A 72089-nucleotide genomic window follows, 5' to 3' on the forward strand; every position below is an offset into this window, starting at 1 on the left:
CCCGTAGGTAAATGAAGAGGCAGCGTGCCGACAGCGATCACATCAACCTTGGAACCATTCCCGACGCGCATCGTCACCTCGTCCTTCGCCAGTCTCCGTTTATTCCGCAGCTCCTGTTTTGAGTTACAAATGTGAGCAACCGCACCGGTATCAAATACCCCAGAGCTACTACGAGTACTGGTAAGGTACACATCAATTACATGTATATCACATATACCTTTTGCTTTGCCGGCCTTCTTGTCTGCTAAGTATTTGGGGCAGTTCCGCTTCCAGTGACCACTCTCCTTGCAATAAAAGCACTCAGTCTCGGGCTTGGGTCCATACTTTGGCTTCTTCCCGGCAGCTTGCTTGCCGGGCGCGGCAACTCCCTTGCCGTCCTTCTTGAAGTTCTTTTTACCCTTGCCCTTCTTGAACTTAGTGGTTTTATTGACCATCAACACTTGATGTTCCTTCTTGACTTCTACCTCTGCTGATTTCAGCATAGCAAATACTTCAGGAATGGTCTTTTCCATCCCCTGCATACTGAAGTTCATCACAAAGCTCTTGTAGCTCGGTGGAAGCGACTGAAGGATTCTGTCAATGACCGCGTCATCCGGGAGATTAACTCCCAGCTGAGTCAAGTGGTTATGTAACCCAGACATAGTGAGTATGTGCTCACTGACAGAACTATTTTCCTCCATCTTACAGCTGAAGAATTTGTCGGAGACTTCATATCTCTCGACCCGGGCATGAGCTTGGAAAACCATTTTCAGCTCTTCGAACATCTCATATGCTCTGTGTCTCTCAAAACGCTTTTGGAGCCCCGGCTCTAAGCTGTAAAGCATGCCGCACTGAACGAGGGAGTAGTCATCGGTACGTGCCTGCCAAGCGTTCATAACGTCTTGTTCTGCAGGGAGAACAGGTGCGTCACCTAGCGGTGCTTGTAGGACATAATCTTTCTTGGCAGCTATGAGGATGATCCTCAGGTTCCGGACCCAGTCCGTGTAGTTGCTGCCATCGTCTTTCAGCTTGGTTTTCTCTAGGAATGCATTGAAGTTGAGGACTACGTTGGCCATTTGATCTACAAGACATATTGTAAAGATTTTAGACTAAGTTCATGATAATTAAGTTCATCTAATCAGATTATAATGAACTCCCACTTAGATAGACATCCCTCTTCTAGTCATCTAAGTATAACATGATCCGAGTTAGCTAGGCCGTGTTCGATCATCACGTGAGACGGACTAGTCAACGTCGGTGAACATCTTCATGTTGATCGTATCTTCTATACGACTCATGCTCGACCTTTCTGTCTTCTGTGTTCCGAGGCCATGTCTGTACACATGCTAGGCTCGTCAAGTCAACCTAAGTGTATTGCGTGTGTAAATCTGTCTTATACCCGTTGTATGTGAACGTTAGAATCTATCACACCCGATCATCACGTGGTGCTTCGAAACAACGAACTGTCGCAACGGTGCACAGTTAGGGGGAACACTTTCTTGAAATTATTATGAGGGATCATCTTATTTACTACCGTCGTTCTAAGTAAACAAGATGCAAAACATGATAAACATCACATGCAATCAAATAATAATAATGACATGATATGGCCAATATCACATAGCTCCTTTGATCTCCATCTTGGGGCTCCATGATCATCTTGTCACCGGCATGACACCATGATCTCCATCATCATGATCTCCATCATCGTGTCTCCATGAAGTTGCTCGCCAACTATTACTTCTACTACTATGGCTAACGCGTTTAGCAATAAAGTAAAGTAATTTACATGGCGTTTCTCAATGACACGCAGGTCATACAAAAAATAAAGACAACTCCTATGGCTCCTGCCGGTTGTCATACTCATCGACATGCAAGTCGTGATTCCTATTACAATAGCATGAACATCTCATACATCACATATAGATCATTAATCATTCATCACAACTTTGGCCATATCATATCACAAAGCACTTGCTGCAAAAACAAGTTAGACGTCCTCTAATTGTTGTTGCAAGTTTTACGTGGCTGAAGTAGGGTTCTAGCAAGAACATTTTCTTACCTACGTGAAAGCCACAACGTGATTTGTCAACTTCTATTTACCCTTCATAAGGACCCTTTTCATCGAATCCGCTCCAACTAAAGTGGGAGAGACAGACACCCGCCAGCCACCTTATGCAACTAGTGCATGTTAGTCGGTGGAACCGGTCTCACGTAAGCGTACGTGTAAGGTTGGTCCGGGCCGCTTCATCCCACAATACCGTTGAAGCAAGATAAGACTAGTAGTGGCAAGAAAGTTGACAACATCAACACCCACAACAAATTGTGTTCTACTCGTGCAAGAGAACTACGCATAGACCTAGCTCATGATGCCACTGTTGGGGAACGTAGCAGAAAACAAAAATTTTCCTACGGTTTCACCAAGATCCATCTAGGAGTTCATCTAGCAACGAGTGATTAGATGCATCTACGTACCTTGTAGATCGTGAGCGGAAGCGTTCAAAGAACGGGGATGAGGGAGTTGTACTCGATGTGATTCGAATCACCGAAGATCCTAGCACCGAACGGACGGCACCTCCGCGTTCAACACACGTATGGAACAGCCACGTCTCCTCCTTCTTGATCCAGCAAGGGGGGAGGAGAGGTTGAGGGAGATGGCTCCAGCAGCAGCACGACGGCATGGTGGTGATGGAGCTGCAGTACTCCGGCAGGGCTTCGCCAAGCACTATGGAGGAGGAGGGGGTCTTGGAGAGGGAGAGGGAGGCACCAAAGATCAAGGTAAGAAGTCCTCCATCTCCCCCACTATATATAGGAGGGCCAAGGGGGGGGGCGCCGGCCCTAGGAGATCTAATCTCCTAGGGGGTTCGGCCAAGGGGGAGGAATCCCTCCTCCCCAAGGCACCTAGGAGGTGGCTTCCCCTCCTAGGACTCTTCCTCCCTTGAAACCCTAGGCGCATGGGCCTCTTGGGGCTGGTGCCCTTGGCCCATGTAGTTCAAGGCGCACCCCCTACAGCCCATGTGGCCCCCCGGGACAGGTGGCCCCACCCGGTGGACCCCCCGGGACCCTTCCGGTGGTCCCGGTACAATACCGGTGACCCCAAAACTTGTCCCGATGCCCGAAATAGCACTTCCTATATATAATTCTTTACCTCCGGACCATTCTGGAACTCCTCGTGACGTCCGGGATCTCATCCGGGACTCCGAACAACATTTGGGTTACTGCATATACATATGCCTACAACCCTAGCGTCACCGAACCTTAAGTGTGTAGACCCTACGGGTTCGGGAGACATGTAGACATGACCGAGATCGCTCTCCGGTCAATAACCAATAGCGGGATCTGGATACCCATGTTGGCTCCCACATGCTCCTCGATGATCTCATCGGATGAACCACGATGTCGAGGATTCAAACAACCCCGTATACAATTCCCTTCGTCAATCGGTATGTTACTTGCCCGAGATCCGATCGTCGGTATCCCAATACCTCGTTCAATCTCGTTACCGGCAAGTCACTTTACTCGTACCGTAATGCATGATCCCGTGACCAGACACTTGGTCACTTTGAGCTCATTATGATGATGCGTTACCGAGTGGGCCCAGTGATACCTCTCCGTCATACGGAGTGACAAATCCCAGTCTTGATCCGTGTCAACCCAACAGACACTTTCGGAGATACCTGTAGTATACCTTTATAGTCACCCAGTTACGTTGTGACGTTTGGTACACCCAAAGCACTCCTACAGTATCCGGGAGTTACACGATCTCATGGTCTAAGGAAAAGATACTTGACATTGGAAAACTCTAGCAAACGAACTATACGATCTTATGCTATGTTAGGATTGGGTCTTGTCCATCACATCATTCTCCTAATGATGTGATCTCGTTATCAATGACATCCAATGTCCATAGTCAGGAAACCATGACTATCTGTTGATCAACGAGCTAGTCAACTAGAGGCTTACTAGGGACATGTTGTTGTCTATTATTCACACATGTATTACGATTTCCGGATAACACAATTATAGCATGAATAAAGACAATTATCATGAACAAGGAAATATAATGATAATGCTTTTATTATTGCCTCTAGGGCATATTTCCAACAGTCTCCCACTTGCACTAGAGTCAATAATCTAGTTACATTGTGATGAATCGAACACCCATGGAATTCTGGTGTTGATCATGTTTTGCTCTAGGGAGAGGTTTAGTCAACGGATCCGCTACATTCAGGTCCGTATGTACTTTACAAATCTCTATCTCTCCATCTTGAACATTTTCATGAATGGAGTTGAAGCGACGCTTGATGTGCCTTGTCTTCTTGTGAAACCTGGGCTCCTTGGCAAGAGGAATAGCTCCAGTGTTGTCATAGAAGAGCTTGATCGGCCCCGGCGCATTGGGTATGACTCCTAGGTCGGTGATGAACTCCTTCACCCAAATTGCTTCATGTGCTGCCTCCGAGGCTGCCATGTACTCCGCTTCACATGTAGATCCCGCCATGACGCTCTGCTTGCAACTGCACCAGCTTACTGCCCCACCATTCAAAATATACACGTATCCGGTTTGTGACTTTGAGTCATCCAGATCTGTGTCGAAGCTAGCGTCGACGTAACCCTTTACGACGAGCTCTTCGTCACCTCCATAGACGAGAAACATTTCCTTAGTCCTTTTCAGGTACTTCAGGATATTCTTGACCGCTGTCCAGTGTTCTTTGCCGGGATTACTTTGGTACCTTCCTACCAAACTTACGGCAAGGTTTACATCAGGTCTGGTACACAGCATGGTATACATAATAGAACCTATGGCTGAGGCATAGGGGATGACACACATCTCTTCTATATCTTCTGCCGTGGTCGGACATTGAGCTGAGCTCAATTTCACACCTTGCAACACAGGCAAGAACCCCTTCTTAGACTGATCCATATTGAACTTCTTCAATATCTTATCAAGGTATGTGCTTTGTGAAAGACCTATGAGGCATCTTGATCTATCTCTATAGATCTTGATGCCTAATATATATGCAGCTTCTCTAAGGTCCTTCATTGAAAAACTTTTATTCAAGTAGGCCTTAATGCTGTCCAAGAGTTCTATATCATTTCCCATCAAAAGTATGTCATCTTTATATAATATGAGAAATGCTACAGAGCTCCCACTCACTTTCTTGTAAACACAGGCTTCTCCATAAGTCTGTGTAAACCCAAACGCTTTGATCATCTCATCAAAGCGAATGTTCCAACTCCGAGATGCTTGCACCAGCCCATAAATCGAGCGTTGGAGCTTGCACACCTTGTCAGCATTCTTAGGATCGACAAAACCTTCCGGCTGCATCATATACAATTCTTCCTTAAGGAAACCATTAAGGAATGCCGTTTTGACGTCCATTTGCCATATTTCATAATCATAGAATGCGGCAATCGCTAACATGATTCGGACGGACTTCAGCTTCGCTACCGGTGAGAAAGTCTCATCGTAGTCAACCCCTTGAACTTGTCGATAACCCTTAGCGACAAGCCGAGCTTTATAGATGGTCACATTACCATCCGCGTCTGTCTTCTTCTTAAAGATCCATTTATTTTCTATGGCTCGCCGCTCAACGGGCAAGTCAGTCAAAGTCCATACTTCGTTTTCATACATGGATCCTATCTCGGATTTCATGGCTTCTAGCCATTTGTCGGAATCCGGGCCCGCCATTGCTTCTTCATAGTTTGAAGGTTCACCGTTGTCTAACAACATAATTTCCAAGACAGGGTTGTCGTACCACTCCGGTGCGGAACGTGTCCTTGTGGACCTTCGAATTTCAGTAGGAGCTTGATCAGAAGTATCTTGATCATCATCATTAACTTCCTCTCTAGTCGGTGCAGGCACCTCAGGAACATTTTCTTGAGTTGCGCCATTTTCCGGTTCAAGAGGTAATACTTCATCAAGGTCTACTTTCCTCCCACTTACTTCTTTCGAGAGAAACTCTTTCTCCAGAAAGGACCCATTCTTGGCAACAAAGATCTTGCCATCGGATCTGAGGTAGAAGGTATACCCAGTAGTTTCTTTAGGGTATCCTATGAAGACGCATTTTTCCGACTTGGGTTCGAGCTTTTCAGGTTGAAGTTTCCTGACATAAGCATCGCATCCCCAAACCTTTAGAAACGACAGCTTTGGTTTCTTCCCAAACCATAATTCAAACGGTGTCGTCTCAACGGATTTCGACGGAGCCCTATTTAAAGTGAATGCGGCAGTCTCTAAAGCATAGCCCCAAAAAGATAACGGTAAATCGGCAAGAGACATCATAGATCGCACCATATCTAATAGAGTGCGATTACGACGTTCGGATACACCATTACGCTGAGGTGTTCCAGGCAGCGTGAGTTGTGAAACTATTCCACATTTTCTTAAGTGTGTGCCAAACTCGTGACTCAAGTATTCTCCTCCACGATCTGATCATAGGAACTTGATTTTCATGTCACGTTGATTCTCAACCTCACTCTGAAATTCCTTGAACTTTTCAAAGGTTTCAGACTTGTGTTTCATCAAGTAGACATACCCATATCTACTTAAGTCATCAGTGAGGGTGAGAACATAACGATAGCCACCGCGAGCCTCAACACTCATTGGACCGCACACATCAGTATGTATGATTTCCAATAAGTTGGTTGCTCGCTCCATTGTTCCTGAGAACGGAGTCTTGGTCATTTTACCCATGAGGCATGGTTCGCACGTGTCAAATGATTCGTAATCAAGAGACTCTAAAAGTCCATCAGCATGGAGCTTCTTCATGCGCTTGACACCTATGTGACCCAGGCGGTAGTGCCACAAGTATGTGGGACTATCATTATCAACCTTGCATCTTTTGGTACTCACACTATGAACATGTGTAGCATTACGCTCGAGATTCATTAAGAATAAACCATTCACCATCGGAGCATGACCATAAAACATATCTCTCATATAAATAGAACAACCATTATTCTCGGATTTAAATGAGTAGCCACCTCGCATTAAACGAGATCCTGATACAATGTTCATGCTCAAACTCGGCACTAGATAACAATTATTGAGGTTTAAAACTAATCCGTAGGTAAATGAAGAGGCAGCGTGCCGACGGCGATCACATCGACCTTGGAACCATTCCCGACGCGCATCGTCACCTCGTCCTTCGCCAGTCTCCGTTTATTCCGCAGCTCCTGTTTTGAGTTACAAATGTGAGCAACCGCACCGGTATCAAATACCCAGGAGCTACTACGAGTACTGGTAAGGTACACATCAATTACATGTATATCACATATACCTTTTGCTTTGCCGGCCTTCTTGTCTGCTAAGTATTTGGGGCAGTTCCGCTTCCAGTGACCACTCTCCTTGCAATAAAAGCACTCAGTCTCGGGCTTGGGTCCATTCTTTGGCTTCTTCCCGGCAGCTTGCTTGCCGGGCGCGGCAACTCCCTTGCCATCCTTCTTGAAGTTCTTTTTACCCTTGCCCTTCTTGAACTTAGTGGTTTTATTGACCATCAACACTTGATGTTCCTTCTTGACTTCTACCTCTGCTGATTTCAGCATAGCAAATACTTCAGGAATGGTCTTTTCCATCCCCTGCATATTGAAGTTCATCACAAAGCTCTTGTAGCTCGGTGGAAGCGACTGAAGGATTCTGTCAATGACCGCGTCATCCGGGAGATTAACTCCCAGCTGAGAGTATGTGCTCACTGACAGAACTATTTTCCTCCATCTTACAGCTGAAGAATTTGTCGGAGACTTCATATCTCTCGACCCGGGCATGAGCTTGGAAAACCATTTTCAGCTCTTCGAACATCTCATATGCTCTGTGTCTCTCAAAACGCTTTTGGAGCCCCGGCTCTAAGCTGGCATGCCGCACTGAACGAGGGAGTAGTCATCGGTACGTGCCTGCCAAGCGTTCATAACATCTTGTTCTGCAGGGAGAACAGGTGCGTCACCTAGCGGTGCTTGTAGGACATAATCTTTCTTGGCAGCTATGAGGATGATCCTCAGGTTCCGGACCCAGTCCGTGTAGTTGCTGCCATCGTCTTTCAGCTTGGTTTTCTCTAGGAATGCGTTGAAGTTGAGGACTACATTGGCCATTTGATCTACAAGACATATTGTAAAGATTTTAGACTAAGTTCATGATAATTAAGTTCATCTAATCAGATTATAATGAACTCCCACTTAGATAGACATCCCTCTTCTAGTCATCTAAGTATAACATGATCCGAGTTAGCTAGGCCGTGTCCGATCATCACGTGAGACGGACTAGTCAACGTCGGTGAACATCTTCATGTTGATCGTATCTTCTATACGACTCATGCTCGACCTTTCTGTCTTCTGTGTTCCGAGGCCATGTCTGTACACATGCTAGGCTCGTCAAGTCAACCTAAGTGTATTGCGTGTGTAAATCTGTCTTACACCCGTTGTATGTGAACGTTAGAATCTATCACACCCGATCATCACGTGGTGCTTCGAAACAACGAACTGTCGCAACGGTGCACAGTTAGGGGGAACACTTTCTTGAAATTATTATAAGGGATCATCTTATTTACTACCGTCGTTCTAAGTAAACAAGATGCAAAACATGATAAACATCACATGCAATCAAATAATAATAGTGACATGATATGGCCAATATCACATAGCTCCTTTGATCTCCATCTTGGGGCTCCATGATCATCTTGTCACCGGCATGACACCATGATCTCCATCATGATGATCTCCATCATCGTGTCTCCATGAAGTTGCTCGCCAACTATTACTTCTACTACTATGGCTAACGCGTTTAGCAATAAAGTAAAGTAATTTACATGGCGTTTCTCAATGACATGCAGGTCATACAAAAAGTAAAGACAACTCCTATGGCTCCTGCCGGTTGTCATACTCATCGACATGCAAGTCGTGATTCCTATTACAATAGAATGAACATCTCATACATCACATATAGATCATTCATCATTCATCACAACTTTGGCCATATCATATCACAAAGCACTTGCTGCAAAAACAAGTTAGACGTCCTCTAATTGTTGTTGCAAGTTTTACGTGGCTGAAGTAGGGTTCTAGCAAGAACGTTTTCTTACCTACGTGAAAGCCACAACGTGATTTGTCAACTTCTATTTACCCTTCATAAGGACCCTTTTCATCGAATCCGCTCCAACTAAAGTGGGAGAGACAGACACCCGCCAGCCACCTTATGCAACTAGTGCATGTTAGTCGGTGGAACCGGTCTCACGTAAGCGTACGTGTAAGGTTGGTCCGGGCCGCTTCATCCCACAATACCGTTGAAGCAAGATAAGACTAGTAGCGGCAAGAAAGTTGACAACATCAACGCCCACAACAAATTGTGTTCTACTCGTGCAAGAGAACTACGCATAGACCTAGCTCATGATGCCACTGTTGGGGAACGTAGCAGAAAACAAAAATTTTCCTACGGTTTCACCAAGATCCATCTAGGAGTTCATCTAGCAACGAGTGATTAGATGCATCTACGTACCTTGTAGATCGCGAGCGGAAGCGTTCAAAGAACGGGGATGAGGGAGTCGTACTCGACGTGATTCGAATCACCGAATATCCTAGCACCGAACGGACGGCACCTCCGCGTTCAACACACGTACGGAACAGCCACGTCTCCTCCTTCTTGATCTAGCAAGGGGGGAGGAGAGGTTGAGGGAGATGGCTCCAGCAACAGCACGACGGCGTGGTGGTGATGGAGCTGCAGTACTCCGGCAGGGCTTCGCCAAGCACTATGGAGGAGGAGGGGGTGTTGGAGAGGGAGAGGGAGGCACCAAAGATCAAGGTAAGAAGTCCTCCATCTCCCCCACTATATATAGGAGGGCCAAGGGGGGGGGGCGCCGGCCCTAGGAGATCTAATCTCCTAGGGGGGTGCGGCCAAGGGGGAGGAATCCCTCCTCCCCAAGGCACCTAGGAGGTGGCTTCCCCTCCTAGGACTCTTCCTCCCTTGAAACCCTAGGCGCATGGGCCTCTTGGGGCTGGTGCCCTTTGCCCATGTAGGCCAAGGCGCACCCCCTACAGCCCATGTGGCCCCCCGGGACAGGTGGCCCCACCCGGTGGACCCCCCGGGACCCTTCCGGTGGTCCCGGTACAATACCGGTGACCCCGAAACTTGTCCCGATGCCCGAAATAGAACTTCCAATATATAATTCTTTACCTCCGGACCATTCCGGAACTCCTCGTGACGTCCGGGATCTCATCCGGGACTCCGAACAACATTCGGGTTACTGCATATACATATCCCTACAACCCTAGCATCACCGAACCTTAAGTGTGTAGACCCTACGGGTTCGGGAGACATGTAGACATGACCGAGATCGCTCTCCGGTCAATAACGAACAGCGGGATCTGGATACCCATGTTGGCTCCCACATGCTCCTCGATGATCTCATCGGATGAACCACGATGTCGAGGATTCAAACAACCCCGTATACAATTCCCTTCGTCAATCGGTATGTTACTTGCCCGAGATCCGATCGTCGGTATCCCAATACCTCGTTCAATCTCGTTACCGGCAAGTCACTTTACTCGTAACGTAATGCATGATCCCGTGACCAGACACTTGGTCACTTTGAGCTCATTATGATGATGCATTACCGAGTGGGCCAAGTGATACCTCTTCGTCATACGGAGTGACAAATCCCAGTCTTGGTCCGTGTCAACCCAACAGACACTTTCGGAGATACCCGTAGTATACCTTTATAATCACCCAGTTACGTTGTGACGTTTGGTACACCCAAAGCACTCCTACGGTATCCGGGAGTTACACGATCTCATGGTCTAAGGAAAAGATACTTGACATTGGAAAACTCTAGCAAACGAACTATACGATCTTATGCTATGTTAGGATTGGGTCTTGTCCATCACATCATTCTCCTAATGATGTGATCTCGTTATCAATGACATCCAATGTCCATAGTCAGGAAACCATGACTATCTGTTGATAAATGAGCTAGTCAACTAGAGGCTTACTAGGGACATGTTGTTGTCTATTATTCACACATGTATTACGATTTCCGGATAACACAATTATAGCATGAATAAAGACAATTATCATGAACAAGGAAATATAATAATAATGCTTTTATTATTGCCTCTAGGGCATATTTCCAACAGTCTCCCACTTGCACTAGAGTCAATAATCTAGTTACATTGTGATGAATCGAACACCCATGGAATTCTGGTGTTGATCATGTTTTGCTCTAGGGAGAGGTTTAGTCAACGGATCCGCTACATTCAGGTCCGTATGTACTTTACAAATCTCTATGTCTCCATCTTGAACATTTTCACGAATGGAGTTGAAGCGACGCTTGATGTGCCTTGTCTTCTTGTGAAACCTGGGCTCCTTGGCAAGAGCAATAGCTCCAGTGCTGTCACAGAAGAGCTTGATCGGCCACGACGCATTGGGTATGACTCCTAGGTCGGTGATGAACTCCTTCACCCAAATTGCTTCATGTGCTGCCTGCGAGGCTGCCATGTACTCCGCTTCACATGTAGATCCCGCCATGACGCTCTGCTTGCAACTGCACTAGCTTACTGCCCCACCATTCAAAATATACACGTATCCGGTTTGTGACTTTGAGTCATCCAGATCTGTGTCGAAGCTAGCGTCGACGTAACCCTTTACGACGAGCTCTTCGTCACCTCCATAGACGAGAAACATTTCCTTAGTCCTTTTCAGGTACTTCAGGATATTCTTGACCGCTGTCCAGTGTTCTTTGCCGGGATTACTTTGGTACCTTCCTACCAAACTTACGGCAAGGTTTACATCAGGTCTGGTACACAGCATGGTATACATAATAGAACCTATGGCTGAGGCATAGGGGATGACACTCATCTCTTCTATATCTTCTGCCGTGGTCGGACATTGAGCTGAGCTCAATTTCACACCTTGCAACACAGGCAAGAAACCCTTCTTAGACTGATCCATATTGAACTTCTTCAATATCTTATCAAGGTATGTGCTTTGTGAAAGACCTATGAGGCGTCTTGATCTATCTCTATAGATCTTGATGCCTAATATATATGCAGCTTCTCCAAGGTCCTTCATTGAAAAACTTTTATTCAAGTAGGCCTTAATGCTGTCCAAGAGTTCTATATCATTTCCCATCAAAAGTATGTCATCTACATATAATATGAGAAATGCTACAGAGCTCCCACTCACTTTCTTGTAAACACAGGCTTCTCCATAAGTCTGTGTAAACCCAAACGCTTTGATCATCTCATCAAAGCGAATGTTCCAACTCCGAGATGCTTGCACCAGCCCATAAATCGAGCGTTGGAGCTTGCACACCTTGTCAGCATTCTTAGGATCGACAAAACCTTCCGGCTGCATCATATACAATTCTTCCTTAAGGAAACCATTAAGGAATGCCGTTTTGACGTCCATTTGCCATATTTCATAATCATAGAATGCGGCAATCGCTAACATGATTCGGACGGACTTCAGCTTCGCTACCGGTGAGAAAGTCTCATCGTAGTCAACCCCTTGAACTTGTCGATAACCCTTAGCGACAAGCCGAGCTTTATAGATGGTCACATTACCATCCGCGTCTGTCTTCTTCTTAAAGATTCATTTATTTTCTATGGCTCGCCGCTCAACGGGCAAGTCAGTCAAAGTCCATACTTCGTTTTCATACATGGATCCTATCTCGGATTTCATGGCTTCTAGCCATTTGTCGGAATCCGGGCCCGCCATTGCTTCTTCATAGTTTGAAGGTTCACCGTTGTCTAACAACATAATTTCCAAGACAGGGTTGCCGTACCACTCTGGTGCGGAACGTGTCCTTGTGGACCTTCGAATTTCAGTAGGAGCTTGATCAGAAGTATCTTGATCATCATCATTAACTTCCTCTCTAGTCGGTGCAGGCACCTCAGGAACATTTTCTTGAGTTGCGCCATTTTCCGGTTCAAGAGGTAATACTTCATCAAGGTCTACTTTCCTCCCACTTACTTCTTTCGAGAGAAACTCTTTCTCCAGAAAGGACCCATTCTTGGCAACAAAGATCTTGCCTTCGGATCTGAGGTAGAAGGTATACCCAGTAGTTTCTTTAGGGTATCCTATGAAGACGCATTTTTCCGACTTGGGTTCGACCTTTTCAGGTTGAAGTTTCCTGACATAAGCATCGCATCCCCAAACCTTTAGAAACGACAGCTTTGGTTTCTTCCCAAACCATAATTCAAACGGTGTCGTCTCAACGGATTTCGACGGAGCCCTATTTAAAGTGAATGCGGCAGTCTCTAAAGCATAGCCCCAAAAAGATAACGGTAAATCGGCAAGAGACATCATAGATCGCACCATATCTAATAGAGTGCGATTACGACGTTCGGATACACCATTACGCTGAGGTGTTCCAGGCGGCGTGAGTTGTGAAACTATTCCACATTTTCTTAAGTGTGTGCCAAACTCGTGACTCAAGTATTCTCCTCCACGATCTGATCGTAGGAACTTGATTTTCATGTCACGTTGATTCTCAACCTCACTCTGAAATTCCTTAAACTTTTCAAAGGTTTCAGACTTGTGTTTCATCAAGTAGACATACCCATATCTACTTAAGTCATCAGTGAGGGTGAGAACATAACGGTAGCCACCGCGAGCCTCAACACTCATTGGACCTAATGGGCCTTAGTGGGAGAAGAGGAGGGGCGGCCAAGGGCAGCCGCGCCCCCTCCCTCTCTAGTACGAATTGGACAAGGAGGGGGGGCGGCGCCCTCCTTTCCTTCTCTTCCTCTCTCCCTTCCTTCTCCTCTCCTACTCCAACTAGGAAAAGAGGGAGTCCTACTCCCGGTGGAAGTAGGACTCCCCCCTTGGCGCGCCCTCCTCCTTGGCCGGCCGCCTCCCCCTAGCTCCTTTATATACGGGGGCAGGGGGCACCCCATAGATACAACAATTGATCTGTTGATCTCTTAGCCGTGTGCGTTACCCCCCTCCACCATAATCCACCTCGGTTATATCGTAGCAGTGCTTAGGCGAAGCCCTACGATGGTAGCTTCATCAACATCGTCACCACGCCGTCGTGCTGACGATACTCTTCCTCGAGCTCTACTGGATCGTGAGTTCGCGGGACGTCACCGAGCTGAATGTGTGCTGAACGCGGAGGTGCCGTACGTTCCGTGTTGAGGATCGGTCGATCGTGAAGACGTAAGACTACATCAACCGCGTTGTTATAAAGCTTCCACTTAACGGTCTACGAAGGTACGTGGACGACACTCTCCCTCTCGTTGCTATGCATCACCATGATCTTGCGTGTGCGTACGATTTTTTTTGAAATTACTACGTTCCCCAACATATATGATGTGGGCTATACTAAACGGGACACGGCATGGCCTACTTATATCGCAACAGAAGAGCACACAACATGAGCATATATGCATGGACACCCAACAAAGTATACAACATTTTTATTGTCTGATGTAAGTAATTCAATACAAGTCCTAGGTGTACAACTTTTTTATTGTGAGTGATGGTTAATGTCCCGGTATGATATGATTTGTCAATAGGCATCGACGATCCAATCTACACCGTCGTACTTAAGTCAGACAAAAAACAACATGTATACGGCAATGCTCTTACTTTAAATAATATATGAAAATCCTTTGAATTAGTAATTAAACTTTCGAAGAATATGCTTCAAAGTCAAAAAATAGGCATCCAACCGAAGTCCTCCACGTGCCCCTTCCTCTCCAACTACAACCCCTTCCATCATTTGTATCTCACATGCATAACTCATCTTCGACCCTAGGGTACTGAGGAGTTGAAGGAGGCACCGCCAGAAGAAATGAGTATCGTTCTTCACATCTTTGCCCCATGGTTTGGACAACGGAAATTCTAAATGGGCTAACTGAACCAAAATGAAGATTGGACTTTGACTAAATTCTCCATGGTTGATATAAATGAATTAAATTAACCCATAGCAACACACATGCATGTTTCCTAGTAGAGGTAATAAAAATTACAACCATGTCCGTGGACCACCTAGCGACGACCACAAGCACTGGAGCGAACCGAAGGCACGCTATCGTCATTGCCCCTTCCCCACCGGAGTCAGGCAAACCTTGTAGTAGTAGACAGTCGGAAAATCGTCGTGCTAACACCCCATAGGACCAGGCATCAAGTAGTAACTGTCGGCGATGAAGAAAGTCGTAAATCAGAAGAATCAAACATGTAAACACCCGAACGAAGACCGGATCCAAACAGATCCACCAATGGGACTCCACGTGCCCTTCGACAATGCTAGACGCACCACTGCGACGAGGATAGAGCGTGGGAGACATTATTCCTACTAAGGGACATCGCCATCGCCACACAGCCCGAATCAAGACGCTGAATCTAACAAGAAACAGAACGGAGTGCCTCCCGCCAGCGAGGGCTCGAGATCCTCTGCACCTCCATGGCTTAGAGGCCATTGGAGATGGGACAGACCGGCGCCAACGCCGACGGGGGGAGAAGAGTTTTTCTTGTGAAGGAGGAAAGAGATTGTTTACTATGTCCTAAACTCCTTCACTCTGAACATATGAGTTGATAACTGATTAAGCATGAATTAGGAGATTGTTGAATTAACATAATGTTAAAATATAGTGTCTTCTTATTCAATTAATTGGACTTTTGGTTGAACTAACTAGTACAGTACATAGTGACGATCGATAAGTTGAAGCGACCACTTTGGTTTGCCGCTGCCAGAGTGCGGTGGCGGCTGCACGGAGGTCCTCTGGCCCGTATTTCACGTGCAGCATCGGGGATGGATTGTTTTAGCTTTGCTTATGTGTTTGGTTGAAGGCGTAGATATGAGTGGAACCCTCCAGATTTTATGAATGAGATGGTTTAATTTGAGCGAAGTGCGTTGTAGGATATTGAACTATTTCAGAGGTGTCTTGTAGGTCCTAAAACTATAAAAATCAGCATCTAGGTCCTCAAAGTGCAGTAAGTATGTCTTTTAGTTTCAAAATCTGCCTGACTGGCTAGCTGGAGCCGTTAAACCGTGACACGTCGGACAGGGGGCCTGCAAGGTAACGGCCGGTGATGGAAATATGCAAATAAATTTAAAGTCATCAACTATTGTCAAGTTCACAAACTTTTTAAAAAATCATGAACTCAAAAACTCCTATAGCGCACTATTGTACCGCTCAAGAAAAATCGGTAGCTTTTCAGTATTTTTTTGTCGGCCATTTTTTTCACGAACACAAAAAAATAATGAATTTCAAAAAAGTTTGCACACAATTAATAAATGTTCACGAATTTAAAAAATGTTAGTGCTTTTAAAAAGTTTGTAAATTAAAAAATGTTCACAAATTTGAAAAATGTTCATTATTTGAAAATATACTTACGAATTTACCAAATTTTCATTAACCTAAATGTTCATGGTTTCATAAAATGTTCACGACTTTAAAAAAATTCATAAACATTTTTATAAATTCGTGAAAGTATATGATTGTTCGCGAACATTTTCCATATTTGCGAACAGCGCGAACATATTTTTTAAAGTTGTGAACATTTTTTTTGCATATTCATGGAAATTATTTCAAAGTCGTGAGAGTATATGATGTTCGCGAATTTTGTTTCCATATTCGCGAACGACGCGAACATTTATTAAATGGCGTGAATTTTTTTCCATATTTGCAAACATTTTTTATAATCATGTAAGTATAAGAATGTTCGTGAACATTCTTTCCATATTCGCGAACAACATGAACATTTTCTTAAAGTCGTGAACACGTTTTCCATATTCGCAAACATTATTTTGAAGTCATGATAATATATGAATGTTTGTGACCATTTTTTCCATATTCGCGAACGACGTGAACATTTTTTCCATATTCGTGAACATTTTTTGGAAGTCGTGAAAGTGTGTAAATTCAAAGAATTTTTTCATATTCACAAAAGGCAAAAACATTTTTTAAAAGTTCATGAATTTGAATATATTTGCATAGTTCTGACACCGATGTTACCTTGCGGGGCCCTGGTCCGACATGTCACGTGTCAACGACGCCAGCTGGCCGGTCAGGAGGGGTCAGCCTGATTTTAGACCTGAATGATACACTTACTGCACTTCGGGGACTTGGATTCTATTTTCATAGTTTGAGGACCTACATAACACCCCTGAAATAGTCCAAGGACCTATAATGCACTTCACTCGTTTAATTTTGATGCTTGGTTAAGATGAGTGGGATGAACCCATTTTCTTTTTGGTTGAATAGATAAAGGTGGTTTGGATGTGGTCCTCGCATAAAATAATCAAAGACATAAAGAGATTATCACATATAAAACAATTATGTGAGTAGTCAAAAAGGGATCGAATCGCACGATTCGATCGATTTTCTGGGGTGGAATGATTCAGTGGATGGAACCATTCATGTGCTTTTTAACCAAACAACTTCTTTTTTGGTACGGTCCCAACCCATCCTGGACGACCCCTTCAACCAAATGCATGCTCTGATTGGGATGATAAAGTGGCGGTGTTGGAGAAAAGGGATTCTCCCGTGCACGGGAGGTCCCGTGCATGTAGGAGCCCTTGATTTGTTGGAGATTCATGACCATGCAGTTATGTATTGGCTATAGTTATATATTGAAATGCAACTGGTATACATAATGTGAGACCGAGTTATGAAATTTCCAGACATCATCCCTTTCAATTTCCAGACCAGATTCAGTACCACATCCATAACAATTAATGTGATACTGAAATATGAAATTGGAATGCAACTAGTATATATAATGTGACACTGAAATATGAAATATGAAATTTCCACACCACGTCCATTTTATTTGCATATCAGTTTCGGTACCGCATCCATTTTAATAAATGTGAGAATGAAATATGAAATTGAAATGCAACAATATATAATAGTGGGAGAGTGAAATATGAAATTGAAATTGCAATTTCCAGACCGCATCCATTTTAGTTTCCAGACGAGTTTCAGTACCGCATCCATTTCAAGTAATGTTTCCAGACATATTTCACTCTTTTAAAATAAATTTTTATGCATTTTTCTAGTGAAATAAGTTTGTTTCACATATGAAATATAAAACGTTCAAATTTAAACGTGTTTGAAATGTATCAAAGATTGGGCTTCTTTTAAAGATTTTGGCGCCAGGAGTTCAAATATATAAAAAAAATTCAAAAACAAATACTTGATTCAAAAGTTATGAGCCATTTAACATTTCGCATGAAAAATAAAATGCAAGTTTTTAGTGGGAGAGAGATAGAACAAACAGCCATGCATGCAACATACTCTCTCGGTTTCAAAATATAAGTCTTTTTAGATATTCCAATAGGTGACTACATAAGGAGCAAAATGAGTGAATCTACACTCTAAAATATGTCTACATACATCCATATGTTGTAATTCATTTAAAATGTCTAAAAAAACTTATATTTCGGAAGGAGGGAGTACTATCTATCCACTCTCTCTTACCTTTATGTAAAAGGCTGACACAAGTCGCATGCAAGGACAACTGCTACAGGACAATCTGACATATCACACGCTTTGTATTGTACTGTATTGACATTTTCCAGTGTAGTATTCAATAAACAATGAAAAAAAAAACGTCATTAGCGCTCGGATCATGATGCATCAACGAGTGGCCGATGCAGGCACGGGAGGATAGATTTTTTGCTTTGGGCAGTGTTGTCCCTATGTAGGATAATGTCCTTTTCGTCCTATCCCCACTTCATCAGTGTGCTTAGTGTCGACGGTGTGCGTGTGGAGATTTGGCTTCGATTGATCATATTAGATTTGGTTGATTTTGATCTTTGATAGATCTATCTAGATTTGGACGGCGCTCATGGTCTTTTGTGTATTTGCGGGCCCTTTTCCAGCATTTTCTTTTGCATGGTCGTCATCAACTTGTGGTCTACATCAACAAATTAAGTCCCGAGCACTATTTTTACAAGCTCTTGTGTTTAAACAAGTTTGCTTTGTCAAGACATAGACTCAAAGGCGGCAACGAGCTTTGTTCACAGCGCGTAGCCGATGGATGGAGGAGGAAGAAGGCTTCAACATTCTAAGGATTTCAATGTATTTTTTCCATAGGAATGTATTTGTAAGGAGATGTAATACTTAATACATGTTCTTAGACTTTTCGGAAGAAAAAAACTAGTACATAGTCTATATATTTTTTAACGATTCGTACATAGTATTTCATATGGTATCACAAGCAAACATATATTTCTCTGTCAGTTAGGACTTTGATTGAACCGACTGGTGCATGCAGTGCATTATATAAAGTATCTTCCATTAAGATGCACCCAATAAACAGTAAAATCAAAAAAATAGAAAGAAAAAAAATCCATGTTTTTTTGTGTGAGATGCCTGTGTGCATGAACTTCATGCAAAAATTTGTAAAGTTTGAACATCCGAGGAGCTCGTGGCAAAAAAAATCATGCGTGAACAGTTTGATTTTCAAAAGTTTCCCAGACACCCGAATTTTGTCTTCTTTTCCACGAGCTCCTCGAATATCCAAACTTCATCAAATTCTTGTATGGAGATCATGCAATTGAGCATCTCGCTTATTTTTTTTAAAATGTACTAGTTTTAGTGATTTTACTATTCATGCCTAGACTCATCTGAGCCCGGGAGCCGAATCACTGCATCTCAAGTAAGCCACCTAGTTTTTCCAGGCCCAAGATCACAAAACGTTTCTTTTAGAGCATGTGGTCTTGAGGTAAAAGAAGAATGTGTGCAGCAATATGAGCGTTCTGTGACAAGCTCTATTCTCCTTAATTAATGGATAAGACAAAGCTTGTGCCTTCATTCAACAAGAAAGAAAGAATGCGTGCTCTTCATAGCATTGTCATTTACAGATCAGAAAAAAAAAAGACCATTGATATCGGCAACGATTCCCCAGAGAATACATACTGATGTCAAAAATGGCATCCTGTCCCGCTGACGACTGCTTCACCTTCTCTAATTTCTGAACCAGAAACCGAGAAGCAGGGTGTTGTTACTGATCCAAGGCTCAGGCTTATATTACATGAACAATATGCGCGGTTGGATACTTTGTTTCGCTACCCAGCGACCTATAGATTAGTCCTGCTCCAGCAAAAAAAAAAAGATAATATTGTATACTGAGGCCTGTTTAGTTTATAAGTCTTAGGATTTTATTTAATCCCAACTTATAAATCTAAGTATCTAAAAAGTCCCTATCTATTTGGTTTCTAAGACTTAATATAATTAAAAGACCATATTACAACTATACGTTCCTATAAGTCCTTCCTTAAGAGTCTTATTTCATAAGTCTCAAATGCCCACTTTAAGTCTCTATAAGTCCCTTCTGTTTGGTTTAGATAAGACTTACGGAGACTTTTCCCCGCAAAAAAAAAGAGAGACTTATAGAGACTTTTTTAAGTCCCTAAGTCAATAAGTCCCCGAAAATAAACACCCTCTGAGTCTTTCAACCAATTCTGCAAGGTCCACACAATGTTTGTTGGTTTATTTCTGTTACATATCCGTAGACGTATACACAGATGGATCGACCTCCGTGCCTCACATTATACCCTCATCACCACAAAAATTGCTCCAAGGATATATCCATGCTTTCCACGGCAGTATGTGCACTCACGCCGACCAGCTGCATGCTTCCATTCTGCTCTTAAGCTCGTCTTGTCAAAGAGACTGAAAAGAATTATGTACAGCTAGGTATGCGCGAGAGCACGAGCGGGGTGTCGCTCTACGGCTCGGCTTTGCCTTTGGAGACGGACGGATCGGTCTCCGTGACCGAGGAATCGGAGTCGGCGTTGGGCGACTTGGAGACGGAGAGCACGAGCTCCTTCATGTCGGAGCTGGAGGAGCGGAAGTGCGCGAGGATCTTGCTGAACTTGGACTTCCTCCGGGTGATGGCGATGGAGACGTCGTTGGGGAAGAGGTCCCTGAGCACGAAGGCGTGGAACATGGTGGTCACCAGCAGGCCGGCGACCGTGACGGTGGCAATGCCCGAGAGGCCGATGGACAGCGTCCGCGTAAGCACGTTGGTCACCTCCGTCGCGTACGTTATGGTCGCGATCGACGCGCCGGTCATCGGGAACGTGTACGCCCACCACGCCAGCGAGAACCGGAACCCTCTGAAGAAGTTGATCCGCACCGCCTGCTCATCACAGACACAAATCAGAATCGCTACAGATACCATATACTAAATACAGAGGAACGACGCCATGAGGTTTATTACGTGGGCACATGTGGGAACAAGTGGAGTCTGTTGGTTACGTACCAGTGACATGTAGAGGAAGAGCGCAATGAAATAGGCAATCCGGGCGCCGTTGTCGAACTCGCCGTTGATCTTGGCCCAGGCCATGGAGGCGACGCTGGGGGCGGCGACGAAGAGGAAGAAGACCGGATGGAGCTCCTTAGGGAGCGTGACGTTGGTGGGGAGCCGCTGGTAGAGCGTGACGAACAGGACAATGTAGTGCGCGAGCCCGACGGCGAAGAAGAAGATGGGGCCCTCGCGGATGCCCATTTTGGCCCCCAGCAGCGCGCCGACAAAGTTGCCGACGATGGAGAGGTGGTTGGACGGGTTGGCCACCTTGGAGAGCCGGCGCTGGCCCCCGGACATCCACTGGCCGTAGATCTTGAGCTCCAGGCAGAAGATGGGCGCCATGAGCATGTACCAGACGCCGTGGTGCACCTGGGCCAGCTCCCGCGGGGCGCCCTGCACCAGGAAGAGGCAGGCGATCCATGGCGCGAAGAAGAAGTTGGCGCGTATAGGGTGGTGGAACTCGCGCCGGACCGCCTCGAAGTAGAAGACGATCTTGAGCAGGTAGATGCAGGACACCAGGCCCATCAGCGCCAGCGAGATGTACCACAGCGCGTGGGCCACCGCGAGGCTCACGTGCAGGAACACCGTCGGCGGCGCCGTCGCCAGCGTCTTCCACAGGATCGCCTGGCTGCTCACGCCCAGGACCATCCCGAAGGCGCTGATCGGGAACCGCAGCAGGAACGGCCACTGCTCGTCGTTCGGCAGCACCGCCACCTCCGTGGCCTGAAGAAAAAGAAAGACCCAACCGTTAGCCTTAGGTGAAGGTCGACTAGTCACTGACAGTTCATGGTCATGTCAGACCGTTGCTAACTACTTACCCTGAGGGTGTCGAGCTCGGGGCCTTCCAGGGCGTCGAAGTAGCGGTCGGTGCCCGGAACCTGGTCGGTCTCCTCGGAGATCTTGGAATGGTGGGAGCCGAGGTCCATGGGGTCCAGCGGCCAGCCGCGCAGGTTGGAGAGCTGCCGCTCAAGCCGGCCGGAGAAGGTCTTGAACGGATCGAACCTCTTGTCGCGCGTGCCTTCGGCCCTGCGCGCCCCGTCGTTGATCTGGGACGCATGGAGGATCGGCTGCGAGTGGAACCGCGTCTGCTGCAGCAGCCGCGGTGACTGCACCTCCACCTGCTTGGTGTCGGAGGGCGCCGCCGCCGCGTGCGCCTCGTTGCGGCGCACGGACGCCGCCCTGAACTGCGAGAAGTGGAGCCCCGACGGCGACGCCGGCATGCTGAGGGAAAGGGAGTAGGGTATCTGCGTGTCGTCGTACGCGCGCACAGGGGCAACTAGTGGTGGGGTCGCCGGCGCCTGGATGCTAATGACAGTGTCCTTGCTGTTCTGCTCGTTCAGGGCGGCGGGGGTGACGGCGTCCCGGCCGACGCAGTCGAAGCCGGCGATAGTCCGCGACGGAACCTGGATGAGCAGCGACGGGAGGTCTTCTCTGGACGACTGCTCGCTCAGCTGGCTGGCCATTTGGATTTGGACGTCTTTGTTGCTCAACTCCATACCGATCGAGAAACCTGCAGAATCATACACACACAGTAGCACTCCAGTTAGCAAAACATGCAGCGCTGCTGGAACATAGGAGTAATAGTGAAGCAGAAAGACATAATCAAGTATCGCAATACCAGATACACCAATTCGGCCGGAGCACGGCTGGGCATTCCCGTATGGCCACGCTTGCCATATCGATCCTAAATCCTAGTGCTAGTATGTTCTTACCTGGACTGGGCTAGTACTATGTGTTGGTGCGAGTCGTGAACGGTTCTGGTCTCCCTAATCAACAGGATAAGCGGATCGTTTGATATTTCCGTGCGCCCTCGAAGTGTTGCAGCTCGGCTCGGTGCGAGAGGTGCTGGATTTATAGAGCTAGCTTAGCTTGGCCCGGGTGGGAAAGCTCCAAAGCTAGCGACTCCCTTTCTGCACGCGCGCGGGAGCTGGAGCTGGTGGTGCCTGCCAGTGGAGCGGCAGAGCACGCCGCCGGCCGGCGACCGCGACGGCTCGGCGCTGGCCGCGGTTGCCATACATCGCGAAGGTTCGGTACGGTGTACCGCCAACGCCCGTCGCCGTCAGCCGAGGAGAAACTTGCCTGTTTCTCCTTGTCAAACTTTGACACTGCCTCCTCCTCCGCAATCCATGCGGCCCGATCGAGAAGATCTTTGCGATCTTGTTCTATGGTAGTATTACAGCACGACGGCATGCATCAAGACAGTGGAATGCGTACCTTTTTGCTTGCCGGCGACAGCGAGAGGAAGGTACGCATGTGTACTACGTATGAATATGATACGCACCAGAGTCCAAGCCAGGAGTGCTGCTTCAAAAAGGTGGCCCTTAGAATCCGGAGAAGTGGTCTGGCCTGGCCATGAGACCCGTGTGGAAACTGAACGTTTACTCATGGCCAGCTACGGTCGGACCTTCCAGTCGGACACGATGCAACATGTATCACATGGATACGATAAGGTTTTTGACTTGCGACGAGAATAATTCATGTTTGCGATCTAGAGCTAGCAGACAGTTAAGTAGAGGGACGCGTCTAGCGGGTGGCCGGCTGCCCACTAGCACTCCGTGGTGGCCGGCTGAAAAAGGTAAGTTTTTGTCTTTCTGACTCATATTAGAAAAAATAAATAGATGTGGACATATGTGAAAATGATAAATAATTATAAATTATCCATATGAACAGATATGAACGTATTTAATTTGTGTTTTCAGTTTTTTAAAAAATCATAACTTTCAAACCGCGCGTCGAAATTAAGATCCGTTTTCATTTTTGTAACCCTCGTGGCGTGCTCTTCGAAACTAGATCCCGCATGATTATGTTTTGACGAAAAAAAATTGTGCATTTTTCTTCCTGTTTTGTGCAACTGCCTAGTCGTCGGTGTGCAACTACCTGACAGGGATGTGCAACTTTTCTCCTATATTGTAAACATGCGGATTTCAATGATGGTGCAAAACTAACTCCTTCCAATGAGATGTGCAACTTCGTCTGTTACCCAGGCCAACTGCATAGTAGTTGATCTGCAACTTTTTCCTGTTCGTGGATGTGCTTCACTATTTGCTGCATCGGCCAACAACCTAACAATGGATGTGCAACTTCGTATACTACCACAGCCAACTGTCTAACTGTGATTTGCAACTTTCTCTTGTACCCCATGGATGTGTAGTTTTTCTGCTAGCACACGGCCCAAACCACCCCCTAGTGAGTTTTGCAACTTTAGCACTCTGTTTATATGCAACTTTTTATCATTCAACCGATGTGCAACTTTGTATATTGTCTGTGGCCAACTACCTAGCAGACTATGTGCAACTATGTTTGTTGGTCCCGCCAATTAAAAATACATGTCCACAAATAGAGAGCGTAGGGAGTTGCACATTGACTAATAAGCAGTTGGCTTGAACAATAGACTAAGTTGCACATATCCCTTGCAGGGGAGGTGGGGGTAGGGTGTGCCAACAGTGAAAAACTATGCATCCACGAGTAGGGAGGAAGGTTGCACAACGACTACTAGGTAGTTGGTCGGAACAGTAGACTAGTTGCACCATATAGCACGAAAGTTGGCATCGAACAAATTTCGTTGAAACATACCCATGTGGGATCTAGTTTTAAAGATCTCATCACGAGAAATCCAACAGTGAAGATATATCTAAATTCCGACACATGGTTTGAAAGATAAGACTTTTTAAAATTTTTAAAAACCCAAAATAAATAGACGTGGATCTGTTTTTCGTCATATGTGATAAGTCTGACCGCATTTAATGCTAGTAGTCAAATGCACTAGCAGACAATACATGTATGTATGCATGCGAATGACAGAACGGCCGTTCGTTCTCTCAACGAGCGCGCGTGCACTTTTAAGATTTTAGATAAGTAGAGAGGCACGCTAGTCGGCAGTCACAGTCGGTCGACTATAGTAAACCGGTGCTTCCGTGCATTACCGGATCGGGCGTACCCTCCCTAGATGTCACCGGGAATCCCTTCCCAGCTGACTGGCAACACCTTGCTAGCTGCATCTATACTTGCCTGCATGAGAGGCAGCCTAGGCTAGCGATTCATAGCGTTAGCGTACACGTACTCTTTCTTGGCCGCATAGCATGAGCGCCATGCAACACCGAGCAAGCGAAACCGACAGAGTGACACGGCTAAAGGTACGCGAAAAAACCTCATCACTTTCTCCAGAAACCACGAACTCCAGCTAAAAGAACCAGCAAACAGATGGCAGCAAAGTAGCATGGGCACCACCATGGATTGCTGGATGCATCCATGTCCATGCATGCATGCAATTGCTAGTTCACCATCGTTTATGGATTTACCTGTTGTTCTTGAGAATTTGTTCAGGGATGAGACGTGCTGTGAAAACCCCAGCAAAAGCCAAAAAAGGAGATGTGTTTTGTGAAGGGTGAGACTAGTGGCGATAGGAGTAGATAGCAACCAAATAATGGAGGGTCGATGGAGGTGTGGTGGCTACAAGGGGCGCACTGGCTGTATATATAGAGGTAGGCCTAGGTAGATGGTGAGTGTATTGTATAGTCGAAAGCGGGACATGAATTGGTGGAAGGAAAAAAAAAAGGTGCTCGTACTACCTATTGTTGGAAGACAGAGTGGAAGCAGAAAGGTGGTGAGTCAAAGGCGCTCAAAGCGCGCGGTTGCCCGGTAGCCGTGTCTGCCTGCTCCTCGGGCCTAGATCCAGGCCCTCCCCTTTACCAGGAAAATTGTCGTTTTATTTATACCCTCGTTTGATAACTCAGTATTTTCTATGTATATTAACAATACTATAGTTTTTGAGAATACCATGGTTTTAATTATTAGAAAACTGCAATAATTTAACTTGTAGGTACAAGATACCACGGTTTTAACATTACAAAGAATTTTGAAGTATTGGGAAAACTACGGATCTGTTTGGTTAAAGCTTGCAAACACGCTCATTGCTAGCTAGCTAGACCTTGCGAGCTGATGAACGACCATGCACAAACTAGTACAACCATGCACTAGCTGAACAACCAATCTGAATGCACTATACATTAGCTCAATGTTACACTGATAAAATGGAGTAGGTCGTCGAAGTACATGCCAACACGTGCAATAAGGACCTGACCAGTCCATCACAACCTGGCAACTCTAGCGTACATAGCAAAACGAAATAAAATCCCAACACACATTCACTAGATGAGGATCTGGTAATGTAGGAGATTAGGAGGAGATGACTTCAAATCGGCGGAGGCTGGTTGGGAGCGAGTCACGCTCGTTCTTTTCGTGTTCTCAGTTTTAAAAAAAGAGGTTGGAGGTTCTTTTCTATTTACAGAGAAAATACCAAGGTTTTGGGCAAACTGTAGTATTAATATTGCAGTTTTTTGTGGCTGTCAAACAGCTCGCTGTAATTAAAACCATGGTATTCTCAAAAACTGTAGTATTGTTAAAATACATAGAAAATACTGAGTTATCAAACGGGGCCGCCTTAATCTGACCATTTTGCCTGCAAAACTTTCCACTTGTATGTGCTCATATGTTAAGATATCGATATTCTATTCATAGAAGGCAAGCTCTAAGCTTAGAGGTGACTAAGCATTTTTTTCTTCTTCTATCTTTGGTGGCAGTTTTGCACAACGTACGGAGGCGGCATCTATACCTTAGAGGCAGTCTTAATTAGGGCGTCTCTAACAGATACCTGATACCCGGAAAAAAATTATATGAGACCAGGTCTCATATAAATCAGGTGAGACCCGCCTTGATGGATGACATGTGGCATTCACGAATCACAAAAGCATCTAATCTCTCCCCACCTAATTTCAGGTGGGGGTGGGATAGATGCTTTGTGATTTGTGAATGCCACATGTCATCCATCAGGATGGGTCTCACCTGCTAACCCGTGAGACCTGGTCTCATAAATTTTTTTCCCCTGATACCCTATCCCAAAACTCCAAATTCTTCTCCCTATCCCATTTCCATAATTTTCTAGTCAAATTACCGTCACTCAGCTAGCAGGTCCTCTAAAATTTTATTTGTACTAGACAATTGCCCGTGCGTTGTAACGGGAGTATAAACATTGTATTTGATTAGCCCGTGACTGCACGTCTATCATTATATTGATGCGTTAATATCTTAGCAAGTTTTTGTACGCGACCGCCATGATTTACCTGTCATTTTATTGTTAAGCACTTATTTGATAAGAATTTAATGACTTGCCAAAAAAGTATGTTTTTATTTGGGTAAGTTGATAAAACATGAGACAATTGATTCCATTTTAGAAAGAATGGATGGGAGGAATAATTAGAGATGGGAGGTAAAAATCAAAGAGGAAAAGAAAAGAGTGAGACGTATATAAGGGAAGGTTGGACGAAAGAGAGGTGAAATGGAAACTTGCGTTCTTTTTAAGTAGTACTCCCTCCGTTCGGAATTACTTGTCGCAGAAATAGATGTATCTAGATGTATTTTAGTTTTAGATACATCCATATTCAAGACAAGTAATTCCGAACGGAAGGAGTATATATATAGAGAGATAAGCACTTATTTGATGAGAATTTAATGACTTATCAAATAAGTTATGTTTTCATTTTGGTAAGTTAATAAAACATGAAACAGTTTATAGGGAAAACTATTTATATTTACAATATCAAACATATAAAATATGAAATCACGTCTTCTGATGAATCTAATGAATATGTTTGACATTCTAGACATAAATGTTTTGTCCGTAAAGTTGATCAAATTTTATGAGGTTTGACTTTCAGAAAATCTACACACAACATTATCATGGAACGGAGGGGCAGTGTAAGTAAAACTAGTACTATTCCCTAGCTAATTATATACTCCGTGTACAGTATTACGCACAAGCCGATACAGACCGTGAGCGCTAGTTGCGGACAGCTAATTACATAGTAGTCTAGTGGGTGAAGAGTACATGCATGCCGTACGGTAGCACTTAACTACTACTAGCCTCGACGATGTTGATGGAGCAAGCGGACAAGAGAGAGGACGGCGGCGCAGGTAGTAAGTAGATGGAACAAATCCTCCGGATCGCAGCAGGCAGGCAGCAGAGGCCAAGATGAGCGCGTAAGCGACAAGGAAAGCACCCGATCCTTTCACCGTGGGTCGTTCACGTCCCCGTCCATCGTTCACATCCCGTAACCCCATAAAAAAAGCGGCGGCCGGCATCACCATGAAATTACTCGGGCAGGTCGTACCGTGGTACCACTACGTACCTGGCTAAGTAGTGCCGGGCCGCTACTCTCCAAAGCTCCCTGCCGTGCAACTTGTTTGACTGCTGCGCCTGCGCCTGCGGTGCCGACGGCGGCGGCGATCTTCCGAGCCCAACGCGTGCGGAATGCTATCGCGTCCGATGAAGCCGCGAGATGCGAAAGCAGCGACGACGATAAGGTTTTGATGTGACCGAGGAACAATGTGCCGCAGGCTTTCTCTGCTCGGCTATGGAGAGAGCTGGTGGCACTAGTGGTTCTCGCACTCTTCGCCCCCAAACAAGAGAAGCCGTGCTTTTATAGGGAGGCGATAAAGATTATACTAGGAGCGACGACGAGGGAAGGGAATTAATGCGCATGATTGTGAAAACATAACCTGCAGCCGGGAGGGGCCTAATCAGCCGAGGATTTTTTAGGTCGTGCACGATACCATGGTTTGTGCTGTGCGACATGGCACATGTTGTAGTACGACGTCAGTGGCCACCACTCATCCCTCCCGTCCCGCCGTCACACAGCCCAGTGGGCGACTTCGTGGGTGCCAATTGCCAACTAGGATCCATCCGTGGGTGGGTTCTACTCGGGCAGGTTGGTCACACCACAGCAGAATTTCCCAGCAGAGGGCTGAAAAGTCACTGCATCCAGATTTGATGGTCGATTCTGCGTCGTATAAGTCCGACGTTGCGGGTCGTGGCACTAAAAGTTTGTTCACTTGCACTTGCACTGTCGCGAGTGGGGGCATTGGGTTCGTCGCCAGGGGTATCAACCATGAGATGGACCAACGGATGCCTCCCAGAAAGATTATTCGTCTGATGGAACCCGTTCACGCGACGAGGATCCGATCTGTCATGCACCTACAAACAAAACAGAGATGCCCCTGAACTCCCCTGCCGGACAAATGCGTTTTGCTCATGGCTTAGCTTTATTTCATACTACTACCTGCGGCTCGTGCAGCCCACGCCAAAATTATATCCAGACAGCTGCTGCGCCTCAACGCATTTCGGCGAGAACCATCTAGCTCTAGGTTAGACTGACATTTCATCCCTAACCACAACTCATCCGCTAATTCTTCAACATCAATTGACTCGGACCTCTGCTCAGTTTCTTTCAAGCTTCATCCTGGTCATGGATAGATCAACTAGGTTCGAATCCATAAGCAATGACACTATTAAGACTCGCTTTTGCTACAACTCTGATGGGTTCCATTCCCTTAACCAAGCCACTGTCTATGAGTCGCCGGCTCATTCTTCAACAGGCACGCGGTCAGAGATCACTTTCCGTAACTAAACATAAGACTTGCTTCCAAGGCTCGGCGTTAGGGCGTGCGACGGGCATTCATTCCCGCACGGCGTGGCGGCTGCAGGGCTCGAGGCCAAGGCGACGACCATGCCCTGGGTGGAGGTCACATCCCGTCGGCCACGCCTGCCGGCCAAGCACGCCGCATTCACTGCACGCCCCCCTCCGCCCGAGTGGTTAAGAGGCCTCTGCTTCAACTGCCTTTGCCCTCGACATCACGCCATTGACTGTCGAGACCCTGTGGTCTGCAAACGGTGATTTCGCTCGGGCCACAAAGTGCGCTTCTACACCCACACTCCTCGGCCTCATCTGCGTTCGGGTGCTGCCAAGCTGCACAAGGCGCCTCCCCTGACGTCGTCCTCGCCGCTGCCGGCGACCTCGCCTCGTCCTCCCCAAGCTGCGCTCCCCCCACCGCCGCGTGTGCGCTGCCGACGGCCCAGCCGTCCCGTCCCCAAGCTGCGATGGGCTCCTCTGCTGGCTCTTGGTCGGGTGACCACTCCACCCGCCCGGAGGTCTTCGTTGTGGTGCACAACACGCCGTCCATGCTGTTGGAAATCGCCCTGCTGGAATCCAACGCCGTCGTCGCCTGGTTCGACCGCGACCGCCATGCGTCCACCACCGAGATGGCGGCCTTCATCGCCGACAAGATTGGAGCTCTCCAGCCGGACGTCGTCGTGGTGCTGCATCACCCCGAGAAGTTTCTCGTGCGTTTCATCCACCGGCACCACGCCGAGCTTGCCGTCTCCCGCCGCGAGCTGGCGTTCGACGGCACCAAGCTCCAGCTCCGCGCCTGGCGGCTCGAGGCGCACGCCGAGCATGTGGACATGCGACACCATGTCCGGCTCTGCCTCGAAGGCCTTCCCCTCTACGCTTGGGAGGAGCAAGCCGTCGCCAAGGCCATCGGCTCCGGGTGCTCCATTGACTACATCTTGCCTGCTTCCCAGTTGAAGACCCAAACGAAGGTCCTGGGGCTCTGGGCATGGACGTCGTGCCCAAGCAAGGTGCCGAGGGTGAGCTGGATCACTCTTCCCGCCCGCAACGGAGGTGCGCCGGTGTATGGCCGCAAAGGCTTGGAGCACCGCATTCTGGTGCATCTCGACATCCACGAGGACCCTCCTCTGGCAACATCGTCTCCAAGCCAAACCCTTGGCTATACAACATTGTCAACGGCGATAAGCACATGAGGGACAGGCGCGAGAGAATTTCTCGCCCCGTGCAGCATGACAGCAGGGATAGAGATGATGGTGATGGTCGGGACCATGATGACGACCGCGATGATCACCGCGGACGAAGCGGGCGGGACGCTCCCAGGAGCGGCCAAAGCTTGGGTGCTCGACTTAGACGTAGCCTCTCTCGTGCTCCTCGTGATGGGCAGCGCGGGTCTGGCAGAGATGTCTGAGAGGATCGCCGTGGCAGGTCTGGCCGGGACGGGCGCCGTCATGCTGCCCTCACCGATCCGGCCGCTGATGCTGCCCTGCTGCTGGGTTTTGGCTCTGCTAGTGCCCCGGAGGCCATCGCCATGGAGCTGCTGCCAATTGTCCAAGCAACTCCGGCCCCTGAAGATGATGGGCGCGGTCGGAGCCCCTCTAGGCAAAGGCGGCCAGCTGCGACCAGGCGCCTCTCCCAGGAGGCGCGCACTCCGCCCACTTCCCCGCCTTGCTCCCCGACGTCGGTCCTCTGGCCCTCCCCTACTTCCAAGCAGGACTCGGCCCGAGCTGCGAGGATGGCCCTTCAGGAGCGAAGCCCCGCCCTCATCGAGCTGTGCTCGCCGACGACCATGATGCGCCCGTTGATCTCCATCTCGCCGACGCGGCCTCCGGGGTTTGAACGCTCCCCGCCTCCGCCTCTTCCTGGCATTGGAGAGCTCCAGCGCACGCCTACTCCGCCAAGAGCCCGTTTTGGGCATGCTGATGATACTCTACCTGAAGGAAATATGCCCTAGAGGCAATAATAAAGTTATTATTTATTTCCTTATATCATGATAAATGTTTATTATTCATGCTAGAATTGTATTAACCGGAAACATAATACTTGTGTGAATACATAGACAAACAAAGTGTCACTAGTATGCCTCTACTTGACTAGCTCGTTAATCGAAGAAGGTTATGTTTCCTAACCATAGACATGAGTTGTCATTTGATTAACGGGATCACATCATTAGGAGAATGATGTGATTGACATGACCCATTCCATTAGCTTAGCACCCAATCGTTTAGTATGTTGCTATTGCTTTCTTCATGACTTATACATGTTCATATGACTATGAGATTATGCAACTCCCGTTTACCAGAGGAACACTTTTTGTGCTACCAAACGTCACAACGTAACTGGGTGATTATAAAGGTGCTCTACAGGTGTCTCCAAAGGTACATGTTGGGTTGGCGTATTTCGAGATTAGGATTTGTCGCTCCGATTGTCGGAGAGGTATCTCTGGGCCCTCTCGGTAATACACATCACTTAAGCCTTGCAAGCAATGCAACTAATAAGTTAGTTGCAAGATGATGTATTACGGAATGAGTAAAGAGACTTGCCGGTAACGAGATTGAACTAGGTATTGAGATACCGACGATCGAATCTCGGGCAAGTAACATACCGATGACGAAGGGAACAACGTATTTGTTATGCGGTCTGACCGATAAAGATCTTCGTAGAATATGTAGGAGCCAATATGAGCATCCAGGTTCCGCTATTGGTTATTGACCGGAGACGTGTCTCGGTCATGTCTACATTGTTCTTGAACCCGTAGGGTCCACACGCTTAACGTTACGATGACAGTTTCATTATGAGTTTATATATTTTGATGTACCGAAGGTTGTTCGGAATCCTGGATGTGATCACAGACTTGACGAGGAGTCTCTAAATGGTCGAGACATAAAGATCGATATATTGGAAGACTATATTTGGTCACCGAAAAGGTTCTGGGTAAGATTGGGACAACACCGGATCACCGGGAGGTTATCGGACCCCCCCGGGAGGTATATGGGCCTTATTGGGCCTTAGTGGAAAGGAGGGGAAAGGAGCAAGGGAGGGGGCGCGCCCCCCCCAAGCCCAATCCGAATTGGGAGAGGGGTCGGACCCCCTTTCCTTCCTCCCTCCTTCCTCTTCCTTCCCTCTCCTACTCCTAATAGGAAAAAGGGGAGTCCTACTCCCGATGGGAGTTGGACTCCCCCCCTTGGGCGCGCCACCCTCCTTGGCTGGCCCCCTCCTCCACTCCTTTATATACGGGGGCAGGGGGGCGCCCAAGAGACACAACAATTGATCATTGATCTCTTAGCCGTGTGCGGTGCCCCCCTCCACCATAATCCTCGATAATATTGTAGCGGTGCTTAGGCGAAGCCCTGCAATGGTAGAACATCAAGATCGTCACCACGCTGTCGTGCTAACGGAAATCATCCGCGACACTTTGCTGGATCGGAGTCCGGGGATCGTCATCGAGCTGAACGTGTGCAAAAACTCGGAGGTGCCGTAGTTTCGGTGCTTGATCGGTCGGGCCGTGAAGACGTACGACTACATCAACCGCGTTGTTATAACGCTTCCGCTTCCGGTCTACGAGGGTACGTAGACAACACTCTCCCCTCTCGTTGCTGTGCATCACCATGATCTTGCGTGTGCGTAGGATTTTTTTTGAAATTACTACGTTCCCCAACAGTGGCATCAGAGCCTAGGTTTTATGTGTTGATGTTATATGCATGAGTAGAACACAAGTGAGTTGTGGGCGATATAAGTCATAGTGCTTACCAGCATGTCATACTTTGGTTCGGCGGTATTGTTGGATGAAGCGGCCCGGACCGACATTACGCGTACGCTTACGCGAGACTGGTTCTACCGACGTGCTTTGCACATAGGTGGCTGGCGGGTGTCAGTTTCTCCAACTTTAGTTGAACCGAGTGTGGCTACGCCCGGTCCTTGCCAAGGTTAAAACAACACCAACTTGACAAACTATCGTTGTGGTTTTTGATGCGTAGGTAAGATTGGTTCTTGCAAAGCCCGTAGCAGCCACATAAAACTTGCAACAAACAAAGTAGAGGACGTCTAACTTGTTTTTGCAGGGCATGTTGTGATGTGATATGGTCAAGGCATGATGCTAAATTTTATTGTATGAGATGATCATGTTTTGTAACCAAGTTATCGGCAACTGGTAGGAGCCATATGGTTGTCGCTTTATTGTATGCAATGCAATCGCCCTGTAATGCTTTACTTTATCACTAAGCGGTAGCGATAGTTGTAGAAGCATAAGATTGGTGAGACGACAATGATGCTACGATGGAGATCAAGGTGTCGCGCCGGTGACGATGGTGATCATGACGATGCTTCGGAGATGGAGATCACAAGCACAAGATGATGGCCATATCATATCACTTATATTGATTGCATGTGATGTTTATCTTTTATGCATCTTATCTTTCTTTGATTAATGGTAGCATTATAAGATGATCTCTCACTAAATTTCAAGATAAAAGTGTTCTCCCTGAGTATGCACCATTGCCAAAGTTCGTCATGCCCAGACACCACGTGATGATCGGGTGTGATAAGCTCTACGTCCATCTACAACGGGTGCAAGCCAGTTTTGCACACGCAGAATACTCAGGTTAAACTTGATGAGCCTAGCATATGCAGATATGGCCTCGGAACACTGAGACCGAAAGGTCGAGCGTGAATCATATAGTAGATATGATCAACATAGTGATGTTCACCATTGAAAACTACTCCATTTCACGTGATGATCGGTTATGGTTTAGTTGATTTGGATCATGTCATCACTTAGAAGATTAGAGAGATGTCTTTCTAAGTGGGAGTTCTTAAGTAATATGATTAATTGAACTGAAATTTATCATGAACTTAGTACCTGATAGTATCTTGCTTGTTTATGTTTGATTGTAGATAGATGGCCCGTGCTGTTGTTCCGTTGAATTTTAATGCGTTCCTTGAGAAAGCAAAGTTGAAAGATGATGGTAGCAATTATACGGACTGGGTCCGTAACTTGAGGATTATCCTCATTGCTGCACAGAAGAATTACGTCCTGGAAGCACCGTTCGGTGCCAGGCCTGCTGCTGATGCAACTGACGACGTTAAGAACGTCTGGCAGAGCAAAGCTGATGACTACTCGATAGTTCAATGTGCCATGCTTTACGGCTTAGAACCAGGTCTTCAACGATGTTTTGAACGTCATGGAGCATATGAGATGTTCCAAGAGTTGAAGCTAATATTTCAAGCAAATGCCCGGATTGAGAGATATGAAGTCTCCAATAAGTTCTATAGCTGCAAGATGGAGGAAAACAATTCTGTCAGTGAGCATATACTCAAGATGTCTGGGTATAATAATCACTTGATTCAACTAGGAGTTAATCTTCCAGATGATTGCGTCATTGACAGAATTCTCCAATCACTCCCACCTAGCTACAAGAGCTTCGTGATGAACTATAATATGCAAGGGATGGATAAGACAATTCCCGAGCTCTTCGCAATGCTAAAAGTTGCGGAGGTAGAAATCAAGAAGGAGCATCAAGTGTTGATGGTCAATAAGACCACTAGTTTCAAGAAAAAGGGCAAGGGGAAGAAGAAGGGGAACTTCAAGAAGAATAGCAAGCAAGTTGCTGCTCAGGAGAAGAAACCCAAGTCTGGACCTAAGCCTGAAACTGAGTGCTTCTACTACAAGCAGACTGGTCACTGGAAGCGGAACTGCCCCAAGTATTTGGCGGATAAGAAGGATGGCAAGGTGAACAAAGGTATATGTGATATACATGTTATTGATGTGTACCTTACTAGAGCTCGCAGTAGCACCTGGGTATTTGATACTGGTTCTGTTGCTAATATTTGCAACTCGAAACAGAGACTATGGATTAAGCGAACACTGGCGAAGGACGAGGTGACGATGCGCGTGGGAAATGGTTCCAAAGTCGATGTGATCGCAGTCGGCACGCTACCTCTACATCTACCATCGGGATTAGTATTAGACCTAAATAATTGTTATTTGGTGCCAGCGTTGAGCATGAACATTATATATGGATCTTGTTTGATGCGAGACGGTTATTCATTTAAATCAGAGAATAATGGTTGTTCTATTTATATGAGTAATATCTTTTATGGTCATGCACCCTTGACGAGTGGTCTATTTTTGATGAATCTCGATAGTAGTGATACACATATTCACAATGTTGAAGCCAAAATATGCAGAGTTGATAATGATAGTGCAACTTATTTGTGGCACTGCCGTTTAGGTCATATCGGTGTAAAATGCATGAAGAAACTCCATACTGATGGACTTTTGGAACCACTTGATTATGAATCACTTGGTACTTGCGAACCGTGCCTCATGGGCAAGATGACTAAAACGCCGTTCTCCGGTACTATGGAGAGAGCAACAGATTTGTTGGAAATCATACATACAGATGTATGTGGTCCAATGAATGTTGAAGCTCGTGGCGGATATCGTTATTTTGTCACCTTCACAGATGATTTAAGCAGATATGGGTATATCTACTTAATGAAACATAAGTCTGAAACATTTGAAAAGTTCAAAGAATTTTAGAGTGAAGTTGAAAATCATCATAACAAGAAAATAAAGTTTCTACGATCTGATCGTGGAGGAGAATATTTGAGTTACGAGTTTGGTTTACATTTGAAACAATGCGGAATAGTTTCGCAACTCACGCCACCCGGAACACCACAGCGTAATGGTGTGTCCGAACGTTGTAATCGTACTTTACTTGATATGGTGCGATCTATGATGTCTCTTACAGATTTACCGCTATCGTTTTGGGGTTATGCTTTAGAGACGGCCGCATTCACGTTAAATAGGGCACCATCAAAATCCGTTGAGACGACGCCTTATGAACTATGGTTTGGCAAGAAACCAAAGTTGTCGTTTCTGAAAGTTTGGGGCTGCGATGATTATGTGAAAAAGCTTCAACCTGATAAGCTCGAACCCAAATCGGAGAAATGTGTCTTCATAGGATACCCGAAAGAGACTGTTGGGTACACCTTCTATCACAGATCCGAAGGCAAGACATTTGTTGCTAAGAATGGATCCTTTCTAGAGAAGGAGTTTCTCTCGAAAGAAGTGAGTGGGAGGAAAGTAGAACTTGATGAGGTAACTATACCTTCTCCCTTATTGGAAAGTAGTACATCACAGAAACCGGTTTCTGTGACACCTACACCAATTAGTGAGGAAGCTAATGATGATGGTCATGAAACTTTAGAACAAGTTACTACTAAACCTTGTAGATCAACCAGAGTAAGATCCGCACCAGAGTGGTACGGTAATCCTGTTCTGGAAGTCATGCTACTAGATCATGATGAACCTATGAACTATGAAGAAGCAATGGTAAGCCCAGATTCCGCAAAATGGCTTGAAGCCATGAAATCTGAGATGGGATCCATGTATGATAACAAAGTGTGGACTTTGGTTGACTTGCCCAATGATCAACAAGAAATTGAAAATAAATGGATCTTCAAGAATAAGACTGACACTGACGGTAATGTTACTGTCTACAAAGCTCGACTTGTCGCAAAAGGTTTTCTACAAGTTCAAGGAATTGACTACGATGAGACCTTCTCACCCGTAGCGATGCTTAAGTCTGTCCGAATCATGTTAGCAATTGCCGCATTTTATGATTATGAAATTTGGCAGATGGATGTCAAAACTGCATTCCTGAATGGATTTCTGGAAGAAGAGTTGTATATGATGCAGCTGTAAGGTTTTGTCGATCCAAAAGGAGCTAACAAAGTGTGCAAGCTCCAGCGATCCATTTATGGACTAGTGCAAGCATCTCGGAGTTGGAATAAACGCTTTGATAGTGTGATCAAAGCATTTGGTTTTGTACAGACTTTTGGAGAAGCCTGTATTTACAAGAAAGTGAGTGGGAGCTCTGTAGCATTTCTGATATTATATGTGGATGACATATTGCTAATCGGAAATGATATAGAATTTCTGGATAGCATAAAGGGATACTTGAATAAGAGTTTTTCAATGAAAGACCTCGGTGAAGCTGCTTACATATTGGGCATTAAGATCTATAGAGATAGATCAAGACGCTTAATTGGACTTTCACAAAGCACATACCTTGACAAAGTTTTGAAGAAGTTCAAAATGGATCAAGCAAAGAAAGGATTCTTGCATGTGTTACAAGGTGTGAAGTTGAGTAAGACTCAATGCCTGACCACTGCAGAAGATAGAGAGAAAATGAAAGATGTTCCCTATGCTTCAGCCATAGGCTCTATCATGTATGCAATGCTGTGTACCAGACCTGGTGTGTGCCTTGCTATAAGTCTCGCAGGGAGGTACCAAAGTAATCCAGGAGTGGATCACTGGATAGCGGTCAAGAACATCCTGAAATACCTGAAAAGGACTAAGGATATGTTTCTCGTATATGGAGGTGACAAAGAGCTCATCGTAAATGGTTACGTTGATGCAAGCTTTGACACTGATCCGGATGATTCTAAATCGCAAACCGGATACATATTTACATTAAACGGTGGAGCTGTCAGTTGATGCAGTTCTAAACAAAGCATCATGGCGGGATCTACATGTGAAGCGGAGGGGTCCAATGAAAATCTTTTGCGACAATACTGGTGCAATTGCCTTGGCAAAGGAATCCAGATTTCACAAGAGAACCAAGCACATCAAGAGACGCTTCAATTCCATCCGGGATCTAGTCCAGGTGGGAGACATAGAGATTTGCAAGATACATATGGATCTGAATGTAGTAGACCCATTGACTAAGCCTCTTCCACGAGCAAAACATGATCAGCACCAAGGCTCCATGGGTGTTAGAATCATTACTGTGTAATCTAGATTATTGACTCTAGTGCAAGTGGGAGACTGAAGGAAATATGCCCTAGAGGCAATAATAAAGTTATTATTTATTTCCTTATATCATGATAAATGTTTATTATTCATGCTAGAATTGTATTAACCGGAAACGTAATACTTGTGTGAATACATAGACAAACAAAGTGTCACTAGTATGCCTCTACTTGACTAGCTCGTTAATCGAAGATGGTTATGTTTCCTAACCATAGACATGAGTTGTCATTTGATTAACGGGATCACATCATTAGGAGAATGATGTGATTGACATGACCCATTCCATTATCTTAGCACCCGATCGTTTAGTATGTTCCTATTGCTTTCTTCATGACTTATACATGTTCGTATGACTATGAGATTATGCAACTCCCATTTACCGGAGGAACACTTTGTGTGCTACCAAATGTCACAACGTAACTGGGTGATTATAAAGGTGCTCTACAGGTGTCTCCAAAGGTACATGTTGGGTTGGCGTATTTCGAGATTAGGATTTGTCGCTCCGATTGTCGGAGAGGTATCTCTGGGCCCTCTCGGTAATACACATCACTTAAGCCTTGCAAGCAATGCAACTAATAAGTTAGTTGCAAGATGATGTATTACGGAACGAGTAAAGAGACTTGCCGGTAACGAGATTGAACTAGGTATTGAGATACCGACGATCGAATCTCGGGCAAGTAACATACCGATGACGAAGGGAACAACGTATTTGTTATGCGGTCTGACCGATAAAGATCTTCGTAGAATATGTAGGAGCCAATATTTGCATCCAGGTTCCGCTATTGGTTATTGACCGGAGACGTGTCTCGGTCATGTCTACATTGTTCTCGAACCCGTAGGGTCCGCACGCTTAACGTTACGATGACAGTTTCATTATGAGTTTATATATTTTGATGTACCAAAGGTTGTTCGGAATCTTGGATGTGATCACGGACTTGACGAGGAGTCTCGAAATGGTCGAGACATAAAGATCGATATATTGGACGACTATATTTGGACACCGGAAAGGTTCCGGGTAAGATTGGGACAATACCGGATCACCGGGAGGTTATCGGAACCCCCCGGGAGGTATACGGGCCTTATTGGGCCTTAGTGGAAAGGAGGGGAAAGGAGCAAGGGAGGGGGCGCTCCCGCAAGCCCAATCCGAATTGGGAGGGGGCCGGCCCCCCTTTCCTTCCTCCCTCCTTCCTCTTCCTTCCCTCTCCTACTCCTAATAGGAAAAAGGGGAGTCCTACTCCCGGTGGGAGTTGGACTCCCCCCCTTGGGCGCGCCACCCTCCTTGGCTGGCCCCCTCCTCCACTCCTTTATATACGGGGGCAGGGGGGCACCCAAGAGACACAACAATTGATCATTGATCTCTTAGCCGTGTGCGGTGCCCCCTCCACCATAATCCTCGATAATATTGTAGCGGTGCTTAGGCGAAGCCCTGCAACAGTAGAACATCAAGATCGTCACCACGCCGTCGTGCTGACGGAACTCATCCCCGACACTTTGCTGGATCGGAGTCCGGGGATCGTCATCGAGCTGAATGTGTGCAAAAACTCGGAGGTGCCGTAGTTTCGGTGCTTGATCGGTCGGGCCGTGAAGACGTATGACTACATCAACCGCGTTGTTATAACGCTTCCCCTTCTGGTCTAGGAGGGTACGTAGACAACACTCTCCCCTCTCGTTGCTATGCATCACCATGATCTTGCGTGTGCGTAGGAATTTTTTTGAAATTACTACGTTCCCCAACACTACCGACTGGGCTTGCTGCTTTGATCGCCCCAGTCCAGGATGCTGCTGTTGTGCTGCCTTCACAGTTGTTTGTTGTGCGCGAGCCAGTGCTGCTGGAGCGGGTCTCCTCGCTGTGCAGCCCGCAGCCTCCACCCGCTGTATCTCCTCCTAGGAACTTGCAAACTCGCCCGAAGACGATAGGTGGGCTGAAGATTTGCAATAGCTCTGGGGCATCTCGCTTCAGCGTGTGCGGTGCCCGTACGTTCGTCCCGAGGTTTTACCAGCGGCTAAAATGGCCGAACGGCTAGTATGCCGGAGTCTGGGCATGACCAAAGATGGAGAAGATTTTACTGAAGCCACCCTTGCTGCTTTCTCACTGAAATTCAAAGAGCAACTGACCCCAGAGATAATTGTGGCCATGCGTGATTTCTTCCAGCTGGACAATGGCACTGTCAACACAGTGGAAGACGCCCTCATTGGGCATGGAGGAGAGTCGACAATGGAACCTACCGCTACTGGTACAGGCGAGCAAGAGGCTACAATTTGAAGAAAACTGCTTGTACTGCCTCTGTAGGGTCGTCTAGTTTTCCCATGTTAGTGCTTTAGATTGAATTTCCTGTAAGGGGTCCTTGCCGTGTGTGGCATGGGACTTGCTACTTGTTAGCAGTACTGGCTTTATGCCTTGCCTTAGTTGCTTCGACCCCAAGTTGTATTATGCTATCAGAATGTATCCTGAGAATCTCTATGTTTCCCATGCATGAGCAACCTATCAACACTGTGAGTTGGAACGTGAGAGGGGTAAATTGCCCAGACCGCAGGGATACTACTAAGGCAATAATCAAGGGCACCTCATGTCACCTTGTCTGCCTCCAAGAAACAAAGATCAACTCCATCGACATGTTCATTGCGGCTTCCATTGGCAGAAATAGGCTTCGTGGCTTCGCACAACGGCCGGCTGAGGGGACCCGTGGTGGCATCCTCTTGCTTTGGGATCAAGGCCTCCTGGAGGTCTCTGACATTGCCACATCTTCTTATTGTCTGTCGGCCACGGTACGCATCCGGGATACTGGAGCTACATTCAAAACCACTTCGGTGTATGGTCCCGCCGACTCGGCGTGCAAGGATGCCTTTTTTGCAGAGCTCCTCAGCCACAAGCCGCTGCCGGGAGTCGCCTGGTTGGCCTCAGGTGACTTCAATCAAATTTATCGTGCTAGGGACAAAAATAAGAGAAACGTGAACACAAGTAGGATCAACCGCTTCCATGCGATGCTGCAGTCTTGTGAGCTTAAGGAAATCCATCTTCAGAACAAGCGCTTCACCTGGAGTAACGAGCGATCCAATCCAACCCTGTGCAAGCTAGACTCTTTCTTCTACAATGTAGAGTGGGACACCACATACAACACCCACGTTCTCCACACGCTTTCATCCTCCTTGTCGGACCACTACCCGCTGCTCCTGGCAGATGACAAAGGACCCAGACGTCCCCGCTCCTTCAAATTTGAAAACATTTGGGTCTCCTTGCCTAGGTTCGTTGAGGTGATCCAAACGGCCTGAAACGAGCATGTGCCCCACTCAGAGCCCTATCAAGTCCTTCATCATAAGCTCAGAAAAACCGCCCTCCGCCTTTCGGAATGGAGTAGAAAAATGTTCTCGAAGGCCAACGTCCAACTCCATGCGGCTCTGTTGGTCATCCTTCGGTTGGACATTGCTCAAGAGACGCGTCTCCTCTCCCCCGCCGAGTCCGACCTTCGGGCTAGACTTAAAACGACGAGTCATTAGCCTGGCGGTCCTTCAGAGAGCTAGGAAGAGCCAGTGTGCGAGGGTGGCCAACCTCAAAGAAGGGGATGCGAACACAAATTTTTTCCATCGCCGTGTCAATGACAGGAGAAGAAAAAACCATATTCACCGCATCAAACAATCTCACGGTTGGGTGACTGAGCATGGGCAGAAGGAAACAATCATCCACGACCACTTCTCCGAGGTCATGGGCGGATTGGAACCAATAGTAACGTTGTGACACCCTCGATTTGACCGTACACTAATCATACACGCAAACGTGTACGACCAAGATCAGGGACTCACAGGAAGATATCACAACACAACTCTACAAATAAAATAAGTCATACAAGCATCATATTACAAGCCAAGGGCCTCGAGGGCTCGAATACAAGAGCTCGATCATAGACCAGTCAGCGGAAGCAACAATATCTGAGTACAGACATAAGTTAAACAAGTTTGCCTTAAGAAGGCTAGCACAAACTGGGATACAAATAGAAAGAGGCGCATGCCTCCTGCCTGGGATCCTCCTAAACTACTCCTGGTCGTCGTCAGTGGCCTGCACGTAGTAGTACGCACCTCCAGAGTAGTAGGAGTCGTTGTCAATGGTGGCGTCTGGCTCCTGGGCTCCATCGTCTGGTCGCAGCAATCGGGTATAGGAAAGGGGGAAAAGGGGGAGCAAAGCAACTGTGAGTACTCATCCAAAGTACTCACAAGCAAGGAGCTACACTACATATGTATGCATTGGTATCAAATGGAAAAGGGGTAACATATGTGGACTGAATTGCAGAATGCCGGAATAAGAGAGGGATAGCTAGTCCTATCGAAGACTACGCTTCTGGTAACCTCCATCTTGCAGCAGAAGAAGAGAGTAGATGGTAAGTTCACCAAGTAACATCGCATAGCATAATCCTAACCAATGATCCTCCCCTCGTCGCCCTGTGAGAGAGCGATCACCGGTTGTATCTGGCACTTGGAAGGGTGTATTTTATTAAGTATCTGGTTCTAGTTGTCATAAGGTCAAGGTACAACTCCAAGTCGTCCTGTTACCGAAGATCACGGCTATTCGAATAGATTAACTTCCCTGCAGGGGTGCACCACATTTCCCAACACGCTCGATCCCTTTGTGTGGACACACTTTCCTGGGTCATGCCCGGCCTTGGAAGATCAACACGTCGCAGCCCTACCTAGGCACAACAGAGAGTTCAGCATGCCGGTCTAAACCCTATGCGCACAGGGGTCTGGGGCCATCGCCCATTGCACACCTGCAAGTTGCGTGGGCGGCCGGTTAGCAGACCTAGCAACCTCCATTACAAAGGATGTTGCGTTACGCGGTCCAACCCGGCGCGCGCCACTCAATCACTAACATCACGAAGGCTTCGGCTGATACCACGATGTCGAGTGCCCATAACTGTTCTCGCGTAGTTGGTTAGTGTGTATAGGCCAGTAGCCAGACTCAGATCAAATACCAAGATCTCGTTAAGCGTGTTATTTTGAAGTAACCGCGAACGCCGACCAGGGCCATGCCAACCTCTCTCCTAGGTGGTCTCAACCTCCCCTGTCGCTCTGCCACAAGTAACAGTCGGGGGCCGTCGGGAACCTAGGCCCACCACTACCTGGGTGGAACCACCTGTCCTTTCAGCTCCCACACCGGAATCACTCGCGGGTACTCAACGAGCCGACCCGACTTTAGTCACAACATGTAATATGTACTAAGTATATTGTATATACCCGTGATCACCTCCCGAGTGATCACGGCCCGATAGTATAGCATGGCAGCCAGACAAGAATGTAGGGCCACTCATGATAAACTAGCATCCTATACTAAGCATTTAGGATTGCAGGTAAGGTATCAACAGTTGTAGCAACAATGACAGGCTATGCATCAGAATAGGATTAACCGAAAACAGTAACATGATACACTACTCTAATGCAAGCACTAGAGAGAGTAGGCGATATCTGGTGATCAAGGGGGGGGGGCTTGCCCGGTTGCTCTGGCAAGAGAGAGGGGTCGTCAATAGCGTAGTCGATCGGGGCACCAGCAGCAGCGTCAGCCTCGTAGTCTACCAGAGAGAAGAGGGGGACGAAACAATGAATACAATGCAAACAGATGCATAACGATGCATGACATGACAAGTAGCGGAGCTAGGGGTGCCCTAACGCGGTATGTGGTGATACCGGTGAAGGGGGGAAACATCCGGGAAAATATCCCCGGTGTTTTGCGTTTTCGAACAGATGAATCGTAGGGGGAAAGTTGCGTGTTTGCTATGCTAGGGATGTGGCGGACGAACGGGCTGCGTATCCGGATTCATCTCGTCGTTCTGAGCAACTTTCATGTACAAAGTTTTTCCATCCGAGCTACGGTTTATTTTATATTAATTTTAAAAGGATTTTATCATTTTCTAGAATTAACAGAATTAATTTAATCCTAAACGCATTGATGGCGTCAGCATGACATCAGCGGTCAGCTTTGACCTTTGACTAGTCAAGCTGACGGGTGGGTCCCGTTTGTCATTGATTGGGACTAACTAATCAGGATTAACTAGATTAATTGAATGATTAGATTAATTAATCACAATTAATTAAGTTAATTAATTTAATTAATTAAATAAATAAATTATATTTTTATAAATTTTTAATATTTTTTTTTAAAAAATCTTTTTTTATAACTGTTCTGGGTCGGGCCCCACTTGTCATTGGCCCTAAGGGCCATAGTGGTTTTTGCGCTAGCTTGCTCCTGGAGCGGGTGCTGGGCACCCGCCCAGGTCGACAGAGAGGAAACGGCGCTGCGCGCCGGCGGCCACTGCGATGAGCAGCCGCATCGACGCAAGGGGCCGGGGCTGCGTGCCGGCGCGGCACGGCAGCAGGGCCGCGCGAGGCCGCAGCGGAGCAGGCGGGAGCGGCGATGGGCGCGCGGGAAGCAGTAGGGCGGCAGAGGCCCTGCGGTGGAGGCGCGGCCCCGGGCATAGGCAGAGCGGGTGTGCGCGCGCGCAGTGGCACAGCTGGGTGCGAGAGCGGCTGCGGGACGAGGCTAGTGGGAGCATGGGCCGGTGACGCTAAGCGCGAACACAGGCGGCGATAGTTGCGCTAGCAGCAAAGGCGACTGCGGCGGAGCAGCACAGCGAGGTGGACGACCAGCGACAACAAGCAAGCAGCGTGGGAAAGCAGCAAGGCAATGCAGGCGGGGCAAGGTTATGGCGTGCTTGCGGTGGCGGCGACTACGTGGGCGGCTGCGAGCGGGCACGGCAGCAAGGGGGGAGCCGCAACAGCGAATGATAGCAGCAGCAGGCCATGGCGGGTGCGCTCGGGCGCGGTGAGCGTGCGCGGGCGCGGGGAGGGGCGCGGTGACCGCGGCGCCGACGACGGTTGCGGTGAGCGTGTGGACAGAGAGGGGGAGGCATGCTCACAGGGGCCGGTCGGGCAGGGTAGCGGGCTCGGGGTGGTCCGACGATGAGGCAAGGCGGAGATGAGGAGGACGACGTGAGGTGGCGGCCAGCTGGAGGTGAAGCTGCGGGCGCACGGGACCTCCATGGACGGCGGGTCAGGGGCGATGGGGTCGGGGCGGTTCACCCCATCTCGATCCAGACCAGGAGGTGGGGGTCGTGGGGGAACGGGTTAGGTCACGGGGGTGGCAGCGGGGCCTTAGTAGGCCAGGCGAGCGGGGTGGCCGGCTGGGCCGGCCAACTGATTAGCTGGGTTGGGGCCCAGCGGGGAGGGGGGTTATTCCTTTTTTTGTTTGTTTTGTATTTACCTCCATCTATCAAATGAATTTTGTTGAATACAAAATTTGGCACATAAATATCGGTTCATATAATGGAGCTGCACACAAAGTTTCAAATCATTTTGGAAAGGATAAATATTTTTTTATCTTTAAAAAGTTAATTCAAATGTTGTTTGCTCCTGCTTAATTATCGTAGAGGCATATAAACATTCCCCCTAATGTTGGTTGACGATTTTTAATTAGTTAGTGATTATTTACAACCGTTGTAACATTTTTAATCTACTGTTTTAATAAATTATAATCTAACCTGTTATTTGAATTTGAATTTAAACTTAGTTTTAAGCAATTGAGGTTTAGCAAATTTTTAAATCTGATGACCTAGCACCATTAGTGTGTGGTTACTGTAGCTTGATTATCTGGGCGTCACAATTCTCCTCCACTACAAGAAATCTCGTCCTGAGATTTAAGAGGTAGAGTTGTGGGGAAAGAATCGGTTATGAATTCTAACGAGTGTCGTCAGTCTTGGTTGCTCTTCCCGAAGACGATGACCTCTTTCGTTGATGCCTTCATTTTTCTGATTTAGGTCATCCTGATGAAGTCGTCATCACTCCTTCGGGAACTCCGTCATACTTATGAAAGAATAAATGGTGGGTATTCCAGGAGAACGGACCTCTGTAAGCTTGACTATCTGGTCGATAACATCGGGGAAGGTGGCGGAAAGTAACTCTCGAATTGAAACTTAAGAAATTATCGAGAGCAAAGTAAGAAGGTGCAAAATAGAAGTTTCGAGCGCACATGCAATCGTTCGTTGCCTGAAACGAAGTGTGAAAGTGGTTTAGAGCAATGGGAATAAGCATTGCGTCTGATACCAGACTAGATCAGTGTTGGAAATATGCCCTAGAGGCAATAATAAATTAGTTATTATTATATTATATTTCATTGTTCATGATAATCGTTTATTATCCATGCTAGAATTGTATTGATAGGAAACTCAGATAAATATGTGGATACATAGACAACACCATGTCCTTAGTAAGCCTCTAGTTGACTAGCTCGTTGATCAATAGATGGTTACGGTTTCCTAACCATGTACATTGGATGTCGTTGATAACGGGATCACATCATTAGGAGAATGATGTGATGGACAATACCCAATCCTAAGCCTAGCACAAGATCGTGTAGTTCGTATGCTAAAGCTTTTCTAATGTCAAGTATCATTTCCTTAGACCATGAGATTGTGCAACTCCCGGATACCGTAGGAGTGCTTTGGGTGTGCCAAACGTCACAACATAACTGGGTGGCTATAAAGGTGCACTACGGGTATCTCCGAAAGTGTCTGTTGGGTTGGCATGAATCGAGACTGGGATTTGTCACTCCGTGTAAACGGAGAGGTATCTCTGGGCCCACTCGGTAGGACATCATCATAATGTGCACAATGTGACCAAGGAGTTGATCACAGGATGATGTGTTACGGAACGAGTAAAGAGACTTGCCAATAACGAGATTGAACAAGGTATCGGGATACTGACGATCGAATCTCGGGCAAGTATCGTACCGATAGACAAAGGGAATTGTATATGGGATTGATTGAATCCTTGACATCGTGGTTCATCCGATGAGATCATCGTGCAGCATGTGGGAACCAACATGGGTATCCATATCCCTCTGTTGGTTATTGACCGGAGAGTTGTCTCGGCCATGTCTACATGACTCCCGAGCCCGTAGGGTCTACACACTTAAGGTTCGATGATGCTAGGGTTATAGGGAAAGTATGTACGCGGTTACCGAATGTTGTTCGGAGTCCCGGATGAGATCCTGGATGTCACAAGGAGTTCCGGAATGGTCCGTAGGTAAAGATTTATATATGGGAAGTCCCGTTTTGGTCACCGGGAAAGTTTCGGGTGCTATCGGTAATGTACCGGGACCACCGGGAGGGTCCCGGGGGTCCACCAGGTGGGGCCACCAGCCCTAGAAGGCTGTGTGGGCCAAGTGTGGGAGGGGACCAGCCCCAGGTGGGCTGGTGCGCCCCCCACCAAGGCCCAAGGCGCAAGGGAGAGTGGGAGGGGGCAAACCCTAGGTCCAGATGGGCCTTAAGGCCCACCCTAGGTGCGCCCCCTCTCTCCCCCCTTGGCGGCCACCCTAGATGGGTTTTGGGGCTGCCGCCACCCCTAGGGAGGGAACCCTAGATGGGGGCGCAGCCCCTCCCCTTCCCCTATATATACTTGAGGTATTGGGGGCTGCAAGACACACGAGATCATCTCCCTCTTGGCGCAGCCCTACCTCTCTCCCTCCTCGTCTCTCGTAGTGCTTGGCAAAGCCCTACTGGAGTTCCGCGCTCCTCCACCACCACCACGCCGTCGTGCTGCTGCTGTACGGAGTCTTCCCCAACCTCTCCTTCTCCCCTTGCTGGATCAAGGCGTGGGAGACGTCACCGGGCTGCACATGTGTTGAACGCGGAGGCGCCGTTGTTCGGCGCTTAGATCGGAATCAACCGCGATCTGAATCGCTGCGAGTACGACTCCTTCATCTGCGTTCTTGCAACACTTCTGCTTAGCGATCTACTAGGGTATGTAGATGCACTCCCCTTCCCCTCGTTGCTAGATTACTCCATAGATTGATCTTGGTGATGCGTAGAAAATTTTAAATTTCTACTACGATCCCCAACAGTGGCATCATGAGCTAGGTCTATGCGTAGTTTCTATGCACGAGTAGAACACAAGTTGTTGTGGGCGTCGATTTTGTCAATTTACTTGCCGTTACTAGTCTTATCTTGATTCGGCGGCATCATGGGATGAAGCGGCCCGGACCGACCTTACACGTACTCTTACATGAGACAGGTTCCACCGACTGACATGCACTAGTTGCATAAGGTGGCTAGCGGGTGTCTGTCTCTCCCACTTTAGTCGGATCAGATTCGATGAAAAGGGTCCTTATGAAGGGTAAATAGAAATTGGCATATCACGTTGTGGTTTTGGCGTAGGTAAGAAATGTTCTTGCTAGAAACCTATAGCAGCCACGTAAAAACTTGCAACAACAATTAGAGGACGTCTAACTTGTTTTTGCAGCATGTGCCGTGTGATGTGATATGGCCAAAAGGATGTGATGAATGATATATGTGATGTATGAGATTGATCATGTTCTTGTAATAGGAATCACGACTTGCATGTCGATGAGTATGACAACCGGCAGGAGCCATAGGAGTTGTCTTAATTTATTTATGACCTGCGTGTCAACATAAACGTCATGTAATTACTTTACTTTATTGCTAAAGCGTTAGCCATAGTAGTAGAAGTAATAGATGACGAGACAACTTCAAGAAGACACGATGATGGAGATCATGATGATGGAGATCGTGGTGTCATGCCGGTGACAACGATGATCATGGAGCCCCGAAGATGGAGATCTAAAGGAGCATTTGATATTGGCCATATCATGTCACTATTTGATTGCATGTGATGTTTATCATGTTTTACATCTTATTTGCTTAGAACGACGGTAGCTTAAATAAGATGATCCCTCGTAATAATATCAAGAAAGTGTTCCCCCTAACTGTGCACCGTTGCGAAGGTTCGTTGTTTCGAAGCACCACGTGATGATCAGGTGTGATAGATTCTAACGTTCGAATACAACGGGTGTAAGCCAGATTTACACACGCAATACACTTAGGTTGACTTGACGAGCCTAGCATGTATAGACATGGCCTCGAAACACGGAAGACCGAAAGGTCGAGCATTAGTCGTATAGAAGATACAATCAACATGAAGATGTTCACCGATGTTGACTAGTCCGTCTCACGTGATGATCGGACACGGCCTAGTTGACTCGGATCATGTTTCACTTAGATGACTAGAGGGATGTCTATCTAAGTGGGAGTTTGTTAAATAATTTGATTAGATGAACTTAATTATCATTAACATAGTCTAAATTGTCTTTGCAAATATGTTGTAGATAAGTAGCTCACGTTGTAGCTCCCTGTTTCAATACGTTCCTAGAGAAAGACCAAGTTGAAAGATATTGTAAGCAATGATGCGGACTGGGTCCATAGTCCGAGGAGTGTCCTCACTGCTACACAGAAGGCTTACGTCTGCAATGCACCGCTCGATGTGCAAACCCCTACAACATCGTTTGTGGATGTTGTGAACACCTGACAGACACATCCTGATGACTACTTGATAGTTTAGTGCACCATACTTTACGGCTTAGAATCGGGATTCCAATGACGTTTTGAACGCCATAAGACATAAGAGATGTTCCAAGAGCTGAAATTGGGATTTCAGGCTCATGCCCGTGTTGAGAGGTATGAGACCTCTGACAAGTTCTTTTGGCAACAAGATGGAGGAGAATAGCTCAGCTAGTGAGCATGTGCTCAGAATGTCTGGGTGCTACAATCACTTAAATCAAGTGGGAGTTAAACTTCCATATAAGATAGTGATTGATAGAGTTCTCTAGCCACTATCAGTAAGCTACTAGATCTTCGTGATGAACTATGACATGAAAGGGATGGAGTTGATCCCGGAGCTGTTCGCGGTGCTTAAGACCGCAAAAGGTAGAAATCAAGAAGGAGCATCAAGTGTTGATGGTTTAACAAGACCACTGGTTTCAAGAAGGGCAAGGGCTAGAAGGGAAACTTCATGGATGGCAAACCAGTTGCCGCTCCAGTGAAGGAACCCAAGGTTGAACCCAAACCCGAGACTAAGTGCTTCTATTGTAAGGGGAACGGTCACTGGTAGCGGAATTACCCCAAATGCATGGTAGATAAGAAGGCTGGCAACTTCAACAAAGTATATACGTGTTATTAATGTGTACCTCACTAGTACTCCTGGTAGCACCTGGGTATTGGATACCGGTTCAGTTGCTATTATTGGTGACTTGAAGCAAAAGCTACGGACTAAACGGAGACTGGCTAAGGGCGAGGTGACGATGTGTGTTGGAAGTGTTTCCAAAGTTGATGAGATCACCATCGCACGCTCCATCTGCCTTCGGGATTAGTATTGAACCTAGATAAATGTTATCAGGTGTCTACGTTGAGCATGAATATGATTAGATCATGCTCATTGCAATACGGTTATTCATTTAAGTTAGAGAATAATGGTTATTCTGTTTACATGAATAATACCTTTCATGGTCATGCACCCTATGTGAATGGTTCAGTGAATCTCGGTCGTGGTAATACACATGTTCACGCCAAAAGATGTAGATAGTACCACTTTCTTGTGGCACTGCTGCTTAGGTCATATTGGCGTAAGATGCATGAAGAAACTCCGTGTCGATGGATGTTTGGAGTCACTTGATTTTGAATCGCTTGACACATGCGAGCCATGCCTCATGGGCAGGATGACTAATACCCCATTTTCAGGTACAATGAAACGGGCAAGTGACTTGTTGGAAATCATACATGCTGATGCGTGTGATCCAATGAGAATTGAAGCGTGCGGTGGATATCGCTATTTTCTCATCTTCACTGACGATTTGAGTAGATATAGGTATATTTACTTAATGAAGCACAAGTCTGAAACATTTGAAAAGTTCAAGCGGTTTCAGAGTGAAGTTAAGAACCATTATAACAAGAAGATCAAATTCCTATGATCTGATCAATGAGAATTTCCGAGTTATGAGTTTGTCAATCACTTAAGACATTGTGGAATTGTTTCGTAGTTGAAGCCAACTGGAACACCACAGCGTAATGGTGTGTCCGAACGTCATAATCGAACCTTATGAGATATGGTGCGATCTATGATGTCTCTTACCGATCTACCGCTATTATTTTGAGGATATGCGTTAGAGACAGCTGCATTCACTTTAGATAGGACACCATCTAAGTCTGTTGAGACGATGTCGTATGAATATGGTTTGGCAAGAAACCAAAAATTTTCGTTTCTTAATGTTTGGGGCTGCGATGCTTAAGGCTTCAGCCGGAGAAGCTCGAACCCAAAAGCGGACAAACACATCTTCATAGGATACCCAAAGGTGACAGTTGGGTATACCTTCTATCTCAGATCCGAGGGCAAATTGTTTGTCGCTAAGAACGGGTCCTTTCTCGAGAAGGAGTTTCTCTCGAAAAAATTGAGTGGGAGGAAGATAGAACTTGATGAGGTTGTCGAACCTTTACTTCAACCAGAGAGTGATGCAACACAGAAAGATGTTTTCTGTGGCGCCTACGTCTGTTGAATAGGAAGTTAATGATAGTGATCATGAAGCTTCGGATCAAGTTGCTATCGAACCTCGTAGGTCGACAAGGATATGTACTACTCCTGAGTGGTACGCTAATCCTGTCTTACATATCATGTTGTTAGACAACAATGAACCTACGAGCTATGGAGAAGTGATGGTGGGCCCGTATTCCGACAAATGGTTAGAAGCCATGAAATCCGAGATAGGATCCATGTATCAGAACAAAGTATGGACTTTGGTGTACTTGCCCGATGATCGGCAAGCCATTGAGATAAATGGATCTTTAAGAAGAAGACGGACGTGGGCGGTAATGTTACCGTCTATGAAGCTCGACTTGTGGGAAAGAGTCTTTTCACAAGTTCAAGGAGTTGACTACGATGAGAATTTCTCACCCGTAGCGATGCTTAAGTCCGTCGGAATCATGTGGCATTAGCTGTATTTTTCGATTATGAAATCTGACAGATGGATGTCAAAAACAAGTTTTCTTACCAGTTTTCGCAAGAAAAACTTGTATGTGATACAATAAAAGGTTTTGTCGATCCTAAGGATGCTAAAAGGTATGCTGGCTCCAGCGATCCTTCTATGGACTAGAGCAAGCATCTCGGAGTCAGAATATATGCTTTGATGGAGTGATCAAAGCTTTTAGGTTTATACAATGTTTGCTAGAAACTTGTATTTACAAGAAAGTGAGTGGGAGCACTACAACATTTCTGATAAGTATATGTGGATGACATATTGTTGATCCGAAATAATGTAGAATTTCTGGAAAGCATAAACGGTTGTTTGACGAGTGTTTTTCAAAGGAAGACCTGGATAAAGCTGCTTACATATTGGGCATCAAGATCTATAGAGATAGATCAAAATGCCTGATGATACTTTCAAAGAACACACACCTTGACATGTTTTTGAAGGAGTTCAAAATAGATCAGTCAAAGAAGGGGTTCTTACCTGAGTTGTAAGGTGTGAAGTTGAGTAAGACTCAAAGATTGACCACGGCAGAAGAAAGAGGAAGGACGAAGGTCGTCCCCTATGCTTTTGTCATAGGCTCTATACGGTATGCCATGCTGAGTACCGCACCAGATGTGTGCCTTGTCACATGTCTGGCAAGAGGGTACAAAGGTGATCTAGTAGTGGATCACCAGATAGCGGTCAAAATTATCCTTAGAGGAATAAGGAAATGTTTCTCGGTTATGGAGGTGATAAAGAGTTCAACGTAAAGAGTTACATCGATGCAAGCTTAACACCTATCCGGATAGCTCTAAGTAGAGATACCAGATACGTATAATGGAGCAACAATTTGGAATAGCTCCAAGTGGAATGTGGTAGCAGCATCTATGATATGACATAAAGTTTTGCGAAATACATAGGGATCTGAATATTGCAGACCCGTTGACTACAACCTCTCTCACAAGCATAACATGATCAAACCCAAAACTCATTGAGTGTTAATCACATAGTGATGTGAACTAGACTATTTACTCTAGTAAACTCTTTGGATGTTGGTCACATGGCGATGTGACCTGTGAGTGTTAATCACGTGGCGATGTGTACTAGATTATTGACTCTAGTGCAAGTGGGAGACTATTGGAAATATGCCCTAGAGGCAATAATAAATTAGTTATTATTATATTATATTTCATTGTTCATGATAATCGCTTATTATCCATGCTAGAATTGTATTGATAGGAAACTCAGATACATGTGTGGATACATAGACAACACCATGTCCCTAGTAAGCCTCTAGTTGACTAGCTCGTTGATCAATAGATGGTTACGGTTTCCTGACCATGGACATTGGATGTCGTTGATAACGGGATCACATCATTAGGAGGAGGATGTGATGGACAAGACCCAATCCTAATCCTAGCACAAGATCGTGTAGTTCGTATGCTAAAGCTTTTCTAATGTCAAGTATCATTTCCTTAGACCATGAGATTGTGCAACTCTCGGATACCGTAGGAGTGCTTTGGGTGTGCCAAACGTCACAACGTAATTGGGTGGCTATAAAGGTGCACTACGGGTATCTCCGAAAGTGTCTGTTGGGTTGGCACGAATCGAGACTGGGATTTGTCACTCCGTGTAAACGGAGAGGTATCTCTGGGCCCACTCGGTAGGACATCATCATAATGTGCAAAATGTGACCAAGGAGTTGATCACAGGATGATGTGTTACGGAACGAGTAAAGAGACTTGCCAATAACGAGATTGAACAAGGTATCGGGATACCGACGATCGAATCTCGGGCAAGTATCGTACCGATAGACAAAGGGAATTGTATATGGGATTGATTGAATCCTTGACATCGTGGTTCATCCGATGAGATCATCGTGCAGCATGTGGGAACCAACATGGGTATCCATATCCCTCTGTTGGTTATTGACCGGAGAGTTGTCTCGGCCATGTCTACATGACTCCCGAGCCCGTAGGGTCTACACACTTAAGGTTCGATGATGCTAGGGTTATAGGGAAAGTATGTACGCGGTTACCGAATGTTGTTCGGAGTCCCGGATGAGATCCCGGATGTCACAAGGAGTTCCGGAATGGTCCGTAGGTAAAGATTTATATATGGGAAGTCCCGTTTTGGTCACCGGGAAAGTTTCGGGTGCTATCGGTAATGTACCGGGACCACCGGGAGGGTCCCAGGGGTCCACCAGGTGGGGCCACCAGCCCTAGAAGGCTGTGTGGGCCAAGTGTGGGAGGGGACCAGCCCCAGGTGGGCTGGTGCGCCCCCCACCAAGGCCCAAGGCGCAAGGGAGAGTGGGTGGGGGCAAACCCTAGGTCCAGATGGGCCTTAAGGCCCACCCTAGGTGCGCCCCCTCTCTCCCCCCTTGGCGGCCACCCTAGATGGGTTTTGGGGCTGCCGCCACCCCTAGGGAGGGAACCCTAGATGGGGGCGCAGCCCCTCCCCTTCCCCTATATATACTTGAGGTATTGGGGGCTGCAAGACACACGAGATCATCTCCCTCTTGGCGCAGCCCTACCTCTCTCCCTCCTCGTCTCTCATAGTGCTTGGCGAAGCCCTGCTAGAGTTCCGCGCTCCTCCACCACCACCACGACGTCGTGCTACTGCTGGACGGAGTATTCCCCAACCTCTCCTTCTCCCCTTGCTGGATCAAGGCGTGGGAGACGTCACCGGGCTGCACGTGTGTTGAACGCGGAGGCGCCGTTGTTCGGCGCTTAGATCGGAATCAACCGCGATCTGAATAGCTGCGAGTACGACTCCTTCATCCGCGTTCTTGCAACTCTTCCGCTTAGCCATCTACTAGGGTATTTAGATGCACTCCCCTTCCCCTCGTTGCTAGATTACTCCATAGATTGATCTTGGTGATGCGTAGAAAATTTTAAATTTCTGCTACGATCCCCAACAATCAGCTCTAAGGAGGTGGCTCGTGAATTACACATGAAAGCAAGCACGGGGAATAACTTTGGAAACAGGGGTGTATAAGAGAGTCAGGTTTCGGTCCTGTGGACCTGTGGGTTGTGGGCCCACCATGTGGATTAAAAGTAGGAAGAGCGATAACGTCTTGCACGATCATGTAAGCAAGGTATGTCAGAGGATAGCCTATCAGTTATGTCGGCAACAACATCAGTACCAAGGGTGAGGGACGAAGAGAACCATTTTCCTGCTCGTTGAACGAGGCGGACCAATAGGCAAAGTTCTCGTCCATCGGTGGCTACCGGAATGTCATCAACGAGGCGGACCAAGGTGTTTACATACATGCAGGGAATTATTACTGCTTAGCTAAGTCAGATTACAAGAAGGTTAAACAAAACAATGGAAAGGAAAATATGATTATCATATTAAATAGAAGAATGGAAAGGAAAATGTGTTCAAACACAAATTTCAGGGGTATATCCTTTCCAAGGACAAGCAGAGCAAGATATCCATGATAGGATATAAAGTGGAAAACCCTTTAGGTAAGGGGAGAGAAATTTCATGACATTACCTATACAACGGTGTTTGGATAATTGAGCAAGAGACATTTAGCATTGTGCCTCAAATGTTCTTATTGAAAATCGAAGTACCACATACATGCTTTGAGATGGCATTGACAAGGCCTTCAAGCAAAGGTCAGACCTTGGATACCGAAGGATTCATCAGGAACAACTTGTAGAATAAGGCTTACCATTTCCTCATGGAAGAATGGCCAAGCTTGCTAAAAAGGAAACTATAAAAATAGGTCCTTCGACTAGGTGTGCTAGGCATGACATCACCTTACCGGGTCATATGAGGACCAATGATATAACTATCAAAAATATGTTCCAAGCATCATATCTGACCGAGATTCAAATCTGATTGGTGTCAGGATACCTCGGACTCAGGATGCCTCAGAAGAAAAGGTGCAACACAAAATTGACGAGATGTCATTGTAAGACTCTCGGGAAATGAACTATGGAAGCAAGTTTCGAAACAAGAGTTCATCATTAAACCAAGGAGAGGATGAGGAGGTGGCTGATGAACTCAGTGACAATTCATCAAGATTTCCAAAAGATGGATTTCCACAATTATGTGAACAAGGAGATAACAATTGTCATATCAAATGTTATATTGATGTATGCTTGAGGAAAAACATACACAATTAAACATTGATTGAAAAGTGCACCCGAAATATGGGCTTAGGTAGCATGATCAATGTTAGAATGGTGATTCGATAACCAGTGGTCTAAGAATGAAACATCGACCATTAACTTCAAAGCAATAGGGTTGCTAGAAGTTTTGAAGTCGTACATCATAGTTCAATTGTCGGTTTTCCGGTTAGAAACAACACGGGGACCAAGGAATGAACGGATATGGCAAGAAGTATCACCTGTATCAAGATCTCTTAATAGGTGGTGAAATTCTCATGACTTTCTTGACGTAAAATATGGTAATACTCCAAGGTAAAGAAGAACAAATGCTGGATAGCAAGGATCTCAAGGTATAACACAAAACACAAATAAGTTTGTGTTGAACGGAAGGCAATAAAGTTGTCAATGATAACACAAACCATCGAGGGGTGAGGATGGTATTTCTCATCAAGAATTCGATATATATCTTGGAAGAGCTCAGGATGTTGATGATGAACACGACACAATTGTTGAGAGATTTCATGAAGATGTAATCAATCGGCGATGACATCAAGTCAAAGGAATGATGAAGCGAAAGGTTATTGGAACCACGGGTACGACACAAACTCGAAACCAAGCTTGTGGTTTAATGAGAAATGATATGATGAGGAAAATCGATGTAAGCTTAGCTCATCATCAAAAATTGTGCTCCGGGAAGAAGGACCAGGTGGCACAGTTAAGAGCAGCACGATAATGATATAGCCGATCAAGCTAGGAATGACTTGAAGGATTATTTAAACTAGTAAGCAACGAAAATTATTTAGGGTTATTGAATCGGAGTGTGGACTCGATTCACTATTCGGTGTTCTCGGTTGACGACAACCCAGAACCTAGGAACACTTGGATCCGGTGAGTAATAGTAGTTGATGAAGAACCCATAATAAGTTATGATGTCCCATGATATCTCGAGATACCGTGGGGTAATACTCGACGACAGATCAAAGTAGAGGTTGGACTAGGGTATTGCTCTGCAGAAGGCAAGTGCTCAGACTTGCACGAGAAATGGAATCAAGGAGAAACATGGTAGGAACCACGTCCACAGATACAAGATGAACTTATAACAAGGGGATAATTATTTTAAGAGAAGCTTCCATGATAAGGTATACATCGTATCCATGGGCATGAACACAGGGTTCAAGGTCCACTCCCACTTGTTCAACCTGTAACCTTTCATTCACCTCTCGTATTTCGAAAATGACATTAGTTGTTGAAAGTCTTTACCTGGTGCAATACCAGATAAGTATGACCCGTGAAATCTTTCGGGTTCACACGGATTAGGGAATGCGTAGGTTCAACCCATCGGGGCATCTTAGGAAAATATACCACAAACTTCGGAGTAAATAAAACAAGTTTGAAAGTAGAGCATGGTTCACAAAGCAGAGGATACAATTTACCAAAGGCATTATATACCTAGGGAAAGGCTCACAAGGTTATTCAATAAAAAGGACATTGTCGGATAAAATTCGACAAAGGGTCTGGTGGTCCACAAGGGATCTAATGTGAGCATCGGTACTCAACCGTTGGAAGAAAGAATGCAAGGAGGCCAGATTATAGAAACAACTGACTAGCTCGAAGCTCAAATGCAAAAGAATTATGATTTCCAAATGAAGGGATCAGAAGCAAACACTCTGATTAAGGGTGGATAAGCTGAGTAGGTATCGATGACAATTTGATTGGTCGAGATCCAGCTCATGTTTAAAATGATGTTTGAGCCGGGAGGATGAATTCTAGGATCTGATTGAGGATTGCGAGCATTCGTAACATATTGAGTTAACAGACTCAAAATGATAAGGACAAACGATGCCAATAAGATTACCAGACTTATGGGATTAATCATAATGAAGCAAGAATTTCAAGAGCAATAGGTAGTTGAAGATTTTCGGAAGATCGAATGGTATTTCTAAGACTTTTGTGAAATACTTGAATCAACTGGGATGAGCGGATACTAGGTAAGTGCGAGGAATTATCCGTAGGGGTATTCATGTGGCAAAGAACTGCAAGGCAGTAGGCACAAGTATTCTCGGAACAATAGAGATCAACGGGGAATGATTGTATGGATGGCAAGTGTACGTGGTTATCCATAGAGGTTTATCGATGGATGAGAATTGCAAAAGCGATGGCACAAAGTCTTGAGAGAACATCATAGAGTATCCTAGGAATCTTCTGGTGCAGCAGACGATCACCGGCAATAAGGTGCTCTCCGGGTGAAAGTGATAACGAGATCCTAAAGTTAGTTTTGTTTTTAGCAGAATCATTTAACCCGAATAGAAGAGAGTTTAGAGTCCCAGAGTATAGACGAGGAATAAAAGATCCTAATACCACCCAATGGTGACATGGGCCCATGGGCCACACAGCCATGTTAGTAAAATAGTTTTCATTCACTAGACTCAACTTCGGCCAAGGAGTGTGCAAGGGGGATTCCTACATGCAGTCGGCTCTGATACCAACTTGTGACACCCCCGATTTGACCATACACTAATCATACACGCAAACGTGTACGATCAAGATCAAGGACTCACGGGAAGATATCACAACACAACTCTACAAATAAAATAATTCATACAAGCATCATATTACAAGCCAGGGGCCTCGAGGGCTCGAATACAAGAGCTCGATCATAGACGAGTCAGCGGAAGTAACAATATCTGAGTACAGACATAAGTTAAAGAAGTTTGCCTTAAGAAGGCTAGCACAAATTGGGATACAAATCGAAAGAGGAGCAGGCCTCCTACCTGGGATCCTCCTAAACTACTCCTGGTCATCGTCAGTGGCCTGCACGTAGTAGTAGGCACCTACAGAGTAGTAGGAGTCATCGTCAACGGTGACGTCTGGCTCCTGGGCTCCATCGTCTGGTCGCAGCAATCGGGTATAGGAAAGGGGAAAAGGGGGAGCAAAGAAACCGTGAGTACTCATCCAAAGTACTCGCAAGCAAGGAGCTACACTACATATGTATGCATTGGTATCAAATGGAAAAGCGGTAACATATGTGGACTGAACTGCAGAATGCCGGAATAAGAGGGGGATAGCTAGTCCTATCGAAGACTACACTTCTGGTAACCTCCATCTTGCAGCAGAAGAAGAGAGTAGATGGTAAGTTCACCAAGTAAAATCGCATAGCATAATCCTAACCGATGATCCTTCCCTCGTCGCCCTGTGAGAGAGCGATCACCGGTTGTATCTGGCACTTGGAAGGGTGTATTTTATTAAGTATCCGGTTCTAGTTGTCATAAGGTCAAGGTACAACTCCAAGTCATCCTGTTACCGAAGATCACGCCTATTCGAATATATTAACTTCCCTGCAGGGGTGCACCACATTTCCCAACACGCTCGATCCCCTTTGTCCGGACACACTTTCCTGGGTCATGCCCGGCCTCGGAAGATCAACACGTCGCAGCCCTACCTAGGCACAACAGAGAGGTCAGCACGCCGGTCTAAATCCTATGCGCGCAGGGGTCTGGGCCCATCGCCCATTGCACACCTCCATGTTGCGTGGGCGGCCGGAGAGCAGACCTAGCAACCTCCATTACAAAGGAAGTTGCGTTACGCGCTCCAACCCGGCGCGCGCCGCTCAGTCCCTGACGTCATGAAGGCTTCGGCTGATACCACGACGTCGAGTGCCCATAACTGTTCCTGCGTAGTTGGTTAGTGCGTATAGGCCAGTAGCCAGACTCAGATCAAATACCAAGATCTCGTTAAGCGTGTTATTTCGAAGTAACCGCGAACGCCGACCAGGGCCAGGCCCACCTCTCTCCTAGGTGGTCTCAACCTCCCCTGTCGCTCCGCCACAAGTAACAGTCGGGGGCCGTCGGGAACCTAGGCCCACCACTACCTGGGTGGAACCACCTGTCCTTTCAGCCCCCACATCGGAATCACTCGCGGGTACTCAACGAGCCGACCCGACTTTAGTCACAACATGTAATATGTACTAAGTATATTGTATATACCCTTGATCACCTCTCGAGTGATCACGACCCAATAGTATAGCACCGCAGACAGACAAGAATGTAGGCCATTGATGATAAACTAGCATCCTATACTAAGCATTTAGGATTGCAGGTAAGGTATCAACAGTTGTAGCAACAAGGACAGGCTATGCATCAGAATAGGATTAATCGAAAACAGTAACATGATACACTACTCTAATGCAAGCAGTAGAGAGAGAGTAGGCGATATCTGGTGATCAAGGGGGGGGGCTTGCCTGGTTGCTCTGGCAAGAGAGAGGGGTCGTCAACAGCGTAGTCGATCGGGGCACCAGCAGCAGCGTCAGCCTCGTAGTCTACCGGAGAGAAGAGGGGGAAGAAACAATGAATACAATGCAAATAGATGCATAACGATGCATGACATGACAAGTAGCGGTGCTAGGGGTGCCCTAACGCGGTATGAGGTGATACCGGTGAAGGGGGGAAACATCCGGGAAAATATCCCCGGTGTTTCGCGTTTTCGGACAGATGAATCGGAGGGGGAAAGTTGCGTGTTCGCTATGCTAGGGATGCGTGGCGGACAAACGGGCTGCGTATCCGGATTCGTCTCGTCGTTCCGAGCAACTTTCATGTACAAAGTTTTTCCATCCGAGCTACGGTTTATTTTATATTAATTTTAAAAGGATTTAATCATTTTCTAGAATTAATTTAATCCTAAACACATTGATGATCTCAGCATGACATCAGCGGTCAGCTTTGACCTTTGACTAGTCAAGCTGACGGGTGGGTCCCGTTTGTCATTGATTGAGACTAACTAATCAGGATTAACTATATTAATAGAATGATTAGGTTAATTAATCATAATTAATTAAGCTATATATTTATATTATTTATATTTTTTAAAAATCTTTTTTTATAACTGTTCTGGGCCAGGCCCCACTTGTCATTGGCCCTAAGGGCAATAGTGGGTTTGGCGCTAGCGGGCGCTTGGAGCGGGTGCTGGGCACCCGCCCAGGTCGACAGGGAGGAAACAGCGCTGGGCGCCAGCGGCCACAGCGACGAGCGACCGCATCGACGCAATGGGCCGGGGCTACGTGCCGGCGCGGCATGGCAGCAAGGCCGCGCGAGGCCGCAGCGGAGCAGGCGGGAGCGGCCATGGGCGCGCGGGAAGCAGCAGGGCGGCAGAGGCCCTGGGAGGGAGGCGCGGCCCCGGGCGTAGGCGGAGCGGGTGTGTGCGCGCGCGCAATGGCGCAGCCGGGTGCGAGAGCGGCTGCGGGACGAGGCCAGTGGGAGTGTGGGCCGGTGGCGCTGAGCGCGAACACGGGTGGCGGTAGCTGCGCTAGCAGCAAAGGCGACTGCGGCGGAGCAGCACAACGAGGTGGACGACCAGCGATAGCGAGCAAGCAGTGTGGGGAAGCAGCAAGGCAACACAGGCGGGGCGAGATTACGGCGTGCTCGCAGTGGCGGCGACTACGGGGGCGGCTGCGAGCGAGCACAGCAGCAAGGGGGAGCCGCAGCAGCGAATGACAGCAGCAGCAGGCCATGGCGGGCGCGCTCGGGTGCGGTGAGCGCGCGCGGGCGCGAGGAGGGGCGCGGTGACCGCGGCGCCGGCGACAGTTGCGGTGAGCGTGTGGACAGAGAGGGGGAGGCGTGCTCACAGGGGCCGGTCGGGCAGGGCAGCAGGCTCGGGGTGGTCCGGCAATGAGGTGAGGCGGAGATGAGGAGGACGACGTGAGGCGGCGGCTGGCTGGAGGTGAAGCTGCGGGCGCACGGGACCTCCATGGCCGACGGGTCGGGGGCGATGGGGTCGGGGCGGTTCGCCCCGTCTCGATCCAGATCGGGAGGAGGGGAACGAGGGCGAAAGTGGGGGTCGTGGGGGAACGGGTTAGGTCGCGGGGGTGGCAGTGGGGCCTTAGTAGGCTAGGCGAGCGGGGTGGCCGGCTGGGCCGGCCAACTGATTAGATGGGCTGGGCCCCAACGGGGAGGGGGGTTATTCCTTTTTTGTTTTGTATTTAGCTCCAGCTATCAAATGAATTTTGTTGAATACAAAATTTGGCACATAAATATCGGTTCATATAATGGAGCTGCACACAAAGTTTCAAATCATTTTGAAAAGGATAAATATATTTTTTATCTTTAAAAAGTTAATTCAAATGTTGTTTGCTCCTCCTTAATTATCGTAGAGGCATATAAACATTCCCCATAATGTTGGTTGACGATTTTTATTTAGTTAGTGATTATTTACAACCGTTGTAACATTTTTAATCTATTGTTTTAATAAATTATAATCTGACCTATTATTTGAATTTGAATTTAAACTTAGTTTGAAGCAATTGAGGTTTAGCAAATTTTTAAATATGATGACCCCGCACCATTAGTGTGTGGTTATTGTAGCTTGATTATCCGAGCGTCACAAACATAGACTTTAACTGGGATGAGCTCGACATCTAACATCACAACCTTCATGCTCTTGGCGTTGCCATCACTGAGGAGGAGGTCTGGGCTGCTATCAAAGAAATGCCCAACGACAAAGCTCCCGGCCCGAACGGCTTCACTGGCATTTTCTTCAAGAAATGTTGGGACCTCATCAAGGTGGACTTCATGCGAGTCATCCACTGCTTTGACTCCCAGCGCACAGACAACCTGCAATGGCTAAACTCCGCTAATGTGATCTTATTGCCCAAGAAGGAGGGCGCCGAGGGGATCTCCGACTATAGGCCTATCAGTCTTATCCACGCCATTGCCAAAATCATCGCCAAGGTGCTGTCCATTCGCCTAGCGCCGCTCATGGATGCTCTGGTTTCCAATGCGCAGAGTGCATTTATCAAGAAGAGAAGCATTCATGATAATTTCATGTATGTTTGCAACTTCGCTCGTCGGCTGCACAAGTGCAAGACTCCAGCTCTGTTATTCAAGCTGGACATCAAAAAGGCTTTTGACTGGGTCCGATGGGAGTATGTCTTGGATCTCATGGAACGCATGGTGTTCCCTGATAAATTCAGAAATTGGATTGCAGCATTGCTTTCCTCCTCGTCCCCACGCTTCCTCCCCAACGGCCTGCCTGCCCCCCCATCAGGCATGGACGTGATTTTCGCCAAGGAGACCCCATCTCGCCTCTGCTCTTTGTGCTTGCAATTGACCCCTTGCACAAGATCCTTGACTTGGCTACGCGAAAGTGAATTATTCATAAGATTCGTGGCCGAGGTGCAATGGTCAGAACCTCCCTCTATGCGGATGACGCTGCCATGTTCATGGCGCCAATTAAGAGTGATATTGACAACCTTGCAACCATCTTAAAAGGCTTTGGAGACGTCATGGGCCTTTGCACCAACTTCCACAAAAGCTCTGTCGTTCCCATTCGATGCGCCCACCTTGATCTTGTGAGCACTCTCAGCAGCATCCCGACAACTAGGGCGTTTTTCCCTATCAAATACTTGGGCCTCCCGCTCTCGGTTTGGAGACAGAAGAAAGTTGACTTCCAATACCTCCAGGACAAGGCAGCTGGAAAATTGGTCACCTGGGATGGGCAGAACATCACCACCATTGGGCGCACGCCCCTTGTTCTCTCTGTCATCACCTCTCAGGCTGTGTACTCCATCACACCACTCATTGTCCCTCAGGGTTCCCTTGACAACCTCAACAAGATTGAGATTTTCTTTGGTCCGGCTCTGACAAGACCACCGGTGCCAAATGTAAAGTCAATTGGGACATGGTCTGCCGCCCCACCAGCTATGGGGGTTTGGGTGTTCTTAGCACCGACAAATTTTCTCGTGCTTTGAGGCTTAGATGGCTTTGGTTTGAATGGAAAGAGTCGTCCAAGCTCTGGGTCAGCCTGGGCAACCCTTGCACCGAGGAGGACCGTGATTTTTTCTACGCCTCCACTTCCATCATCGTGGGCAATGGTGCCAAAACGCCTTTTTGGGACTCCCCCTGGCTGCTTGGCCGCAAGCCGAAGGACATTGCACCTCTCATCTTTGAGGCCTCGAGGAGAAAGAACTGGAAGGTGCGAGAGGCTATTACAGAGAATGCTTGCATGCTTACGATTGGACGAGAGATCACCATCACTGGCCAGCATGTGCGGGAATGTTTCACCCTCTAGATGCTCATCCATGACATACACATCGACATCCACTCTGAGGATGAAATCATTTGGAAGCACTCTTCAGATGGCTCATATTGGGCGTCCACTTCATACAAGGCACAATTTCTGGGTTTGACGCTTTCCCCCATGGACTCCATGGTCTGGAAAATGTGGGGGGCCCCGAAGGTCAAATTCTTCTCTTGGTTGGCCTTACAAGATCGGATTTGGACCGCCGACTGGCTAGAGCGACGTGGCTGGGACAACTGCGGTCTTTGCCCGCTCTGTAAGCAGGTGCAAGAGTCGTGCGTCCACCTATTCGCCAAATGCCGCTTCACCTTGAGGCTTTGGCGGATTCTCATTGATAAGTATGGGCTTGCGCATCTAGACCCTTCTGACTGGCACCTTGAGGATTCCCTACTCTCTTGGTGGGACAAGCGCACCAATTTGAGCATTCCGGATCGTCGAGCCATGGCCTCCCTTACCATGCTCGTATCCTGGACAATTTGGAATGAGAGGAACGCTAGAGTCTTCCGCCACAAAGAGACGCCACCGCCAATCCTTCTCAAGCTTATTATAGATGAGGCCAACCTATGGGTTACTGCAGGGGCTAAACAATTAGGGAAAATTGTATCGCGCGAGTAATTGTCATGCCGTACTTCGGCCTTGTGTAACTCTACAAAACTCTATTCTCCTCTACTTTAATAGATGAGGCAAATCTTTTGCATCTCTTTCAAAAAGAAGACATTTTAAAGTTACAGAGGGTGTATCAAACAAGGATACATCGTTTTTAGCAGAAAATATAGAACAATCGTTCTATGGTATTTTCATTATATTTAAAAAAGTAAAACATGTACAAATTAACCAATGCCAATTTTAGGAATCATAAGAAAATAACAAAGCGAATCCGGGTCCATGTACTGAACTACCCAATTCTCGATCTTATCAGCTTTGCTTTGTTTTGCTCTGAGTTCTGAAGCCCATAATCCCTGCTGGAGATAAAACTTCCATGTGTTAATATGAGGAGCTGCTGATCTGAAATTTTTGTTGTTCCTAAACCAAATACCCCAGCAACCCATGATGATGATATCCAGTACTATATCTCCTGGAAGTTGCAATGGTGATAGCGTGATCTTCTTTTAGTTTTATAAACACTATGTCCTTGATCTCAATAACGATGATATAACTAATGACGCCCATTAATACACATAACATAAATGATAACAAGGTAAACAAACTTGAGGTAATATCTTTTTTATTTAAGAAAATATTTGAAGAAGAGATGTGAATCGAAACTTGAAATGCTGGGCAAAATAATTTTTGATAAACGTACATTTTCGTTTATAAATTTTTTCCGTAAGAGAACAAAGCACAAATCGAGTGGTTTTTTCTTTGAAGAGCATGTCTATGCGTTGTCCGTCTGGTTTTGAGTCCTGATGGGTCTCCCTAAGGCTCTCATTTCTTCTAAGATGCCGACTCCGTATGCCAACCATAGGATCTACATAAAACAGACGACCCTTGATTGGTCGTACCGCTTCGGCCTCCTAATAGGCCTTAGGCAAAAAGATTGAGCACGACAACTCGTGCGCTCCTGGGCCGACTAGTATTTCGGTCCAGGTAGGCCAAGAAATAGTTTTTTTTGCATAAGGTAGTTTTCCCTCCAAACCTAGTACGAATAAGATTATAAAAATACCAGAAAATTCAGAAAAATAGATATACTCAAATAGAGCTTTTATTCTAGCTCAAAGCAATTTTGTAATTATTCATTTTATGCAATAAAGCTAACTTTGGTTTTTATGAATAATTCCCAAATAAACTTTAATAACTCCAACTAAATATCCAATCTATTTTCAAATTATTTTATAATTGAAGAAGTCATATTATCTTCTCTCATTTGTTTTCTTTTGAATTGGGAATATAGTTTGAATACTACAAAATCAAGATAAAATTTCAAATGCAACCAAATTCTGAGTGGATCCTTTTGGGAAGTCATTTTATTCCCTCTCTATTTAAAATTTAATTAAACTCTCAGAAAGCTTTAGATTTAAATCAGAATCAAATAAAGCAATCATTATTATTAACTTTCCAAAATTTAGAATTTTGAGATGTTACAAGCACCCTTAAAATGAATCTTGTCCTCGAGATTAGAAGAGGCTAGAAAGAAAGGTTAGGTTTGGGGTTCTCCTCGAATATCCATTGATCCTCCAAGGTCTAGGATACTACCACCCTTAGAACCATGGACATGACTTTATCACATACACTCACATCTTGGTGGTGAGACTAATGGTCTTCTCACGTATCTTGGAAACTCTTTCAATGATACTCTTCAGGTATATGCATAGCGCTCCCTCTAGATCTTGAGTCCCTTATCTAAAAAGTTTCTTTGAAACATTGAATCTTCTTGGCTAAAAGATCTTGCGAAAATACTAAACCACTATCGATTCTCTTATGGTGGTCATCAAATATACTCCGATTAGGGTTCCTGCAGAAATGGGTCTTGGTTTATTCTCATCGTATAACCTAGTGTTGCCATCGGTTGCCTCTTACAAGGGTTAATTGTCATACCATTCTAAGGTTTAGGCTTAATTAACATTGTCGTCTCTTTACTTATAGGTAAGTCACTTGGGATTTACCATCCCACATAGCAAGAACAAATAATAAGAGTAAGTTGGCATGGTGATCAATCCATTCCGCATCCAAATTATTACCTTGTACATGGTTTAGTTAAACTCGCATTCTAGCACTTAGGCACCCTTACGAGCACTGAAGAATTCTATTGTTCATGAACTAAGTTGGATAAATCCATTGGTCCTGCATGCCAAAAAAATCATCTATCGTTTCTTTCAACTATCAGGTTTGCGTAAATTTCTACAAAAATGTCTGCTAATAAGTTGTAACTTCCTCCATGGTTCTTGCTTAATGATGGATCCTAGTACCTGTGGGTTATGGCCCACCTCAACACTTGTAAATCTTGAACTCTTCCTTGGTCGCAACTTATCACCGTTCAAACATTAGCTTGCCTCCCATTCTTAAATCCGATGGTACTTCATTACTTCCTGCTCTTGGAGTAAACCAGCATGTCATCAAGTGAAGTCATGATTAACTTGTCCAAATTCCACTCTAAGATTAGTATACTGGAGTTCACATTTTTTTAAATTTTCTATATATAAAATATTAACTTGTGTGAGATTTTTAAATAAATATATCAATTTTTCATAAAGATTAGAAGTATCATCCGATGAATATAAGCAAACTAACACATCACATAAAATGGTATTTATTATTATTGTATTAATGAATCTTTGACATTACATGGGAGTTTTTTCAATGAATATAAGCAAAATTTCAAATTCACATTTTCGTTAACACACATTCCCCTAGGTAAAGTATACGTGGTCTCCAACATGCAGTTTAACCACTTAGTTGGGATTCTATTTGTTGTAGTAAGGAATCAATACTACTTTAGATCTCACCCCTATTCAAATGGCATTGCCACATGAGCAGTCAAGATAAGTAAATGAGAGTCAAAGCAGTCAGCCATAATCCAGCCACCTCGACCAACTAAAGTTCAAGCAAGTTTTCACGGTCAATAAGTCGAAGGAAAAAGAGCGCATAAAATAATAAGTCAAAAGTGAAGGCAAGAAAGCAAAGAGGCCTAAGCCCAAGCTAGGAAGCTTCAGCATGTTGTAGGGATTCCCCTTTAGTGGGCTTCAACCCAACTCCTAGCCCAACCAGAGGCACATGGGCCAAGGACAGAAAACTATCTAGTTCCATGCTCCCATCTCCTTACTTTGAGGGTAACATTGGTCATTTGTCAAGGACCCCTAAGCTATGTAAGGCCTCCATGGGGATGTAAATCACTCATTACCACTTGAATAAACTTAAAGGGAGGATCACTCTCCCCTTCCAGCTCTCTTAAACCCGTTCGGAGGGAGTATATGTGTTTTCAAACTACTCACGAGGCGTTTATTTAATTTTTACATAGCAAAGTTGCCACATCCCCAACATCTGCATAATAACAACAATATGGAGCATGAGCCACAAAAATCACTATAAAAGAGTCGCCATACATGTAAAAATCACCATAATTTATGGAGTGTCCTCCATATGAGACATGTCAACCTCCATATTTTGCGTGTCGGGGCTAACTTTCGAATCACATGCCATCCAATGATTATGTGTGATGGGCGAAAACTTCACACGATCCCCTACCAACCTACTCATGTGGGGATGGCAAGAAGATTGAGGAAAAATGATGTCCCATTGACGAGTGGATCGCACAATACGAAGGAATCCAACATGGAGACTCTAAGTCTGGGCATCACCTCAGACAGGGCTGGAATTCGAGCCGAGTCGAGCTAGCTCGGCTCGACTCGCTAGAGCTTGTTTCGTTAACGAGTTAGCTTGACTCGACTTGTTACTATAACGAGCTCCATTCCAAGATTGGCTCGACTCGTATAGCTCACGAGCTAGCTCGTTTAGCTTGTTAAGCTCGTTATAGGTATGGACATAAAACCTTATGAATATTATAAAAAGTATTAATTGGGAATGTAACATGTACATACTAAGCATGCACGATGTTCACAAACAATTGTACGTAGATTAACTTACAATCGTCAGTACCATCAACATGTTACATATCAGCAAGTTAGTAACATGTACATGATCAAAATTTCACATACAAAAAAATCACATACAATGGTACATGACCACAATAATTAGCATGTTAGTAACATGTACATGAACCAAGAGGTGGGTTTACGCGGAACTGCTGCCATCGTGAACTCGTGATTTAGAAACAGAAGAGACGTGAGGGGAATCGACACACTGGTTTCTCGCTATTTCGCTAGGGATGGAAGGAGAGGAATCGTGGCGTGTGCCTCCTAGGCAGCTGGGCCTAGTGTTATGAGGATGGGCCCTGTGTTGTGCTTATGCGACTGGCCTTGGATGCAAGGTGGTGCCGGGTGGCTGATTTTATGCCGAGCCTAACGAGTTACACGAGTACTCGTGAACTCAGCTCGTTTAACTTGGTCTATAAATGATCTTAAAATAAAGCTTGGCTCGACTCATTATTTTTCGAGTTTGAATCGATTCGAGCCAAGTCACGACTTACTTGTTTAACTCGCAAGCTTCGAGCATTTTTTCCAGCCCCTCAGGAGTCTCCATATGCATAATGAATATGCTTCATCCACATTATGAAGCCTCTAAATATGGGACAAAGCTTGCCCGCTCCCGTCCCATGCTCCCATATGTGCTCCCAACATGTTAATTTTTCATCCAACGGATGTAAGGTTTTACTTCTATGATGTCTCTTTTCAAACGAAAGAAAATCACGGAGCTCCTGTATTTCATCTCTCCTCTGTTTGTATTCCCTTCCTCCCCAAGCACTCATTTTTGATAGCCGAACGTGGTAAGCGGGGAGCAGGAGGAATTGAGTGAATCCAGCCACCGCTCTTTTCTTCTGTTGCTGCACCTCATCCTCCCTCCCCGCTGAGCACTGTCTCCCCCATGGCTGAACCATGCAGTTGTAGCAAAAGCTCAGGATTGAATCAGATCGGACATAGGCCATGGACTCAAGTAGGAGGTGGGCATGAAGGAGGAGCACCGTCACTGTGGCGCCGCCCGTGTCCCAGATGCCGGCCTCTCTAACCGCAAGACAACCCCCGTCTCCTAGTTTTGCTCCTCCTCCTTGCTAACCTTGATCCTTCATTGTTCGATCTCGCTTGTTTCTTGCTTCTTCTAATCTTGTTGTCTGCTCATTGCATATATTCTACTACCAAAGGCTGGGGTAATGGTGGAGTTGAGTTATGGACATGTGGTGTCTGGGACACTGGAGGTCGGGAAGGGGTAGATGCCATGGTTGTCTGTCATGAAATTGTAGGCGGTAAACTATTCTACTATAGCAAAAAGACAATATATCTGAGTGATGATCTTTAATCCATGGTCATCATTGGCACTTTCAAAATTATTTTGGCAGGAAAAATTAAGCAATTGATTTGACAAGGAAAAGAACAATGAAAAGAGATCATAAAGAGCATACTTTTGGTCCTTGAGATGGATCACCGCCCTCATAATACCCAGGACCAATGTTTTGGAGAAGCCATAGGGAACAAGATGTCCCTTTCCTTCTTCGTGTTTTGTGGGGGAAACAATCATGGTAGTAGAGAACTTCATAAAAATTACAACCAGTTTCGTGGGCCACCTAGCAACGAGTAGAAGCACTGGAGCGAGCCGAATGCATGCCACCATCATCGCCCTCCCTCATCGGAGCCTGACAAACCTTATTGTAGTAGACAACCAGGAAGTCGTCGTGCTAAGGTCCCATTGAACCAGCGCACCACAGCAGCAACCATCGCCGATAAAGAAACTCGTAGATAGGAAGGATCAAATCTGTAAACACCCAGAGGGAGACTGGATCCAAATAGATCCAGCTAAGACCAGCACCGACCGAATGCCAAAGGATCCGTCGGAGACACACCTCCACACACTCTGCAACGATAGGAGATGCACCATCGGGACAGGGATTGACTGTGGGAGACATTATTCCTACTGATAAGATGTCCCTTTCCTTCCAGCCTCGGTCGCTTCAAACTACCTGGTTTTGCCGGGGATTAATTCGTTTGACGCACGTTAGTTTTCAGATTGTATATTCTTCATCTACATAAGATTGAATTTGTTTGATGTGCTTCTGCCAAGGATCTTTTTCAAGATTGATTTGGGCGATCTATTATCATGGTGAGATTTGGGTGTGTCCTCTATAAATTAGCAGAGATGTGTGGTGTCGTGTGGATTCACATAATCTAAGAGGTTTGACACGCAAACTTGTGTTTTGTGTGTTTGGCGGTAAAATAGTGACATTGACGCTCTTCTTCCCTTCAGATTTAATCATAGTTTTAAATAGCCGGCTGTAGCTCCGCTATAGCCCTCTATAGCCTTTTTAGCACGGTGCCGCTAAATAATCATCTTCATAAATAGCCCGCTATAATTTCGCTATAGGTTATTTGGAGGCTCACCGCTATTTTTCATAGCCCGCTATTTAAAACATTCATTTAACGAGTATTACGTGGCGTTTTTGCCAGAGAGGGTATTACGGAGTGTCATATGGACGGAAAGAATACACGGTTTTTGTGTTCTTTTTGTCCAGATAAGAGACGTAGGGTGAGATAATTGGTGTGGCTGTTGGATGAAAAAAATAACGTGTTGGTGGCACAGATGGGAGCACAGGACGTTCGCCAATATTTGATGTACGCGTGGGATTTCATCTATTCAATCTAAGACTAGCCACAATGGGAGTAAATTCAGCAGTAACTTTAAGTCCAACTCAGTAAATTTGTCTATGTGGCAATGAGTTAATGAAGAGACAGGTAGTTCTAGTAACTTACTAGCTAGTTACTGTAACATCACATATCCCAATGCAGTATGAGTCTATAACCTAATAAATGGAGCTTTGTATGACACCACACCTATGTTACCACCCATTATGAAGGTAGTAACATAGTCTAGTGATATGTGTATATTACTAGTGTATGTTACTCTTCATTGTGGCTAGTCTAAGAGGGTGCTTGGATCCAAGGGACTTAATTTAGTCTGACTAAAA

At 46.2% G+C, this 72089-nt stretch overlaps 1 protein-coding gene across 4 annotated transcripts; it reads right to left on the reverse strand.

The window, feature by feature from the left end:
* Positions 1–20376: 20376 nt before the first annotated feature.
* LOC119268425 (S-type anion channel SLAH2-like) lies at positions 20377–28660 on the reverse strand. 4 transcript variants are annotated; one of them, XM_037550050.1, is made up of 4 exons: positions 28411–28660; positions 22045–22736; positions 21182–21949; positions 20377–21058 (listed from the first exon to the last, which is right to left on the reverse strand). In XM_037550050.1, exons 2-4 carry the CDS (start codon positions 22720–22722, stop codon positions 20645–20647), a joined length of 1860 nt encoding a protein of 619 aa, XP_037405947.1. In that variant the 5' UTR covers positions 22723–22736; positions 28411–28660; the 3' UTR covers positions 20377–20644. The 4 variants fall into 4 exon arrangements, with proteins under 4 accessions (XP_037405947.1, XP_037405950.1, XP_037405949.1 ...); XM_037550053.1 differs by lacking the exon at positions 28411–28660 and adding an exon at positions 25525–25648; XM_037550052.1 differs by lacking the exon at positions 28411–28660 and adding an exon at positions 22939–23148.
* Between the last annotated feature and the right edge of the window lie 43429 nt (positions 28661–72089).

Source organism: Triticum dicoccoides, chromosome 3A (assembly GCF_002162155.2).
Source record: "Triticum dicoccoides isolate Atlit2015 ecotype Zavitan chromosome 3A, WEW_v2.0, whole genome shotgun sequence".
Taxonomy (NCBI): Eukaryota; Viridiplantae; Streptophyta; class Magnoliopsida; order Poales; family Poaceae; genus Triticum; species Triticum dicoccoides.

Excerpts from the sequence above, each read along its gene's own strand:
- LOC119268425 (XM_037550050.1), bottom strand. The coding sequence starts at position 22,722 with ATGGAGTTGAGCAACAAAGACGTCCAAATCCAAATGGCCAGCCAGCTG. Across the intron at positions 21,950-22,044 it reads CCGAGCTCGACACCCTCAGG|GCCACGGAGGTGGCGGTGCT; the intron begins GTAAGTAGTTAG and ends CTTTTTCTTCAG. Across the intron at positions 21,059-21,181 it reads TCTTCCTCTACATGTCACTG|GCGGTGCGGATCAACTTCTT; the intron begins GTACGTAACCAA and ends TGTGATGAGCAG.